A 72089-nucleotide genomic window follows, 5' to 3' on the forward strand; every position below is an offset into this window, starting at 1 on the left:
TTGTTATGCTTATGTTCTGCTCCTATAACCCTGCCTATTTGTTTGCCAGATGTCCCATTTGGAAACCCTGAGTTATTCCCACACAGAATGCTGACATCTTGAACTCCAACTCAGGGGAAGCAGCAATGTAGATGAATAAGAAACTTGATTAATTAATTGCTAGCTTTAATTAATTTGGCCATGATGAACTGTGTCTTGGGTCTTTCTCCATACATCTTTGGGATTAACAGATTCTATTTCATATCTGTTCACAACAGAGTATCAATGAACATAGATAAACAACTCTCTGTAATAAGATATTGAGTTCTCTGAGTATATACCCAGAAGTGGTGTAGCTAGGTTATATGGTCAATCTATTTCTAGGTTTTTAAAAGTTTATTTATTTTTATGTGTATGAGTATTTTAACCTCATATATGTTCATGTGCCTCTCATGTGATGTGTTCTGGGAAGCCAGAAGTGGGTTTTGGATCCCCTATAACTGGAGTTACAGATAGTTGTGAGATACCATGTGGATGATGGAACAGAACCTGAGTTCTCTGGAAGAGTTACATGTGCTGTTAACTGTTATGACATCACTTCATACCCATTTCTAGTTTTTGGAGAAACATACAGACTGATTATCAGAAAGGCTATAGTACTTTAAATTACTCCCAAAAGTGTGCAAGGGTTCTCTGTGGCCTAGATCCATCTCACTATATGATGTCATTTGTATTTCTCTTGAAGGCAGTTTCAAGGTGCAGACTAGTGAAACTAGAATTTTAACTTCCACCTTGCACAAAACTCACTTCCAAATAAATCAAGGAACTCTTTGTGCAACTTCACATGCAGTGGTTTCTATATTTGTAGGTGTACTTGAATTTACAAGCAGTGGTAAAGATTTTCTAAATGGAACTTCAGTAGCTGAGGAAATAAGACTTACAAGTAATGCAAATGGATTTCATGAAACTGAAAAGCTTCTGGACAATAAAGGAAAGAGAACTGAGTAGAGAGGCAACTTACGGAATGGGAGAAAATCTTTGTCAGATGTATATCTGTCAGAGGATTAGTGCCTACAAAAAAAAAAAAAAAAACCTAAACAGGAACTTAAACAACCCAATTAAAAAATGGACTGCACAGAATAGGTCTAGAGAGAGTGGACAACTGTAACTGAAGTTTTCTCCATCCCACCTGGCTCCCGCAGCCATCCCATCCCACAGCCGCTCAGACACAAATGATCACACAGAGGCTAATATTATTTTTAAACTCTTGCCATGGCGGGTTTCTTGCTATCTAGTTCTTATATCTTAAATTAATCAGTTTCTATAAGTCTATATTTTGCCATGTGGCTTGTGGCTTACTGGTACTTTTACATCTTGCTTCTCATGGTGGCAGCAGGCAAATGTCTCCTCTGCTCCGCCTTTCTCCTTCCTCCTCTATCTGTTTGGATTTTCTGCCTGTTTCTAAGCTGCCTTGCCATAGGCCAAACAGCTTTATTTATCAACCAATCAGAGCAGCATATTTTCACAGCATACAGAAAGACATTCACCCATCAGATAACGTCGCCTTTTTCCTGAATTTTGTGCAGTTGATTTGACTTTCTTTCCATTTGATGCTTGCCATAGGCTTGCTGTAAACTGTCTTCATTATGTTGAACCATGTCCATTGAATCCCTAATCTATCCTGGATTTTTATCATGAAGAATTGTTGATTTTGTCAAAGGAATTTCCTTCAGCCCTTTAAATTTCAAACTGTTAATTTGGTTTTTCTCTCTGCCTTTCAGTTAATTTGGATAAGGGTCTCTTAATTTTATTGATTTTCTTTAAAAAAAAAAAAGACCTCTTTATTTCATGATTCTTCATATTGGCTTTTTGCTTGTTTCTTTGTATTTCATTGATTTCAATCCAGAGATTGATTATTTCTTTCCTTCTATTTCTTGGGGTGAGATTTTTCTTTTTGGTCTTTTTGGTGTGCCACCAAGCTACTACTATGAGATTTATCCATTTTTTGTAGGCACTTTGTACTATGGATGTGCATCTTAGAAACCCTTTATTGTGTCCCATAAGTTTGAACATGTTGTGAAGTTATAAATAATTCTCCTCCTTCTCTTCCTTCTTCTCCTTCTCCTCCTCTTTCTTCTCCTCCTCCTTCTTCTCCTCCTTCTTCTTCCTCTTCTTCCTCTTCCTCCTCCTCCACGTCCTCCTCCTCCTTTTGCTCTTCTTCCTCTTTTGAGACAGTGTTTCTCTGCTTAGCCTTGGCTATCCCAGAACTCACTTTGTAAACCAAGCTGGCTTTGAACTTACAGAGATCCACTTGCCTCTGTCCCTGAAGTTCTGAGATTAAAGACATGCAACCATCACCTGGAATATTGTGAATTCTTATTCATGCAATTCTAGAAAGTCTTCCATTTCTTTTTTTGATTTCTATTTTGACCTATTTTTTAACTCAGAAGTGAGTTGTTGTTTTTGTTATTGTTGATTTCCAGCTTTGATTTATGATGTTCAGAGAGAATGCAAAGTATTATTTTAATTTATTATGTTTCTTCAGACTTGCTTTGTGTCCAAGTATGTTTCCAATTTTAAGGAAAGTTCCAGGAGGTATTGAGTAGAAGGTATATTCTTTTGTGTTTAGGTGAAATGTTATGTAAATATTCCCAGCTACTGGAGTCCTATTTATTAAATCTTTACATGTCTTTTAAATTCAAATGCACCTACAAATCTAGAAACTTCTGCATATGAAGTTGCATGTTGAATTTCCCAATTCATTTGGAAGATATCTGTAAATACCCCCAGCTCTGTGGCATATACATGCTGCAGCTTCTCCTTCCTCTCTGCTTCTATCTGCAGTGGATTACATAGATCATCCCCTCCTAACTTCCTCCCCAACACACATTGCATTACTCAACCTCCAACACCAGCAAGTGTTTCCAGGAAATCCACAGGCAACTCCAACCAGGGAAGCAGGAGGACTAATTGCAGATCTCCATCAGTTCTTCCATATTCCAAATCAAATCACACAGTCTCTTCTGCAATTCTTCAGCAGACCCTCTTTCCTTTTGGTGCCCTTCTCTGGTACATCAAGCAGATTTTCTTCCCCTCCAAACATCCTTTGCCTACTCATTGCTTTATGTGAGCTCCCAACACGAAAAGACATTTCCTGGGAATATGTAGGTAACCTTGGCCAAAAATACAGATTGGCTAAATGCATATCTTCACCTCCATCCCTCCATGTCGAATCTCCTATTCCCATTACAGATCTGTTGCAGATCTTCTGCTGGGGTCTCTCCAGACTCTCTGCCCCCCTTCCAAGGAGACCAAGCAGATACAGTTGGAAAATCTTTTTCCGCCCTCTTCTGGACCACCTTTCCTTCCCCTCTCTGAGCTCATCCCCATTCCTAAGTGTCTGCTATAAAACCTACAAACACATTTTACCTGGCAACCCAGTGGCCACAATTATCAAGATCATAGAATAATTTCCTACCAGGCAACACATATACATCATATTCTGCTAAAAACTGCATAGGCTGTGGTGGTCCAAATAGGTTTGAATGTGTTTGAATGCTTGACTCATAGAGAGTGGCACTATTAGGAGGTGTGGCTATGGTAGAGTAGGTGTGGCATTGTTGGAGGAAGTTTCTCTGTTCCCTTCTCTCTCCCTGTAGATCAAGATGTAGAATTCTCAGCTCCTTCTCCAGCACCATATCTGCCTGCATGCTGCTATGTCCTGCCATGATGATAACAGGCTAAATCTCTGAAACTGTAAGCCAGCCACAATTAAATGTTTTCCTTTGTAAGAGTTGCCATGATCATGGTGTCTCTTTACACCATGTAGAAACCCTAAGACAGTCCACAGTCCACTTTTTAACTGGGTTGTCTGCATTCCTGATATTTAGGGTTTTTTTAATATTTTTTTTTAAAGTTTATATATTCTGGACACCAATCCTCTGTCACATACATTTTGCGGGGGCAGAGATTTTTCCCATTCTATGGGTTGCCTCGAGTTAGTTCTCTTTCTTTTATCATTTTCTGGCCTCCCATTGAACAAGCACACATTAGATTACTGGCGTATATTCAAGAAAGACACCCTTACACATGAAATAAAAGAAGTAATCTCAATGTGCATGTGAGTGACATTATTGCTTTCATGAACATCATGGCATTGATGGAATTATTTATTTCCTGGCCCTGCAAGCAATAGCAGGCAAGATGAAGACTCAAGTCTCATTTTGTGTCTTTGGATCATCACTAGAGAATGACCACTGTGGGCTCTTAGCAGTCTGTATGATCTTGAGAATTAGAGTGTTTACTATAGTGAATGGAGGCTATTTCATGACCTTGGGTAAAAAAATATTTTTTGATGTTCAAGGGTTGCTTGAACTGTGATTCCTAAGTGGGGTACTCCTGGCAAGTATGTCTATTTTATCCATCCTATAAGTAATTAAATTCCTTTGTTGGTGTGCTTTAATTATATTGGTAGAAAATGGATACATTGAAACACAGGCTTTTGTCTCATCCCTCAACTTTGAGATTTCCTATCAACCCTATTTGGGGTTTCTGTGCTTGAATCTACCTGGGCCCTGCTCCTACCCTGAAGTCCTGTTTTTTTCCTTTGGGTCAAAAGATTGGAATGTACAGAGCAAATTTAAAGCATCAATGTCATGGAAAAGGCAGTCAGGGAAATACTGGGTATGCAAGTAAGTGAGTAAGGGCGCCCAAAATCTGAGTATGTTCTTAATATGCAGTGAAATCCTAAAATGCAACAGGTTTATTCCAGAGAGCAAGGCCTATATGTTAAAGCTTTACCATTTATTTATTTATTTGCATTTACTTTTGTTTGTATTTTGCATGCTTGTTTGTATATATGTTTGTTTTTTTCTAAACAGGGTTTCTTTGGATAGTATATCCCGAAGTTCTCTGTACCAAGTGAGCCTCAATTTAGTGATCTTCTTGCCTCTGCCCCAGCATTTCAGGGATTAAAAATTGCCTGCCATTAGCATTTGGGAGGTAGAGGGAGGCGGATCTCCAAAGTGAACTCCAGGACAGCCAGGGCTACGCAGAGAAAGCCTGCCACAATGTCTGGCATATTTGTTTGGTTTGAGTCAGGGACTCACCATGTAGCCTTTAATGCCTCTGAATTCACAGAAGTCTGCCTTCCTTAAACCTGCTGGCAGTAGGGCTTTCGCCTGACCTTTTCTAAAATGTTTAGATATTTTAGGTGCGGCTAGTGTATAGTTCGCCAATCAGGGACGATAGTATAAAAGGAACAGCCCAATCAGGAGCACGGATAGTCTGTGCGCGACCCGGAAGTCTTTTTTTTTTTTTTTTTTTTTTTAAACGCTTTGCTTAGTCTGGGGGTGCTTGTGAGGATTTGTTTTAGGCGATAGTGTGTTCTGCTGACTACAGTTCTCTTTGGGAGGACACCAGGGTACATCGGAAGTACGATATGGTAAGTGTCCCTTGGCTCCTGGAATCTTGGGTGGCGGGTTTGGGACAGTAGCTCCTTTGCGGCGCCAGTACCTGGAGTTTCCCTTGGTGCTGAGCAGTCCACTGGAAGGTAGAGTCTGGCCCAGCAATGCCTATTGCTTTCACTTGAAAGTGTGCACCCCACAGGGAGCCTTAAGCCCCGATTTTCCCCACTCTCCCCACTTTTCTGTCCTGGTGAAGCTGCTTCCCCGCAATCCTCAGCACTCTTGGGTGACTCCTTGCCATGAACTGTGCTACACAGATTTTGCAGCGCTGGCGGGTTGGTGATGCTGTGTCCAGGACATGGGTGATCTTTAAAGTTTCCCTTCTCCTGTGCTTCCGCTTTGAGTGATTGATTTTTTTTTTCCCGTTATCACCTTGGAGTTTTTTCCTCTCTCCACTCACTTCTTCCATCTGGTCGCTCTTAGCTTGTTTCCCATGCCTCCTTCTATTAAAGAAGTTTCCCACAGTCGGCAGTGGTGCACGCCTTTAATCCCAGCACTCAGGAGGCAGATCCAGGTGGATCTCTGTGAGTTCAAGGCCAGCCTAGTCTACAGCGCGAGATCCAGGACAGGCACCAAAGTTACACAGAGAAACCCTGTCTCGAACCCTTCCCACCCCCCCAAAAAAAAGTTTCCTACAAAACTGCGTGTCCCTTAACAACTCATCCCGTATAGTGTTTGCATTTTTCTTCCATTTTTAAAAAATGATAATGTGTGAGAATTTTTAATTGTTCTCCTGACTGCAGTTGGCCAAAATTATCAGTCTGAAGAAAGATAGAAACTTCAATCTGCTTCACTTTTGGTTTGCAGTGACCCTTTTAGAGTCCCAAACTGGGATTTTGAAAAGTTTCCACAACTTTGCAGAAAAGGCCAGTGAAACCGGCTAAGAGCTTCGCGGAATTGGCGTTGTATTTTTGTTGCTGGGGTAGTTTTGCTGTAAGCTGCTTTAAACAGAAGGGATTGGGAGTGTCAGTTTTGTAGCAGGCAATTTCCACATTTTCAGGCCTTGGGAAAAAGTAATACTTCATCTTTTTCTTTTTGCCTCTAGACAGTTGGTTTATGTAGGTAGTATAATTTCTGACCGTTTGGGAACCTTCAGAGCGTTCATGAGGGAAAGACAAGTGTGCTTTCTAGTGGAGAAAGTGTTCTTTATTTGAATGTTGACTTGAGTGTGGAGCACATTTATAATATATTTGTTATGCTTCAGTGTATAGTTATTTTGATATTCACTTAATTGTTAATTTATAATTTGTTATTTTTTCTTTTTTGGGACAGGGTTTCTCCTTCACCTCCTGGCTTTAGGTATTCATTTGTTTTGTTTTGTTTTTGGCACAGGGTTTCTCTTTGTAGCCCTGGATCTCCTAGTGTTGACCAGTCTAACCTTGAACTCAGAGGTCACCCTCCTCTGCCTCATGCATTCTGGGATTAAAGTCTTGCATCACCATGCCTGACTTTGTGGGCTTTGGTTACCTGACTCAATGTAATTACATTTTCACTTACACCATTTGCTGGAAATTTCATTTCAGTTTTCTTCATTGCTGAGTGGAAATCATTGTGTTTATGTGCTGCATCTCCATCATGTGGACATCAGCTGATGGAGATCCAGGCTGATTCTTTTTCTAGCTATTGGGACTAGAGCAGCAATGACCATGTGTGTGCATGTATGCGTTATAGTGTTTGGAGTGTTTTCATTATATTCAGAGAAGTTTATACCTTGGTGAAACAGTATTTCTGTTTCCTGCTATTGAGGCAAGCACACACTGATTTGCTTATTAATTCCAGCAGTTTAAACTCTCACCAACAGTGAGTCAGTATTCATTTTTGTACGTACACATCTTCAATAGGGTTGGAGCTCTTCAGGCTTGCAGAACTTTTTACCTGCCCTAGCCCTGTGGACAGCTTTAGCCTCTGTGATTCCTAAAATGTAAAGATTGAGAAAATAACTGAGTCCTGTGATTTCAGACTCCCTCAAGTAATTAATATCCTTAAAATATACCCCCAAATATTATGCTTCTTCAAAATAATTGCTAATAGTTTCCACTAAATATGTCATATTTCTAATTAACAAATTGAGTCTCAAGCTTATTTAAAATCATTCACTGTCAAGGTGTAGCCAAGTATTATACCAGCTAAATAATATTTTAACTAAAAAACATTAGAAAATGGATGAGTTGAAACATAAGGTGTGAAGACGCCTCAGATGAGTTTACCTTATTCCAGACTCTTGTGTTTACACAGTTGACACAGCAGGCCCCCTTCTGTCCTGTGTCTGCACAGACCTAGGGATTCCTTCTACCCCAACTGTATTGGTTTTGGCCTCGGGATCTCCAGTCAGGAATATCCAGGCCTTGAGTTTCTTTCATCAGGGATGCTGTTAATTCGCTTCATCCAATGTCCAGTGAGGTGGATGGATATTCAGAAACCACACCATTGCCACTGGGTTTGAATCCAGTGTAGATGCTGAATTGTGTTACGTTGGACCTGTACCACATTGTGTTCTGCTGATTTTAGGCTTATAGGGAGGGCACCCTGATCCTTTAGAAGTAGGAAAGGGTGAGTTTGTCCAAGGCTTCTGGAATTGTAGGTTGCATGTTTGTGCCATTGCTGAGGCTGTGGAGCTGAGGCCTGGGTGTTCCCCTGGCCATGTGTAGAATGTGCCCTGGACCCTTACACTAGCTCTGATCTTCCCAAAGCACTGGGATTGTGTGCAAAGCAGGCAGCTGTGCACAAGGCCTCCCGCCCTGTGCTGCCAGGTTGGTGACATTGAGTCCAGTCTGGTGTGAAGGGACCTGGGCGGTGTCCCTTAGGGTGTGTCTGTGCTGCGTTCGGTTCTTCCTGTCATCACATTTATGATTTTACACTTTCCTTAGTACTGAACAGTAAGCCAGGCCTGACGTGAGTTCAACACAGGCTTTGTCATTAAGCTGCATCCCCCAGCTCCCAACTCCTTATCATTCGTGCGTGCGTGCGTGCGTGCGTGCGTGTGAGTGTGTGTGTGTCCTTTTAAAAATGATGATGATAAGAGGACTGGATGTTCCCTTTGTAAGAGTGGGTCAAAATTCCCAGTCTCAGAGGAAGAGAACTTTTTAATTTTTTTCTTCACTGCCTGTTTCTGAGGCAAAAATTGGCATTTTTAAAGCACTCTCCCAGGCTTGCCCTTTGAGAGCTCTATGAAGGGGGTCCTAGGCTTGGGATTGGATTGTTCTTTCTTTGTTTTGCTCTAGGCTGCTTCTCCAAATATAAGAAATTGCATGAAGGAGTACTTAATCAGTCTTTTTTGTTTTTTGGATTAACTTCTTTGTAGAAAAAATATTAATAATTTCAGTAGTGTTAGAATTTAGGTTGCAGAATGAAGAGACAAAAGGCTGGAAAGAGACCAGAGTCTGACCTTAACAGACAACACCGGTCATTAGCACAGACAGCAAATGACACTGACTTTTCTGCTGTACAGTGGGATCAAGCTGCCTGGGGCCCTTATAGGGAGGGCCCTGGAAGAGGCTTGGGAATGAGGAAGTTGATGCAGCTTCCTGGGCTGTGTGCTGCTGTGTAGTGTAGCAGGAATCTTAAAAGTTCTTATTAATAAAATCAAACCCGGGGCCAGTTATTGGGGTGAAATGCTGGATGGTCAGAGAGACAGAACAAGTCACAGCTAACCTCATCTGGCCAACTTCTCAGCTGATCTTGTTTCCTCAGACTGGAAGCCTCTCTGTCCTCATATCCGAATGGCTCTCAGCTGAACTGTGCTCCAAAGCCTGAAAGCTTAACCAGCCAAATGCTTAACCAGCTAAATGCTTCTAGTTTCTGGTCTTCACGCCTTATATATCTTTCTGTTTTTTCCATCACTCCCTGGGATTAAAGACTCACTTCTTGGGATTAAAGGCGTGTGTCACCAAGCCTGGCTGTTTCCAATGTGGCCTTGAACTCACAGAGATCCAGAGGGATTTCTATCTCTGGAATGCTAGGATTAAAGGTGTGAGTGCCACCATTTTCTAGCCTTTGTATCTAGTGGCTGTTCTGTCTCTGACCCCAGATAAGTTTATTAGGGTGCACAATATTTTGGGGAATACAATACCACCACAATGTAGTCTCTCCTTCCTGAAGTTATTTGCCCAGGTTGTCTCAGCAGACATTCCTCTTCTGAAATTAAAATAACTCTTAAAGAAGGAATATTAAGCAAAACCTAGCTTATCACAACAAAGTTGTTATACAACAAAGCATACAAATTGTCATTACAGATTTCAGTTTAAATGTCAGATACTCATGAGTGCACGTGCTAGCTAGAGTGTGAGCACGTGGGTGCGTATGTGCATGCATGTGTTTGTGTGTGTGTTTTGTGTACACTGGTTAGAGGACAGTGACTGGACATTAGAATATGAGACCAAAGTTTATTTCCTCTACAGGAAAAGGAACTCCGTATTAGAGATGGTGTGTAACAGTCATGAGTCCATTATTGAAGGTTTGCAAAATCTTAGGTGTTGCTGATCATAATGGCTCATGGTTGAAATCCCAGCACTTGTATGACCGATGAGTAAAGAAATGAGGAACTGTTTCCAGAATAACATAGATTAAGCTAGTGATAGAAAAAATGAAAGTATTGAGACAGCTCCTATTTGTTTAAATAATTTACTTCTACCCCACTGAATCTAATTAGTGCAGCCCTCATTTACAGTGTGCATGGGGTCATACACTGTGAGGGGTGAATCTACCAGTGGCCACATTTCTAAAGAAAAGTGACTCTCCCTCCCCTAGAAGCAGCAACCGAAACTAGGATTTCAGTAAGGGCTGGTGCCTTAAAGTACACCTCAGTCCATTTTGGGACCAGCTTCTTCACTAGTGGTAATGGGTGGTAATATCTGCTTGTTCAGAGCTTGGTGGGTTTGTGGTTATGATGGTCTACATACAAAGTGCATAGCTTGGCCTACACAGAGACTTCTATGCCCATCAGGGCTTCATGGTGGTGTTCTCTTTTTCTCCCACAAAAATTATTTTTAAGTACCTTACAAAGTGGTGTTTCATAAGGCTTTAAAATACATGGTTAGCTTTCTTTCTTTTCTTTTTTTTTAAAAAAGATTTATCTATCTATCTATCTAGATAGATATCTATTATGTTCACAGTGTTCTGCCTGCATATTTGGTGAATGCCAGAAGAGGGCGCCAGATCTCATTACAGATGGTTGTGAGCCACCATGTGGTTGCTGAGAATTGAACTCAGGCCCTCTGGAAGAGCAGCTAGTGCTCTTAACCTCTGAGCCACCTCTCCAGGCCCATGTATAGCTTCCTTTAACCCACTTCCTTACCCTCCTTTCCTCTACACTCTATCCTCATCCCTGTTTAAGCCTTCAGCCTCCTTGTTCATTCAGATCACACATGGACTACTATCCCCACTGACGATATGCATATGTGTTTATCTTGTCGTGCAATGTCATAGGTTCCCAGGTAACTTCTTCGTGCACACTTCATTTCACTTCAGCCTTCTGGACTCTCCTCTACCCATCTCTGTCACTCCACCACCTGTTTCAAAGCTCTGTCTCTAGTATTCCCCTCTCTCTTTTGATTTTACCTATATTCACCCTCCCCATACATCCTCCCATTCAATAATAGCCTGTTTCTAGCTCTTTATTCTCATGTACTCATTGCCAAAACCATTTGAAACTAGGAATGCCATGTGACAAAGGCCATTCACTATTTCTCTTTTTTGGCCACAGGGGACCCCACTTGGAATTTTCTCTAGTTTCCTCCCTTTTTCTGAGAGTATTATGATTTCATGTTTTTACAGAAGAATAATATAACATTGTACACATATACCAAATTTTCACTATCCATTTGTAAGTTGATGGGTAACTAGGTTGATTGTATTTCATAGCTGTTGTCAATCGAGCTGCAATGAACATGGATATGCAAGTATCTCTACTATGATAGAGTTCTCTGCATATATGCCCAGCAGCTGTGTAGCTGTCATATGATAAATCTGAGTTTTAAAAAAAAATAATTGTTTTTATTGTATTGGTGTTTTACCTTCATGTATGTCAGTGTGTGCCTCTTGCGTGTAGAGTTCTTGAAGGCCAGAAGTGAATGTTGGATCCCCTAGAACTGGAGTCAGAGATGGCTGTGAGATACCACGTGAGTGCTGGGAATAGAACCTGGGACCTGGGAAGAGTAGCTAGCCTGTGCATTTAACTGTTGAGCCATCTCTTCAGGATCATTTCTAGTTTTTGGAGAGACCTACTGACTGGTTTCCCTTAAATTTGCTTTACATTTATTACTTTACATTCCCATCAACAATTTAAGAAGGTTCCCTGTGACCCTGATCCATGCCACTATTTGTTGTTCTTTGTATTCCCCTTGAAGGCCATTTTGACTAGGGAGAGAGAGAATCTTCATGTAGATTTAAGCTACAGACTAGTGAAACTAGGATCTTACCTCTCATTTTGCACAAAAGTCACCTCCAAATTGTTCAGTGTCCTCACCATGCAATGTTGTACTCAGAAACTGCTAGATCTCTAGGTTTACTAGAATTTACAAGCACAGATACAGAATTTCTAAATAGGACTTCCGTAGCTCAGTAAATAAGACAAGTCAGGCAAACGGACTTCATGAAACTGAAAAGCTTCTGGACAACAAAGGAAAGAGAACCGCGTGGAGAGGCAGCCCACAGGAGGGGAGGAAATCTATGCCAGGTATACATCTGACAGAAGATGTATAACATTGAAAATAAAACAACTAAATATCAGTCACTCAACTCAGTTTTAAAAAATGGACCACATAGAATAGTTCTAGAGAGAGTGGACAGCCTTGTCTTGTTACTGATTTTTGTGGAACTGATTCGTCTTGGTGTTTCTTTCATTTAGGTTGTTGTTGCCCATGGGGCTTACTATAAACTGCATTATTATGTTGAGCATGTCCTTTGAATCTCCATTCTCTCCTGGATTTTTATCATGAAGAGTTGTTGAATTTTGTCAAAGGGTTTTCTTGCATCCCTTTTCATTTCTAATTGTGTTAATTTGGTTCTTTTCTGTGCTCTTTAGTTAATTTGGATAAGGGTCTGTCAATCTCATTTTTCCAACAAACCAACTCTATTTCATTGATTCTTTGTATTGTTTTTTGTTGATTTCAGTCCTGAGTTTGATTACATATTATCTTCTACTTGTTTTGAGTGTGATTTCTTCTTGGTGTTCCAGGTGTACTGTTAAGTTACTCTTTTGAGATCTGTCCAATTTTTTTGTGGAGGCAATTTGTATTATGAACGTGGACCTTAGAAATGCCATCATTGAGCTCCATAAGTTTGGGTATGTTGTATTATTCTTATTCATGCAATTCTAGAAAGTCTTTCATTCCTGGATTTATGTCTTGATCTATCTTTTTTTTAAATGTAAATTGTATAATTTTATTCATATACTTGTTTATTATGTAGACAGTTGTTTACATTCCATGAAGTTAAGATTTCTGTCATTAATATTCAACTTCAATTCATGTTGCTCAGATAGAATGTAGGGTATTATTTCAATTTTCTTGTTTCTCTGCAGACTTGCTCTGTGCCCAAATATGTAGTCATTTTGCAGAAAGTTCCATTATGTGTCATGAGCCACAAGGATATGAAATAGAAAGTCCAGCTGTATATAAGGTATACTTTGACCGGTCAAGGGTCTGTCAAATGGAAAGCTACTTATCACAGAATAATTGGTGTTACACAGCTTTAATATTCATCTGCGTCTTGCTATGAATTCCTTGTGCTCATAATTATCCCAGAATGTGTATATGTGTGTGAACCTCCCTCTTGGGCGTATATGCTCAAAGTACTTGGATAAACTCAGGTAGGCAGAACTTTCTGGCTCTGAGCTCCCAACTTCCTTTTTTAGCATTTGAATTGGGTATCTGCCTTTTGCAAATATTTCCTTTTAGCCATATCCAAAGATAGGGCCAGCCCCAAACAAAGCATTAAAAGACAAGGGAGGAACAGAAAGGCTACCAGACCACTTGCTAGGCGCCTGAAGCCCTAAACTAGGTAAAATGTCCTTTCGGAGACAGCCTGGCTCCCAGGCCAGGTGCCTGGTCTCCTAGGTGTGTAGCTTTGTAGCTCCGTTTCTTGTGCAAATCAAGTTCAGATCTTCCACTGCCCCAGAGCAACTTCTTAGATTAAAGGGGTTCCCTCTCACCTGGTGCTTCAAGCTGTGATGCAAATTGACTGGCTATTAGTTACACCCCCCCACTCCCCCGTCAGAAAACTGGTAGCCAAGAAAAATAGTGGCAGTTTTATTTTTAGTGATTTACAGATTTCCTTACCCTATCACCTGTGAGTTTGTAGTTTGAGCACACTTGTGGGAGACCCGTAATGTTTTCACCTAACCACAGTAAGGATATATTCCTAGCACATAAATTCCTTCTCTGACTTATTCCAGCTCCTCTCTAACTTTTCCTTTATTCTCTTCCCCTTTTTGGGTTGCAAATGAAGTTGTCAGGAAGCTTCTGGTGGGGGCCTTCCAATTCTTATGTTGTATTGTCAACATGAAGGTGTTGCTGTCTTGGAAAAGATATAGATGAGTCTCGATAGAAGCAGGCAGAGAATTTTGGACAGAATGATGGTGACTGTTGAATAAATGAGTTGAATAAAAGAGCTCCGTGTATCTAGATTCATTCCCACCCGCTGGTAGTGTCACTTCTGGGCCCCCTGGGATACTATAATATTAAGGCTGGACCTATAATATTATACAAAAATTATGTGTAGAATAGAAGGTATATTCTTTTGTATTTGAGTGAAATATTCAGTAAGTGTCTGTTTAGTTCATTTATTTTATACCATGAGTTAGTGCCAACATTTCTCTACTTGCTTTGTCTAGATGACCTGTGTATTGGTGAGAGTGGAATAGTGAAGTCTTCCACTGTTACTGTGTGAGGGTTAATATGTCATTTAAGCTGTAGTAGTGGGTTGTCGTTGTTGTTTTTCCCCACAAACTTGGATGCCCTTGTGTTTGGGAAATAGATGTTGAGAATAGAAATGTCATTTTGGTAGATTTTCCTTTGATTATATAGTGTTCTTCTTTATCTCCTCTGATCAGTCCGAGTTTGAAATCTAGTATTTTGTCACATATTAAAGTAGCTACACCAGCTTGCTTCTTGGGTTCATTTGCTTGGAGTAATTTGTTCCATGACTTTACCTGGAGGTAATGTCTATCCTTGATGTTAAGATGTGTTTCCTGGAAGCAGCAGGCAGGTATACCATGTTTGCACATCCATTCTGTTAGTTTGTGTGTTTTTATTGGGGAATTGAGACCACTGATATTGGATGTTATCAGATAACGGTGTTTCTTAATTATTTTAAATTTGTTTTTGTTGTTGTTTTGGTATTGGTAGTGGGGTGAGTGTGTGTGTGTGTGTGTGTGTGTGTGTGTGTGTGTGTGTGTGTGTATGTGTATTCCCCAACTTTGATTTACTGGTTTGGGATGATTTATTTCCTATCTTTTCTTGGGTGTGGTTAACTTGTTTAGGTTACAGTTCTTGAGTACCATGATAGGGCAGGATTTTCAGATTTATCTTGATTAAAGTTGATTTTAGCTGGTTGTGGTGGCGCGCACCGGTAGGATTTGCTGAAGGAGGCAGAGGCAGGAGGATCTTGAAAAAGCCGGGCAGTGGTGGCGCATGCCTTTAATCCCAGCACTCGGGAGGCAGAGGCAGGCGGATCTCTGTGAGTTTGAGGCCAGCCTGGGCTACCAAGTGAGTTCCAGGAAAGGCGCAAAGCTACACAGAGAAACCCTGTCTCGAAAAACCAAAAAAAAAAAAAAAAAAAAAGTTGATTTTATCCTGGAATTTCTTAATTTTTCTATCTAATGTGATTCAAAAATTTTGCTGGGTATACTAGTCTGGCATGGCATTTTTGGTCTCTTGGAGTCTGTAGAACATCTGTCCTATCCCTCTTGCTGTTAGAGTCTCCATTGAGAAGTCAGGTGTTACTCTAATGGTTTTGCTCTTATATGTTATTTGGTCATTTTCCTTTGGAGCTGTTAAAATTCTTACTTTGTTCTGTACTTTTAGTGTTTTGACTATTATGTGCTGAGGATATTTTCTTTTGTGGTCCAGTTTATTTGGTGTTTTGTATGCATCTTATACTTTGGTGGGCATCTATTTTCAAGGCATCTATTTCTTCTCTGAGTGTCTTGAAAATATTTCTGTGCTTTCGACCTGGGATTCTTTTCCTCCTCCATTCATTCTCATTATTCTTAGATTGGTCTTTTCATACTGTCCCAGATTTCAATGATGTTTTGTGCCAGGAGTGTTTTAGAGTCAACATTCCTTTGACCTAGGCATCCATTTCTTCTATCATGTCTTCAATGGCCAAGATTCTCTCTTTCAGATCTTGTATTCTCTTGGTGAGGCTTGCCTCTAGGTAAGGTTTGAGTGCCTAAAATTTTCATTTCCAGATTTTATTTTGTTCCAGTTTTTTTAAAATTGATTCTACTTTCATGTCTTGAATGTTTTATTCATTTTCTTCCACTGTTTGTTTGGTTTTGTAGATTTCTTTAAGGCCTTCGTTCATTTCTCCTTTAGGAACCTTTCTCATGTTCATCAGGACTGTGAACTTTTTATGAATGTAAAGTGTTTTTACTTGTGCTTCAACTATGTTGCCCGACTCAGGGCCTGCTGTGGGGGGCAGGCTCTGCTGTAGTGGGGATATCCTGTCCTGGCTGTTACTGGTTGTGTTTTTACATTGGAGTCCAGGCGTCACGGTTTGGGAAGATTGTAATTTAGGTGTTGATATCTGGTATTATATTTGTTGTGGGGGTGTGTTGTCCTTGATTTCTCTTACCTTCTTTGGTTCTTTTTTTTTTAAATTTAATTTAATTTTATTTTACAATACAATTCAGTTCTACATATCAACCATGGATTCCCTTGTTCTCCCCTCTCCCTCCCCCCTCCCCTCCCCCCACCCCCCACCCCCCACTTCCCCCTCCTCCAGGGCAAGGCCTCCCCCCCCCAGGACTGAGATCGACCTGGTAGACTCAGTCCAGGCAGGTCCAGTCCCTTCCTCCCAGGCTGAGCCAAGTGTCCCTGCATAAGCCCCAGGTTCCAAACAGCCAGCTCATGCAATGAGCACAGGACCCGGTCCCACTGCCTGGATGCCTCCCAAACTGATCAAGCCAATCAACTGTCTCACCCACTCAGAGGGCCTGATCCAGTTGGGGGCCCCTCAGCCTTTGGTTCATAGTTCATGTGTTTGCCTTCTCTGGTTCTTAGCAGAGTGGTTTTTATGTTTTCCCTGGTATAACAGGCTTCAGGATCTTGTTAAGTGTAGCCACTGTGGGTTCCAGGTAGAAAGTGTTTCTAAGTGTTGTAATTTGGCACCCCTGCCAACCTATGGTGGCTGTGGCAGCTGAGGTGGCAGCAGTGGCAGCAGCTTGAGCAATCACCCTCACTGCCAGGGGTGGCACATTTCTGCTGTCCTGTTGCTACAAGGTGCTTGTCAGTTTTGTAGTGACCCATGCCTTAAAGTCCCTGACCACCACAGATCGTTTCTGTGTCTTCTTCCTTCTCTCTGTCTGCTAGTCCCACTGTCTGTCTGTCTCTTTCATGTCCCCACTCTAGATTTTCACTTTCCCTCATCCCCCAGTAAACCTCTTGTATTAAATCTCTTGTGTGGTGTGATCTCTAGTGTCTCACCTTGGTCAGGCCTGACAAAGGTATCCTTTTCTACTTCTTTATCATTACACTAAGTATTGAGAGTTGAAACTTATGAATAGAGAAGTCCTAGAGGTGGGTGGCTGAGGGAGTCCACAGGAGGGAGGAAAGCAGGGTGTGTTTTCTACTAGGATCTGCTACATTTCCTCAGAAATTGCAGATAGTGAGGACAGGGAGCAGCAGAAAGTCTGCTGCCGAGCTGGGGATGAGAATCGGGATGGACTTGGAGGAATGAAGGCAGAGGTGAAGATCTGCATGTAGCCTATTGGCTTCACTGGTCAAAATAGGATGTAGGAATACCTGGTTGTGTGGGGCCTGGGATAAAGTAATGAGTGGACCAAAAGAAGTTTGAAGGGGTATATCTGTGTGGTCCACTGCAGAAGGGGTCAGAGAGGAAGAAAAGGCCACAGAAGGTAGTTTGCTACAGATATTGGCATAAAAATTAGGGATTTGTTATGGGTAGCCAACCTACTTCTTTGACTGAATTGGCCATGTGATTAGAATGTGCAGAGCCAACTGAAGACAGTATCATTCCAAAATTTTGGAAATGGCAGATGGGAAATACTGAGTAGCCATGAATGGCTTTGGATTCTCAGAAGACCACCTCCCTCAAGTGTGCTGGCAATAAGGGTTTGCACCAGAACTTCCCTAATGTGTTTTATTAGTTTTATTAACAGAGGACGCAGAGTGAGAACAGTTTGCCATTCATAGACCTTATTATGAAAAGGAATAAACTGTCCAGTGAGGATCGTGGATCGTCCTAGGGTGCTGGACATGCTGCCTCTTTAGGCTTTGTGGTAGAGGAGAGCAATGTCAAGTCCAGCTTGGGTGACTGTTCAGAGGGCAGCAGGCTTCTTTGTGAGGAAGAAACATAACAGTGAGTGTACCCTGGGCCCTTGGATTCCTGGATGGCAAGGTTGGGCCACTAACTACTTGGGAGATAGGCAGAGCCCCTATCTGAAGGTTCTCCTGCTGCTATGGGGCCCAATGTAAGGTGAAATCTGGAACAGCCATGGCCATCTCCACTGCACCTGAAGTGTGCATCCAGCAGGCATCCTTTTTCCCTTAGTTCTGCACTGTTCTGTTCTGGGAAAGCTGCTTCTTTGTAATCCCCAGCCCTCTCGGGTGAGTCCTTGCCATGAACCCTCACCTACACAGATCTTTGCAGCACTGGCGGGTTGGTGATGCTGCGTCCACACTGTGCTGGGTGCGGATGTGGGTGGTCTGTGCAGTTTCCCTTCTCGGCTTGTGCTTGTGTTTGTGCTGATTAAGATTGTTCCCTCTCATCACCTTTGATTTCCTTCCTGTCTTGCCCTTCCCCTCCCTGATCTGGTCGGCCTCTGAATTGAACTCTGTGCCTCCTGGTGTTAGAGAAGTTTCCACAGAGCAGCAGTGCCTTAACACCTTCTCCAATTTTCTTTCTCTTTTCTTTCTTTCTTTCTTTCTTTCTTTCTTTCTTTCTTTCTTTCTTTCTTTCTTTCTTTCTTTCTTTCTTTCTTTCTTTCTTTCTTTCTTTCTCTCTTTCTTTCTTTCTTTCTTTCTTTCTTCCTTTCTTCCTTTCTTCCTTTCTTCCTTTCTTCCTTTCTTCCTTTCTTTTTTTAAGGGATAATGTAAAACAGTGTTTTCTTTTTCTCCTGCATGCAGTTAGTCAAAGGTACCATTCTGAAGACAGAAATTCAAATTTGTTTCACTTTTTATTTGTTTGCAGTGATCTTTTTCAAGGCCAAAATTGGAGTTCTAGAAAGTATTTCTGACTTGGGTGAATGTGCAGAAGGCCAGCACGGCTGACAAAGACCTTCATGGCGTTGGCATTGTATTTTTGTTGCTGTTGCTTGTTTTGCTTTAGCTTTTTTAAGCAGAAGGAATTGGGAGTGTGAATTTTGTAACCAGAAATTTCCAGGATTGCAGTCTTTGGGAAAAAAAATACTAACTTTTTTTACCCTTTACCCTTCAGGTAGTGGATGGTATCAGGCTTGGCTTTCTTCTGAGAGATCTTAATTTTGTAAAGTATCAATTTCCACAGAAGATGTCTGTTTTTCACAATTCTACACATGTCACCTTGTTGCTCTGAGTATGGGTGTTTTCATGTATTGCTAATTCTGCCAGATCACAAATAAGACACTATTACAACTTTTGAGCCAAATTTGAAGCAAGCTTTAATTAAATGCTGCCCAGGTGGATGGACTCTGGTCCGGTCCATTCCCAGGTTCCCAGAAAATGGCAACAAGTCACATTTTGCAGAGGCTCATCAAGGCAAACCCATAAGGCCACATATTCCCCACCAGGTCCAATCAGGGTCATGCATATTTCCTGAAATACTTCCTGCCTACTTTTCTCCTGCCTACATGTGCATATCCAGTATAGTTGAGTCGAAGGAACTTGTTTAGGGGAGCAAAAAAAAAAACATGGTTTGTTTACTTACATAAACAGTAGCCACAGCATTTCAGGAAGTGTATGTCCTTAGGCAAGGGGCTTACAGGTTAGAGGGATTTTTGTTTTATGGATCCTTTAGGCCTGGTAATTAAAATGTAAAACATAGCTTCAGCTCTCACAGGATCTTGGTCAGGGAAATGTTGGCTTTCACATCCCAGTGAAGAAGACGGATGTCTTAACCTAATGGCTGCTGCTGTCATAGGATATGACATGTTGGATAACATGTCCAGCCAACAAGCCAAGTGTTGCTAAAATTCTTTCCCCTGGGCAGATGTAAGGCAATCCTTCCCAAGACCCAGACAGCAAACTGAGGCAGGATTCTGCCACAGTGCATCCTGGGGAAACCATGGGTTGATTGGGTTCCTTAAAGCGCATATGATAAAGATTGTTTATAGGAGTTTGGCCACTCACTCAGCAGGGATGAGTTTCCCAGTAGCTGCAGAAAGAGTGCCCCACCCCAGCCCTTGTCCCCTCCATTCTCCCCTGCCCCCATGTACCTTATCCCCTTTCCAGATCTCACCGCTGGATCCTCAGGTGAGAGTCTTGTGACTTCCTCCATCCCTCCATGTGGGATTGTAAATGGTCAACAAGCCCAGCTGTGATAAGGAATTCTCCAAGATGGAGGTTGCTTATCTGGGAAGACATTCTGTCACATCATGACTAAGATAAGTCAAAACGGTCTGTCATATGAAGAGCATCTGTGATGGTCATGTTTTGAGACCTAATTTGATAGACTTGAAGAAAGTATTGGTGAATTTTACTGTTTATTTTTGTTAAAATCTTAATGTGAATAAGGGATGGAGCGATGGATCAGCAGTTAAGAGCACAGACTTCTCTTCCAGAGTACGGAATTTGATTCCCAGCATTCACATGATAACTCACGACAGTCTGGGACTCCACTTGCAGGGAATGCAATGCCTTCTGGATGGCACCAAGTGTGAAAAAAATTCATACACATGAAATGAAATCAATTAATATTAATTTGCAGTTATGTTAGGAATATCATGAAAGCAGAAGCAGGCATGGTGAAGTCTCAGGGTTAATCATTTAGTGTCTCTGCGTCATCACTAGAGAGTGACCATTGTGGGCTCTTTGTTATCAGACTGTGAGATCCTGAGATTTGGGAATGTTTACTCTAGTGGATGGAGGGTTTCCTCATGGCCTTATGCAAAGAAAACCTTTTCTGAATTCAGGGACTGCTTTTCATACCTGTGAGCCCTAAGTGGAGTATTTCTGCCATGTATGTCTATTTTATCTATCCATTGAGTAATTGTATTCCTTGTTGTTGTGTTTTAAGTATATTGGCAGAAAATGGACACATTGAAACATGAAGTGAGAGAATGTCATGGGCTTCTAACTCATTCCTAATGTTTCAGGTTTCCTATCAAGCCCTGTGTGGTTCCTGTGCTTGAATCTACTTGGAGCCTGCTCCTACCCTGAATTCTGTTTTATTTTGTTTTGCTTTGCTTAGCAAAGAATATTCCCCTGAGCACCTGTTTGGGTGACTATGTGGTCTGCTGACTGCAGGAGTCTTCAGGAGGACATCTAGACACATCAGATGCACAAAATGGTAAGTATGCCTCGGGCTCCTGGAATCCCGGGTGGCAGGTGAATGAAAAATAAGAGAGGACATGACTACACCCATGTATGGTGGAGGAGAAGGTTCATTGTAAATATGAGAGAGAGACAGCACGGCCAGGGCCTCTGGAGTGGTCCGCAATGACCTGGGCCATGGTAGAAGAGAAAGGGTAGGAAGAGCAGGAGACAAAGAGAAGAGAAGGAGGAGAAAGGGGGACCAGGTGGCCAAGAGGCAAAGTGTCTGGGCCTTATAGACTCAGAGAAGCTGGCGAATGCCATGGACTGGACCATCGGGGCTACCATGACCGTAGGAGAACCAGGGCTTGGGTTCAGTGACTGACAGACAGACAACACACTCAGAAGTGGTTTGAATCTGCTGCAATTCACTTCATAACTGAAAATATTCCTGAACCTTGATACTGGAAACTACTCTTCTCTTCCCGTTTCCATACTTGTTTTTTCCTATTGTATCCACCACTTTATTTGTACATCACATACATTCTACTATCCCTGTAACACTCCTACCTACCCACAGATTTCATGAAACCTTTCTTCTCCTTGTTTTCTATGAACACTCAGTCCTGTTTTGATACAGATGGGTAAGAGATCAGAGATAGAATCCATATATATGAGAAACAGACTGCATTGGACTTTGTGTGCTTGGGTTACATGGCTCAGAAGGAAATATTTTTTGACTCTAACAGAGTTAAACTACATACAGTGAGAACAATTATCAGGTAAGCATTACATTCACGATATCCAGTCCATTTTTATTTGGCAACTTTGGAGAAAGTACTCTATTATTTATCCTATCTTGATGAGTCCAAAGTTTTGTGCCTAAATCACTTTTTAGTATAACTTACATTATAGACCTAAAAATATCTTTTTATACCTTAAAACATTTTCTTGATAAACACTTAAGCTTTTACATCTCTCAACCTTTATAAACTTTACATCTCCTTTGTGAGTTTCTTTTCTGAAATTAGTGACAAGGAAAACTGTAAAACTACAACTGTCTAATCTTCAACCACATCTGTGACCTGGGAAGGATAAAAGGTTACCTGAGTAAACAGGATGTGGAGAGCAAGCAGCTTCCAAAACTAGAAATGACAGAAGCAGCTGGCTGCTTGGACAGTCATGCAAGGTTCCCCTGCAACGTTGGGGCATCCATCCCAGCCTACACTATCTACAGACTGTTCTGTGAAGCAGGAATTTTGAAGGACTGTCCTATCTTGTTTTTGCAAAGTTTGCCAGTAGACTTCATTGTGACTTGCTTGTCCAATTAGACAGTATGCTGTCAGTAACTGAGGCAAGAAGAGTTTCTTGCCCAGTGGCTAGCTTTGCCACATTGAAAGCAAACTCTATATAGAGTTTCTTTGATGCCCATCATCTTCTCTGAAGTATATTGGTGCTGCCAGGATCAGATGTATCTCACTGTCATGAAAAGCCTCATGTTATTAAAACAGTTTAAATTCCATATTCTCTAGTCCTGTGAAGTGTTTGAAGACCACCTATATAAAATATATCGTTTAATCTTAAAAAACATACCTAGTGACTACAAGTTTGATTGTTATAGATAACTAACTACTGACTTGCATTTCTTAGTTATCCTAAATAGTTATCCTAAATAGTTTGTAATAATAGCTTTCAAGGACTAGAACTTTACATTACATTTTTAAATGAGCTGCATAGGTACAATACCTTAAACAAGAGTAGAAATATATATATACAATATGTTATAACAAAAGAATCCTAAATTTGTATCAATATACAAAAACCCATACCAGTGTAAAGTATTTGAGACTAGTAGCTGGTTTTTAGTTTAAAAGTAGATTCTGTAATCTCCCCTTTCATCCTATCATTCCTATATCCCCTCCCCTATTTTTTTTCACTAGATAGTAAAGGATAGAGGAAAGAAAAAGAAAGAAATCCCTTAATTTAACCTTTTTTGTTTAGTTTCCTCACTGACTATAACCAATAACAAATTGCAACTAATCTCCCTAAATAAAGACAAATATCCATAATCCACCGAATGACCAAAAACCACCTATCCTATCTCTTGGGAATGTAAGCATTGTGTTCTTAAAATTACTTCCTGTTGCCTGGGGGCAATGGCATCTTTAGAGGACCCTGAGAAATTTGGGATGATGGTTAAGTCCTGGGAGAGCTAGCTGTATCATTTTATGTCCAGTCTGTGTGTATTGGGAATTTGCACTTAAGTGAAGTCCTGGCTGCAGTAGTCTGTGAGGCGGGACCATCTCAGCTAGCTGCTTTGAAGTTCTTCTGGATGCAGATTTTTGAGGAAACTGCAACAGAGGCTTTTTGTGAGACTGTATCACCTGGGCTACTTGTCTTGTCATATAAACTTTTAAATGTAACATACGTATCTGCATTAACACAAGCGTGGACTGTGTGGTGTGCACAAGTCAGCTAAAGTTAATTTTCTAATCTATGTTTGAGCAGGTAAAAGACATCTGTCAACTTTTAAGTCTGTTTGGACTGTTTAATAAAACTGTGATAGAAATCGCCTTCCAGTCCTCATGAAAGGATGGCATAGAATAATAAGTTATTAAGACTCTATAGCTAACAAATTTATCATGTCTCATCTAGTGTCAGAGCTGTTCACATGTCAGGGGATCAGCATATACATCACCTGTCTGGTAGTTTTTTTTTGGTTTCTTACTTCGTTTCTGCAGCCAAGATTTTCAGGAGGTCTCCCCCAGTCAAATCTGATCTTTATTAATCCCATAACTTCTCTCTTCCTTTGGAAACAAAAGCATAACATCTCCTCCAACACAACAAATTTCCTACTTCCATTTTGAAGTCAAGACATCCTTAAAATATATATAGGCTTGTTTAACTCAGCAGTTGTTTTTTTTTTTTTTTTCCCCAAAATCCAATGTCTCTCAGTAGCTGTTGTTTTTTGTTCACTAGCATTCAAAAAAGTTAATAAAGCATTATATAGGGCCCAAACATCCTGTGTTATATTTCTCATCCTTATGTGGCTTATTCTTTTTATATTACTTTACTTTCTCTTTAAATACTTCCTTTTATTATTTTCAAGCTATTTATTTATTTACTTATTTATTTTTTCTTACTCTGCCCATTTTCTTTCCTTTCTTCAGTACTTAAACACATTTTCAAGGATAATGTGCCTATTCAGAGGTTTTCTTCAGTCTGGACTTGGTTTTCTACATGTCTGCAGTATGAGCTAAGCCTTGAAAGGCTAGGCCACCCATCATGACCCAACAGGAAGGGACAGCCACATGCAGTAAGCATTTACAAGACAGCCAGAGAGACTTCGGTGTGTATTCACTGTGGCTGCGGAAAGTGCTGCTTTGCTCTTCTGTGAGAGCCAAGCCTCTTGCCTAGCCACCCTGGCTCTGGGAAGTTACTGAGCCCATGCTGCAGCAAGTGCTTCTACCTAGTCTCTCGCCGACCAGCATGCCAGCTGTTCACAGGCCCTACGCAAGAGCTCAACTGCACAGCACGGCCTCTTAAATGAGCTGCGTCTCTGTACACAGTGAGCATTTGACTGCCTGAGAGACACTGGTTGCTAGGAAGCTGTATCCGGCTCTGTGTCCAGACCTTTTTTCAGCTTTCTCAGGCCCTATGTTTAGATATACATGCCTCCTCGCTGGACACCAAATGTAGCTGGTCTTTCTTTGGACTGCCAGCTCCCGAGTAATGACATGTAGACTTCTTATTAATTATGAAGGCTTGACCTTAGCTTAGCCTTATTCCCAATTAGCTCTTAAAACTTAAATTAACCTGTTTATATTAATTAATTGACATTCTGCCTTGTGACTCATTACTTCTTCCCAGTACCATATGTCTGACTTCCTCTGCATCTGGCTGGCAAATCTCCTATGCCTCAGATTCTTCCCAGTGTTCCTATCTCTGCCCAGAAGTCCTGCTTATCCTCTCCTGCCTAGTTGTTGGCATTCTGCTCTTTCTTAACCCAATCAGAAGGTGCAGTAGGCATACAAGGAAGGACAGAGACATATCTTTATACACCATGATCAAATATCCTGCACCATGTGCCACATCTCCATTATCCAGGCATCACCTGATGGGCAGTCAGGCTGATTCTTTCTCTAATTATTGGGACTAGAGCAGCAATGATCATCAGTGTGTATGTATCTATTATAGTGTACCGACTCTTTTCATGATATGCAGAGAAATGTATGGCTTGGTGAAATAGTAATTCTATTTTCTGCTTTTGAGGCAAGCTCACACTGATTTGCTTAATTGCAGCAATTCAAATTAACACCAATACTGAGTAAGAATTCAAGCTTTTCACCTGCTTACCTGCATGCCAACCCTGCAGAGATCTAATTTAGTCTTTTCTTATTTAAAGTATAAGTGTTACAGCTCTGAGCAACAAGGCTTCCCCAATGGGAGTGTTACAGTTCTAATGGGGGACATGTTTCCCCATGGCAAGTGTTACAGCTCTGAAGGGAAAGGGATCCTAAGTCAGGAGCCAGGGAATACCACAAAGTCACACCTCACAACAAACCACAGAACAGATTTATTTCAAGACCCAGTAGGATGGCTGCCTCTGCTTAGGTGAGAAGCAGCAGAGAACTGAGCAAAAGACAGGGTTTATATAGCATTTCTTGGGGGTGAAACTTTCGAAGGTGAAGATTTCCAGGGTGGGAATTCGTGGGTTTTTAAGCCCAGATTTTGGGCTTTTTCTCTGTAGAGCAGAGCTTGGCCACCTGGTAAGGGCTGAGTCTGGTCTTTATGGCAGTTAGAGTGTTCTGTGGGCAGAGCCTGGCCTTTGGAGGTCCTTAGGTGTGGGGCCTGGCTACTTACATGCCTCAAGTAGCTTATGAAAAGGCCAAGAAACTATTTAATATGTTTATTATTGGGAATTTTCTCTCTATAAGTGATGTATTTTATCTAACCCTTACACCCCAGCACACCTTTATTTTATGTGCTTTTGTTTTATAACCCACTGAGTTCAGTTAGTGTTATCTCAATGTGTGTGGCCATCCAGAGGGTGTGTGTGGGCAACCTACTAGTGGTGACATTTCTGAGGAAAAATGACTCTCCATCTCCACAAATGCATCAGTTGTCTATACCTTCTTAGCTAGGAGTTGCCTTCTTGAGAACCAATCCCATTCTACCCAAAAATTTGACTGTCATGATCCAAAATGTTTGTGGGATTTTACTTTTTTGTTTGTGGTTTTTCAATTAAAGGTTTCTCTGTGTAGCTTTGGTGCCTGTCCTGGAGCTTGCTCTGTAGGCTAGGCTGGCCTCGAACTCACCGAGATCCACCTGGTTCTGCCTCCTGAGTGCTGGGATTAAAGGCGTGTGCCACCACCGCCTGACCGGGATTTTATAGTTTTATACATGCATTGTAGAATATTTTTTGGGGAAAATTTGTTTCCTTCTCAATAAGAATACTCTTTTTTTCCATTGTGTCTTTATTCATTGACCTTCTATAAACCTACAATGTTCATGTTTAACATAGACAATTATTATTCATGTAACCGATGTAGGATTAAGTCAATAAGAAATCAGTTGTTTCCAACTGATGTTGGTCTAATTGACACAGGAAGAAAACGAAAGTGAAAGGGAGAAGGAAAAAAACTAAACACTTCTCATGAATTTGGTGTGGCTGGAGACTTAGGCCAGAGAACTTGTTTTAAATTGAAACAGAGGAGTCCTACATTGTTTGATAGGCAGAGTCACTTATTTGTAGAGACCCACAGAGGTTTCCTAGTGAGAACTTACTCAGGGTCCGAGAATCTGAGCTTGCTTTACCCAGCAGGGCTGCATAAGGGGATGATTTGACCATGGGCGTAGCTTGGCTGTGCGGTGTGCTTCGATCCAGCAAGGGGGAGGTCTTTTGCCCCACTTCTTGGCATTGTTATAGAAAGCCCTTTTGAAGAGGTGGAGGGACTGTTGGGCTTTGATCCGGGTCCTCCCGAAGCTATCCTGTGATTCTGTTTTTCTCCTCTTCTCTATCTTTATATGTAAAAGCTTCTTAACCCTCTCTCCTCCTCATAGGAACCCTTTAAAGGGTGCCAGCTTGCTTCCCACACTTATTAATCCACTTTTCTTGTCTTCTATTGATTTCTCATCCATTACTTGGTGAATAACGTAGCAGAGATGGTGCATCCTTAGCTAACCTATATTGTAGGACATGGAGACCTCAGGTTGATGATTGTTTTTGAAAAAACTGATTAGTTTGGCGAGCCATTGAGAACATAAATGTCACAATGGAAATGGAGTAGGAAGTAGGTGGGAAGTTTTTATTTGTGAGAGAGGAGAATTGGTTTACTTTGCTCTGTGTAATTGTTTGTCCAGTACTTAATTGGTTATTGGAGTCTGGGCAGGGTATTCCAGTTTAGAGAAGGGTAACTTTATTCAAAGCAAAGGCACAGTACAGGTCAGAAATATACAGTGAAAGGTGTCAGTAGGCCCTATGAGTGGGGGTACTCAAAGGTGTCAGTTATCTGGGGGGGCGAGGGAGGGTTGAAGGAAAGGGGATTTGGTTGCTGAGAGACACAGCATGCACAGAAGGTAGGGTGTTTTGACTGACAGGATTACACTTGGTCAGCCTTGCTAACCGCACATGTCATTTCCCATAGTGATCTGATTTTAGAACTGTGAGACCCAATTATTTAGAAGAAAAAATTGTGAAAACATTAAAAGAAAAACATTTCCTTTGAGAATACAGTTTGCCTTATTGCATGTACACCTCAAACTACTTGATTTCAAATCAGCCTATTTTTATTATGTCCCATTTGTTTTCCAAAAGGTATTTGAATACAATAAGGAGTTACTAAGGCATTACTAAAGGAACTGACTTGTTGCTATTTTTAAAGCAGACATAGATACAACACACTAAAGAGAATTTTTCTAAGACGGATAACCACAGGGTTCTTATTGTTCAGAAGGGCTGTGTGCAGAGACCACGCCAAGAGCCGAGTCCCAGGCTGTTCAGTCTTCTCTGCTTGCTGCTTCACTGTTGTCCTGGTCCTCAGTATCAACCTTCTTATCAATCACAGCCACTCTCCTTGTTTAAAATTCTAGCTTGCTCACGTTCTTTTCTTCTACCAAGTATTCAACAATCTGTACCATCAAGTTCACTTCAAGTTCTCTGATGTAGGGCAGAAGGAAGTTATGTTCTTGACTCTGATAGCACAGGAATGGCCCTTACTCGAGTTCCTGACTGAGTCCTTGTTCCTCACTGAACTTTCCTGATTCATGTCTTCTCTGTAGGCATTTTGTTCAGTATTTTTTGTCTTTGAAATGTCCAAGTTTCTACCAGAATGATTCATTTAGTTTTGTGTTCAGTGTGTTCTAGATTTTTTTTTGTCTAAAGAGAATTTTCTTGCCAATTCCTCCACATTTCTTCTAAGACATGTTTAAAAGGCCAGTAGAGAACCAGGTTAGTTTTGCTTACAACAAAGGTCCCACTTTTAAAAAAATCTAATTCTTGTTATAGGCTTTTCATCTGATTGTCATAAATGGATCTGAGAAATGTGATTTAAAGCAGAAAGCATTTATGTCATCTCACAATTGTAGAGTACACTCCATAAAATGTATGACTGTGAAGCGTCTGGTCAAATCACACACAATCAGGAACAGAATGATGTGTAGTTGTCTGTGTCTCAGCTCCCTCCTTCCATTAATATAATCTCTATACAGTTCCCAAAGTGCTTCATCTCAAGTGTGTGTGTGTGTGTGTGTGTGTTGTGTTGGATATGACTGGCCCCTGTAGGCTCATGTGTTTGAAACCTTAGTCCCCAGTTAGTGGAACTCATTGGAAAGTATTAGAAGTGGCCTCAGTTTAGGGGGTGTGTCACTGGAGGTGGTCTTTGGGGTTTTAGAAGACCATTTCTGACACTGTGTCCATCTTTTTGCCTGCTATCTTTTTCAGGAGTAAAACATACTTTTCCAGCTCCATGCCTGTCTGCTTCCCGTCATTATAATCATTGACTAACTCTCTAAAAGTGTGAGCAAGCCCTGATTAAATACTTCTTTGGTCATGAAGTCTTATCTGAGCAGTAGAATAGTAACTGAGACTGTGCATCTGCCTTTCTTACAATAAGAACTCAATATAACGTCCTATAGACGTTTTGTGATTAGCAGTTATCTGTGTAATTACTTAGAAGTATCTTCAGAATCTTCAGTCTAGATGATTCTGTATATTGTCAGCCTGTCAGTGAAAAGTAACCATCTTAATATGTGCACTATTTTAGGAGCCAGTGACCTTTGAGGATGTGGCTGTGAAGTTCACCTCAGGCGAGTGGGCTTTGTTGGATTCTAGTCAAAAGAAGCTCTACAGAGATGTGATGAAAGAGACATTTTTGAACCTTATGTCCATAGGTAAAGAATACAACCTACTCCTGTTGCATATTCAGTCATAGAACAACTGTTTCATGCTTCTATATGTAGTGGTGTGATTTGAATTCTTGAATGGAACATGTAGTGACGTTAGTGTGCATACTCATGTCATAAGAGCAAGATTGCAATAATGTTTTTAAATCTTGAATATGTCATAATGAATTCTTTGGGTTTACTTCTAGAGAAAGGACTAGAAGAAAATATTGAAGAGGACTACAAAGATCTCTGCAGAAACCTGGGGTAATTTATATTCAATAGAAAGGAATTTATATTTAACATTTGGGAGTGAGAGGATAAAATGAATCTAACAAATTGAATCTAACCACAAATTCCTGTAACAGAGCATTGAATTATATTGTTCAATATTTGTGTATACCATCTGTAATTTATGAATATTACCGACATGTAATGGAACATTAATCTCCAAAAGAGCTTTTCCAGTAGTTTATTACACAAAATCTTTCCTTCATATTTAAAATTATTTAGTATCATTCTAAATACTTTTCTGAGGCTTAAACATAAGGGCTTTGTTTCATTCCCACTCTTGCTGTGAGAGAAAGCAACTGTGGAGTGGAGCTCCGTTTTACTTACAGTTCCTTATCACAGTCCCATCATAAAGGGAAGCAGGGCAGGAACGTAAGCGTGACAGGCATCAGGAGGCAGGAACTGAAGCAGAGGTGATGGAGAAATTCTGTTTGCTGGTATGTTCCCCATCCTTTACTCAGCTCCTGCCTTATTCAACCCTGGCTGATCTCTCTAGGAGCCAACACCCACAGTAATTGGAACATGTCTCCGCAGATATGTCTAAATGTCTATCTGGTAGAGCTTTTTTCTCCTTTGGTTTTCCTTCTCAGATGTGTGAACTAGCTTGGGTCAAGTTGATGGAAACTAACCAAAACACTTGACTTCTTGTCTACATTACACACAAATCCCACACTATTAATCCAGAACCTTTCATGGTTTGTTTCTCTCTAAACCATCCTAATCTTACAATATACAGCATGATGTAACATTAGAAAGCACAGATTCTTAATAGAAAATATCACAGGAACTGTCCTAGTAGAGCCTTTTAGGTACATTCCATCATCCTTAGAACTAGAGAAGTCAAACTTCCATCATTTACATTGTTCTCAGCATTCCTGTCCACTGAGTTCCTGAGACAACTCACTATCCTCTGAGATATGGTGACAAAGGTACTGTAGCCTATGTGTTTCTGGTCATTTTCACGGTCTTTATGAAAACCACATGGTCAGCTCTGTCACAGTAATACCCTATGAACCTGGTAACTAACTTCTGTTTTAGAGTGCTCTCTGTTCATGTTATATCACCATGACCAAAGTCATCTTTTGGAGCAATGGGCATATTTTGGCTTATACTTCCATGTTATAGTCCAGGAGGTAAGGCGGGGCATGCGCTCAAAATAGGCAGAAACCCAGAGGCTGGAACTAAACTGGAGACCATGGGGGAATGCTGCTTATTAGCTTGCTTGTCGTGGATTACTAAGGTATCTTTCTTATAAAATTCATACCCACCTACCCAGAGGCACACCTTCCACCATGGGCTAAGCCCTCTCTCATGAATCAGGAATGAGAAAATGCTCCTAAAGACTTGTTTCCAGTCCAGTGTTTTTGAGCCATTTTCTCAATTAAGGGTCCTTATTCTCCAGTGACCCAAGATGGATCTAGTTGATAAACTAACCAATGCAGGCTGAGTATTTTGAATGCCAAAATGCAACAACTTTATGTGATTGTTATGATTGTCTCTTAATGCCAAGACCTGTGCCTGAATGTTCACACCATTTATATCCATTAATTATTTTATGTGTATGTATATGTATACTTTGTACACTGCCTGTGGGAAAAAGATTTGCAGAGGCCAGAAGAGCACAATAGATCCTTCAACTCAAGATCAACAGGAATTTGTGAACCGTCCACATGAGTGCTTATGTTAAAACTCTGGTCTACTGGATGAGCAAGGATTGTTCTTAATCTCTAAGACTATGATACAGCTCCTTCATAATTTTTTGTTTGTTTGTTTGATTTTTGGTTATAGATTTTTGAGACATGCTTTCTCTCAGTAGCCCTAGCTGTCTTGGAATTAGCTTTGTAGATCAGGCTGGTACTGAACTCACAGAAGTCTGCCTGTCTTTGCCTCCCTAGTGCTGGGATTAAAGGTGTATACCACCACTACCCTGCTGCATTCATTGTACTTAATGAAGCATAGCCAACAGTCTACTTCTTTATATATGATGGGTTGACAAGTAGTTACATTGTCCTCAACTTTGGAGGTATTCTGCTTTTTCCTGTTATAGTAAAGTTGTAGTGGACCACATTAACCAACCTTCAACATTTCCCTTGTTTAAAGTAATTGTCTTCTCATTTCTTACAGAACTCAGTTGGTTGAGAAAGACTGTGAATATAAATGTGATAGTCAGTGTGATGGCAACCATCATCCGATTCAAAAGAATATGGTTAATGAAGACAACCCTTCTGCAGTAATAGTTCATGAAAGCCCATTGCTTGTAAGAAACATCATTGATCATTCATCCTCACATGTGTATCTCAGAGACCAAACTACAGGGAAAGAATCTCAATGTAAGGAAGCTTTTATACATCAGAAACATTGGGAAAATAACAGTAATTCTGAATCACTTCAGGTACTTGAAACTTCTCCCAGAGAGAAATCTCATGAGAATCAGCAATGTAAGGAAGACTTTCGGAGTCTCCCTTCTAAGCAGCATCACGAGAGAACACAGTGTGGGGATAAACTCAATCGGAACATATTAAGGAGATATACATATAGCCCAACAGATGATGGAATCCATACAGAAGTGAAATCATTTGTTCACAACCATAGTGAAGAAGCCTCTATTGATTCCAATAATCTTATCAACCCTGAAAAAGGTCATATTGGAAAGAAAAAATACAGTTGTAAGCAATGTGGGAAAACATTTCAATATGCTTCATGTTTTGAGAAACATAAAGTAACTCACACTGGAGAGAAGCCTTATGCATGTAAGCAGTGTGGAAAAGCCTTCACCAGTTCCAGCTGGTGCAACACTCATGAGAAGGGTCACACTGGAGAGAAGCCTTACATGTGCAAGCACTGTGGGAAAACCTTCAGAAGTTCCAGTTACTGCAACATTCATGAAAGAGTTCATACTGGAGAGAAACCTTATGCATGCAAGCACTGTGGCAAAACCTTTGCCATTTTGAGGTCTCGAAACTGTCATGAGAAAATTCACACTGGAGAGAAGATTTACGCATGTAAAGATTGTGGAAAAACCTTCTCAAGTCCCACTTCTTGTAGCATTCATGAAAGAATTCACACTGGGGAGAAACCTTATACATGTAAGCATTGTGGCAAAACCTTTGCAAGTTTGACTGGGTGTATCACTCATGAAAGAAATCATACTGGAGAGAAGCCTTATGCATGTAAGCATTGTGGAAAAGCTTTCAACAATTCCAGCTATCGCAATGTTCATGAAAGAATTCACACTGGAGAGAAACCCTATGCATGTAAACACTGTGACAAAACCTTTGTCATTTTGGGTTCTCTTATCACTCATGAAAGAAGTCATACTGGAGAGAAGCCTTACACATGTAAGCATTGTGGAAAAGCCTTTTCCCAAGCCAGTTATCGTAATATTCATGAAAGAATTCACACTGGAGAGCAACCTTATGCATGTAAGCACTGTGGCAAAACTTTTGCCATTTTGAGTTCTCGTAATACTCATGAAAAAATTCACACTGGAGAGAAGCCTTATGCCTGTAAGCACTGTGGGAAAACTTTCACCAGTTCTATTTGGTGTAATGCTCATGAAAGGGGTCACACTGGAGAGAAACCTTATGCATGTAAGCATTGTGGGAAAATGTTTGCCATTTTGAGTTCCCGTAACACTCATGAAAAACTTCACACTGGAGAGAAACCTTATGCCTGTAAGCATTGTGGTAAAGCATTCACCAGTTCTGGTTACCGTAACAAGCATGAAAGGAGTCATACTGGAGAGAAGCCTTAAACATATAAACATTGTGGAGAAACCTTTTCCAATTTCAGTTGATGTAACTCTCATGAAAGAATTCATACTGGAGAGACATCTCATGCACTTAAAAATTGTAGAAAATCCTTCGCCAGCTCCTCTTACTGTATTACTCATGAAAGAATTTGCACCAGAGAGAAACTGTTTCCATGTAATGTATATCGGAAGCTGTTCCTTCAGGTTAATATCATACCAGGCATGAAAGAATTCACTGAAGAATGAAGACTTACACATGTAAGCATCGTGGAAAAGCCTTTTCCTACTCTAGTTATTTTAACATTCATAAGAGGTGTCTCATTGAACAGTAGCTTTATATATATATATAAGTATAGTGGAAAGCCTTCTTGGTAATTAGGTTTATGTTACTGGGCATTTTCTGTAACATAAACTTTTTCTTTTCCAAAGATTCATAGCTTCTGTCTGTTGTGTTTGTGTGTATGTGTGCCCATGCAAGTTCCTGGGGTCAGAAGAGTGTGTAGGATCCCCAGGAACTTTAGTTAGAAGCAGTTATGAGCTGAGTGAGTTTGGTACTAGGATACAAACTGCAGTACTTGGGAAGAGCAATAAGTGCTTTTCATCTTTACACAGTCTCATCATCAACTTCATTTATGGAAATTTTGTGGCTCTTACTTCTCAGTATTCATTAAGCAGAGAATTGGAGGTTTTTGGTTTTCTTTTAGTTTTTACTGATGCTTTTATTCATTTTGACAGTTTCATGTATTTCTATAATATTTTAGCTGTCAATAGGAAAGAGTTTTTCTTAATCCTTCTGCAGCCTCATAAGTCCCACCCCCCCACCCCCCTGGAGCTGAGGACCGAAGACTTGCACTTGCTAGGCAAGTGCTCTACCCCTGAGTTAAATTCCCAACTCCCTCATACGTTTTTTTTAGAACCACAGGGGAATTGAGGCAGAAAAAAAATAGAAACTGCAGGAGGTTCTATGGATGAACTTGTAAAAGGCAGTGGCAGCTGAGAGGATGGCAGCTTTAATCTACCTGAGCTTCATTCACCCAAGGGAGCACTCTTACAAAATCCCTGTTTAGATCTTAGAGATGGACCCTAAGTTAATGACCCATAGCCCTCCCTCGAACACCCCCCCCCTTTGCCACCTGTTTCAATTCACAGTCCAGATATGGCATAGATTTCAGGATACTCCATACCTCCCTCTTGTGTATGTACATGTCATTGCAAAGATGCACAAGGACCTGGAAGATGTGCCTGCCCTGCAGACTCAGGTTACCTCACCTATAACAATATTTAATGCAAGTGTAGATAATACTGTTCCTCTTGTGAATATTAAGGTATTGAAATAACTTTTATTTACCACAGAAGCAATAGAATGCATGATGAGCTCCCTGGGTTAAATTCTTAGGTATCTCTACCTCATCACTAGGGAAGGACCTCTTTGTCAGTTTCATCTTGAGGCTTTTGAACGATTTTCCCTCGTGTATGTAGACATACCTCCTATTTTGGGGCCAGGAAATGTCTTCATCTGATTTTGAGCCTTGCTTTTTATTTTTATAACTCTTGTATCGTTTGTTGACTATTGCTGCCATGTAATTTCATTTCTCAGTGCATTCAGTGATCATATTCCCTTGTCTGTATTTTAATTTTCTTTTATAAAGTAGTTAGGTTGAATAGAAGGACATGGTAGGTGAAGCCTTTTATCCCAGCACTCTGGAGGCAGAGGCAGGTGATGTGAGCTGCAAGCTAGCCTGGTATATACTTTGTGTTTCAGTCCAGTCAGTGTTCCATAATAGAGAGACTGTGATTCAAAAAAAAACCAAAACAATGAAATGGATAGGTTTAAGTATGAGGCGTGAAAAAGCTGCATTCCAAAATACTGTGTTTGCAAAGCAGGCCCTCCTTCCCATTGCTGGGTCTGGAGAGAATTCATGATTCCTTCTACCCCAACTCTATTGGTTTTGGCCTCAGGACCACCCAGAATATCCAGTCCTTATGTCTCTTTCATCAACTAGGGATGCTGTTACTTTCTTTCACCAAACATCCACTAGGGTGCATGGATATTCAGAAAGCCTCACCCTTGCCACTGGGTTTGAATCCAGTGTAGATGCTGAGATGTATCATGTTGGGCTCATTCAACAGTCACTTCTACTGCCCATAAGGAGGACACCTTGATCCACCAGAAGCAGGGAAGAGTGAGTGTGTCAGGGCTCCTGGAATTGTGAGTTGTTGTTCGTGACAGAGCAAAGGCTGTGGCTCTGTGGCTTTGACATTCCTCTGGCACTCTGCTGACAGGAGTGCGCTAGAGTGCTGCATTGGCTTCCTCCTTCCAAAAGCATGCAGCTGTGTGCAAAGCAGACAGCTGTGCAGAAGGCCCCCCAGCCTGTTCTGTTCACGGGAAACCATTTTGTCCAAGTCCACTTTCTTGCTGTGGTGAAAAGGCAACCGGAACCTGCAGCTCTTCAGAGCTTGGAGAGCTGCCATGTTGGTGATGCTGCATCCAGACTGTGGTGTGGAGGGTCGTGGGTGCTGTGCGTTCTCCTTTAGAGCCTTGTCAGTGCTGCTGTAGAGTTTTCCTGTTGTCACCTTTGTCATTTATATTTTTCTTAGTACTGAACCCGAAGCCACGCCTGACATGACGTAAACACAGGCCTTGTTATTAGGCTACATTACCCAATCAAAAACTCATTTTGTGTATGGGTTCTGTTAAAATATGATGATGTTTCTAAAATGATAAAAGAGGCTTCTCCAAGTAGAAGAAATTGCATGAAGGAGTACTTACTTAGTCACCAGTTAATCATTTTACATGGTGAACTTATTTGGAGGCAAAAAATAATATTTTCATTTTGTTAGATTTTAGGGTACAGGAGACAGAAGACTGGGAAGAGACCAGAGTCTGACCTCAACAGACAGCACAGGTCATTCACACGTCCAGCAAGTGGCCCCTAATTTCCTGCTGTGCAGTGAGCGAAAGCTGCCTGGCATCTTTCTGTGAGGGGCTTAGGAATGAAGAAGCTGGATGAGCTTCCTGTACTGCGACCTCATATGCAGTCTCTCCTTACTGAAATTATTTTCCTGAGGAAGGCAGACTCCCTTGGGAAACAGGTAGTCTCAGCAGATTTTCTCTCTAGCCTGACCCATAATGGTTGAGAATTTCATGCCTTCCTCCATTCTTCCATGTGGGATTTTAAATGGTCAGTAAGCCCAGCTGTGGTAATCCTTTTCATGGGGGTACTTTGGAATTCCCAGGAGGGAAGTTGCTTAGCTAGAAGGACAGTCACTCAAAGGATGACTAAGATTAGTCAAAACAGTTCTCTCACAAAGAACATCTTTGATGGTCATATTTAGAGACTAAATTTAAGAGCATAGACTTCTCTTTCAGAGGACCACAGCATGTGCATGGTGACTCACAACAGTGTAACTCCAGTTCTAGGGGATACAATACCATCTTCTGACTTCCCAGTGCACCAATCACGTATGAGGTACACTGATGTACATGCAAAAAAATCCACACTCAAGAGCTGAAATAAATGAATCTTAATGTTCATGGGAGTGAAATTGTTACTCTGGGGAATATCCTGGTGTTTAAGGAATTATTTCAAAGCCCTGGAAGCAATAGCATGCATGATGATGTTCCAAGGTTAAATCCTTTGGTCTGTCTTCATCATCATTTGAAAATGATCATTATTGGTCTCTTTTTAGCAGTCTGTGATATCCTGAGGTTTGGGAGTATTTCCTATAGTGAATGGAAACTTTGTTCATGATCTTGGGTAAAGAAAACCTTTTCTGAAGTTCATGGGTTGCTGTTCATAATTCTGAATCCTTAATGGAGTACTCCTGCCATATACATCTGTTTTATCCATCCATTGAGGAAGTGTGTCTTCCTGTTGGTGTATTTTAATTTTCTTGGCAGAAAATGCACACGATGTACTGTCAGGTGTGAGATAGTCATGGGCTGCTGCCTCATCCCGAATCTTTGTCTTTTTCACTCATGCCCTGTCTTAGGGTTTTTATTGTTGTAACAAAGCACCATGAACAAAAAGTAAGTTGAGGAGGAATGGGTTTATTTAGCTTACATTTCCACATAGGTGTTCATCACTGAAGGAAGTCATGGCAGGAACTCAAACAGAGCAGGATCTTAGAGGCAGGAGCTGCGGCAGAGGCCTTGGAGTAGTGCTGGTTACTGGCGTGTTTCCACTGGCTTGCTCATCCTGCTTTGTTATAGAACCCAGGATCACTAGCTCAGGTATGGCATAATCCACCATGGGCTGGGCCCTCTCCTATTGATCACTAATTGAGAAAATGCCTTACCGCTTGAACTCATGGAGGTGTTTCCTCAACTGAGGCTCCTTCCTCTCTGATGACTCTAGCTAGTGTCAAGTGGACACAGAAAACCAGCTAGTACAGCTGACCCCTTGTCATCTTGACACACAAACACTTCACTAAAGTTTCACAGTCTTTACAAAATCAAACACATTAAAATTTCAGTCTCTTAAAAGTATCCAATCTCAGTCTGAATTGGTGGAGGACACAGATTGCTGCCCCCAGACTTCTTGGTCTAGGTGGGGCACAATCAACCAGGAAACTGCCCACCACCTCAGTTATGAGGTTTTTAGGCCTGGGCACGGAAGAGAGGAAAGGCAACAGCCTTGTACCATGCTTTGTGGCTTGGGTGGTCAGGATTCAAGCATCACCTCTTATCCTACCTAGAACCCCAGGGTTGGGTGGTTGGGCTCCATTGTGAGAGCATACAGGGCGGGAAGGTAGAGAGAGAGGTGGAATGGATTGTGGGCTGGGGAGAGGTGGATCTGGAGAGATGAAAGTGGGTGGTGAGGAATGGGCTGTCATCACCTGGTGATGTCTGGACTTTGGCTATGGATAAGGGCCAGGTCTTGTTTCCGGGCACTGGAACAGCCAAGGGGACATGTGCTGATGTCCGTGACTCTTGTTGCTGCTGGGGGCTGTGCAGGGCTCTGTGGTCTGGGGCCCTGTTGGAATCTGAGAGCCATGCTGCTACAGGGGCCACCTGTGACCATGGTGACATACTGGCCCTGTGATCCATGGTCCAGCTGTGACCAGGGTCTTTGTTGATGTCCCTGCCCCATGTTGCTGCCAGGGGCCATGGTATCATCTGGACCAGGGCTGTGGCTGAGGGTCATGTCTGGGTCCATGGCCCTGCCACAGACAGGGTCTATGTGGACGTATATAGCTCCCGAGACCATCAAAAACAGTCAGTGCTGGGGGTCTGGGCCACCACCTTGGGCCATGTTGATGTGTAAGGGCCACACTGCTATGGGGGTCATACTGGTCTGAATGGCCTGCACTGCTACCTGGAACCATGGTGACATTTGGGCCAGGGCTGCTGCCAAAGACCGTGTCTGGGTCTGTGGCCTTACAGCAGCCAGGGTCTGAGTTGATGTCGGGAGCTCCTGTTACCACCAAGGGCTCTGCAGATGCCCAGGGTCTGGTCAGCCCCCTTAGACCAAGTTGGTGTCTGAGAGCCATGCTGTCACTAGGGCCATACTGATCTGGGTGGCCTGTGCCGCCACTGGGCCATGATGACATCTGGGTCTGAGCTGCTGCCAAGGGCCGTGCTTGGGTCTGTGGTCCTCCTGCAGCTGGGGTCTGTGATGATGCCCATGGCCCATGTTAGCAGAGGGACTCATTGAACCATGCTGTGTTTAGCTAGCGCCACCCTTCACTGTCCCTGAGATGGCTGGCCCCGCTCCTCACTGCATACTGTAGCAGGAGAGCTGGTCCTACCCTCCTCAGGGGAGAGCTCGCCCCTGCACTTGGGAAAGATGGCCCCAACCCTTACCACAGGCATGCACCTCACCTGGGCAGCACAGTAGATCCAATTGGGGATGCAGGTAAGATGACCCTGACGGTGTGAGAGCAGGAAAGCTAGCCTCTCTTCCCTCTTCTGCCATGTGGTGGCATGGACAAGAGAAAGATGCCTTCCCACTCCCACCAGTTACCTCAGCAGGTGAGAGAGCTGGGACTGGTGTCATGAGAATGAGATAACCAGCCCTGCCCCTCACCAGCTGCAGCACACAGCAGAGCAGGCCCTGCACCCCACCTGGACAGTACACTCAGCTGAGCCTGTAGTCAGGGCCACAGATGAGCCAGCCTTGAGCCTGTGAGGGGTGAAGAGCTGATGCCACACCACTCTTGTATGCCCTTTACAGCAATTGGGAACGAGGGCCATGTACCTTGCTTGGCAAAACAATAGAGTTGGCGTTGGTGATTTGAGTGTGGGGGACCTAGGTCTGAGGGCCTGAGAACAGTCCCTGCTCCTTGCTCTAGACTGCCTTGGGTGAGCTAGCTGAGGCAGGGCTGAGGAGCTCACCTGGGCAGTGAACACTTGGAAGAAAAGATGAATGGACTAAAGGGTAAACTTTGTGACTCAACAGGCCACACCACACACAGCTTCCATGACAAGATTCTTCTTTGGTTTGGTTTGGTTTGGTTTTTGGTTTTTCTTTTAAATTTGTCTTTGATTTGGGGGAGGTTGTAACGGCTGAGAACAGATGGGAAGGGAAGGGGACATAAGTGGGATTGGAATGAATGATGTGAAATCCACAAAGAATCAATAGTTAAAAAAAATTCAACCACTTAAAAAAGTTCAAGTCTTTCACCTGTGGGCTCCTTTAAAAGTCAAAATTAAATTAACTTCTTCAAGAGAAAAACCAGGGCACCATCACAATCTGAACCAAGCAAAACCAAGCTTCAACAGTATGAATAGCTCAATGTCCATTTGTCTGGGATTCACTCATGATCTTCTGTGCTCCTCCAATGGGTTTGGGTCACTTGCTCGGCCCTGCCCGATGCAGCCGTAGTTTTGTCTTGTAGGCTCTGGCTGACTCGACCCCACTGCTGCTACTGTTCTTGGTGATCTTCCCATGGTACTGGCGTCTCCAAAATGCTGGGATCCCTTGCTGCAGCTGGGCTACACTTTCACCAATAGGCTCTCTTCTTAATGCCAGGCCTCAACTTCTTTGCGTGACCCCTTCGTTCTGGGCCTTCACCTGCTACTGAGGCTGCACCTTCACCAATGGCCCTTCCTGGCCTCTCCCAGTGCTGTGCCTCAACTGGTCTCAATTACTCCTTCATGGCTGCAAAACCAGTACCACCTTGGTCATGATTACACATTCTCAAATCCTTCTGCCAACACAAGGAACAGCCATGGCTGTCTCTGGAACACAGCTTTTCCGTGCTGTCAGGAAAAACTTCTCATTAGTTGTCACCAGGGATGCTGGCCTGTTAATCACCACTAATATCTTAACTCTAGCTAACCAGCATCAGTTGTCCCAGTAACATAAAGGTTATTTTAATAGTTCTGATATCTTGTTAATCACAGCTGGATTCTTCAGCCCCAGCTAACCAGAACCACAGAATCTTAATTCAAAATAACAAATGGCCCTGATAGAGTCTTTAAACTTCCCTCTGAAACTTTACAAGCTGGGCCTCCATCCTCTGCAGTGCTCTCAATATTCTTATGTCCTCAGTGCTCTTATGTTCTCATAGAACATCCCACAGAGCTCTTAACACTCCATGGCTCTCCTAGCCCAAAGTTCCAAAGTCCTTCTATAGGCCTCCCCAAAACATGGTCAGGTCAGAGCAATATCCCACTATGCTGGCACCAGTATGTCTTAGAGTTTTAATTGCTGAGACAAAACACAATGCCCAAAAAAGCAGGTTGAGAAGGAAATTGTTTATTTGACTTACATTTCCACTTTGCTGTTCATCACTGAAGGAAGTTAGGATAGGAACTCAAACAGGGCAGGATCCATGAGGTAGGAGTTGATGCAGAGTCCATGGAAAGGTGTTGCTTACTGGCTTGCTTCTGACTCAGCCTACTTTCTTATGGAACCCAGGACCACGGGTGGGCCCTCCCCCATTGATCACTAATTAAGAAAATGTCTTATAGCTAGACCTCATTGAGCATCTCCTCAACTGCATTTCCTTTCTGATGACTGGCTTGTGTCAAGTTGACACACAAAGCTATCCACTATAAGCTCTATATGTGATTCTTGTGCATGAATTTACCTGAAGCCTGCACCTACCCTGAAGTCCTGTTTTTTTCCTTTGGGCCATGAATTTGGAATGTCCAAAGCAAGCTTAAGAAACTACTTAATGGAAAAGGGCCAAGGGCAATTCCGGGTATGGGAAAAGGGAGTTAATGCACTAAAAATCCTGGAGAATATTGTCTTACAATGCAGTGTCATCCTTAGATCATTTGATCAATTTTAGAGCTCAGTACTAATGTCAAGCTTTTTGTTTGGATTTTTCAAAAGTTGTGTTTTGTTATTTTTGTTTATATTTTGCTTATTTATTTCCCTCCCTCCCTCACCCTCTCTTCCTCCTTTCTTTCCCTCTCCCTTCCTTTTTCTTTGTTTTGGTTTTTCTAGACAGGGTTTCTTTGGGTATTATTGGCTGTCCCCTGGAACTAGTTCTCTGGCATAGACTAACCTCCAATTTAGTGATTATCCTGCTTCTGTCTCAGGAGTACAGGAAGGAAAAATGGGTGCGATTGTGCCCAGCTTCTGTAATTGTTTTTGAGTCAGGGTTTCACTGAGTAGCCATGAATGGTTTTGACTTCACAGAAGTTTGCCTTTTTCAAGAGTGCTGACATTATGGGCTTGGCACCTGAACTTAAGATGTTTTGATATTATAGGCTGAGGGGTGGTATGAGTACAGTTAGCCAATCAGGGACAGTATTACAAAACGAAATGAACTGTCCAAATGAGCACGGATAGTCATTTCCCCTGAAACTGTTTTTAGCTTTGCTTAGCAGAGTCACCCAAGGACCTCTTTTGGGTGATTGTGTTCTGCTGACTGCAGGCCTCTTTGGCAGGATAGCTAAACACATCAGAAGCACAAAATGGTGAGTGCGTCTTGAGCTCCTAGAAATCTGGGGGCCAGTTTGGGACACTAACTGAAGTTTGCACTGGTCCTGGGCAGTCCAGTGGAAGTTGGCCTCTGGCCCAGCAATGCCTATGCCCATGTATCCTTAAAGTGTTTATCCTTCAGGCAGCCTTTAGTCCTGCATCCCCCACACTTCTGTCCTTAGTGAAGCTGCTTTATCACAGTCTGTTGCACTCTTGGATGAGTTCTTGCAATGAACTTGCATCTTCATAGACCTTATTGTTCTGGAAATTGTTGAGGCTGAATCCAGATTGCTGGGCAGTTGACTTGAGTGTGCCCTACATTTATAATATATTTATTACAGTTGTGTTTATACATTGGTTTTCATTTAACTTATATTTAATATATTATCATTTCTTTCTTTGTTTTATTTTTGGTAACATGGTTTCCCTGTGTGGCCTTGGAACTTGATATGTTGACCAGGCTAGCCTTGGACTCAGAGATTACCCTTCTCTGCCTCATGCATTCTGGGTTGAAAGGCTTGCACCATCATGCCTGATTTTTCTTTTCTTTTCTTTTTGGACCTGGACACCTGTTTACCAGTAGGCAGGCCCAGTACTCAATGCACAGCTGAGGATAATCCCAAACTTTGATACACCAACCTCCTCCTCTATTCCTTCTCCTGTGCTTGTTTTATTCTTTCCAATCCTAGTGTATTCATCACTCTACTGCTTATCCCATGCATTCTACTACCCCTCTAACATTCATTCCAGCTCCCCACAGATCTCACGGAACCTTTTTTCTATGGGCACTCAGTCCAGTTTTGGAACAGATGGGTGGGAGTTCAAAAATAGAATCCATACATAAGAGAGACGGCAGTTGGCTCTGTTCTTGTGTTATATGTCTCAGTATAATTGCATTTCCAAGTTACATCCATTTGCTTGTAAATTTCCTTTCAGTTTTCTTCATTGCTGAGGGAAAATCATGGTGTTTATGTGTCACATCTCCATCATGTGGACATCAGCTGATGGAGATCCAGGTTGATTCTTTTTCTCAATATTTGGACTACAGCATCAATGATCACCACTGTGCATGTATCTGTTACAGTGTATGGACTCTTTTCATTATATGTGGAGAAATGGATAGCTTGGTGAAATAGTATTTCTGTTTTTCTCTGTTCAAGGCAAGGTCACATCTATTTGCTTGTTAATTGCAGCAGTTTACACTCCTACCAACAGTAAGTATTCATTTTCACACACAGCCTCTATAGGGTTTGAGGTCTTCAGGCTTTTATTGCAAACTTTTTACCTTGGTATCCATATCCTAACCTTGTGGACATCTATTTTATTGGTTTATTATAAAAAGCCAAACAAACTGGGCACTGGTGGTGCACGCCTTTAATCCCAGCACTCGGGAGGCAGAGCAGGTGCCTCTCTGTGAGTTCAAGGCCTGCCTAGTCTACAGAGCAAGATCCATCACAGGCACCAAAAACTACATGGAGAAATTCTGTCTCAAAAAAAAAAAAAAAAAAAAAAAAAAAAAAAAAAAAAAAAAAAAAAAAAAGAAAAGAAACTGAACAAACCTTTAAAATGTATTTTAATTATTGGGATATTTACATTTAAGTGATGTATTTTAATCACAGCTAGTGCTTACACCCCAGCAAACTCAGCTCTTAATTTTTTAAAATTTATTTTCCACTGAGTTCAGTAAGTGCTGTCCACATGTGTGTGACCAGACACCAAAGCACTGACAACATACTTGTGGCCATATTCCTGAAGAAAATGACCCTCCTTTCCCCAAGACCACCAATTGCTAAAACCTTCTTAGCTAGGTGTTGTCTTTTTGGGGACCAATCCCATTCTCATTAAGTACAACTTACCAAAGTTAAGTCAAGATCAGATTAAAAGAAAAGTAGACCTATAACCCATAAGGAAACAGAAGCAGTCATTAAGTCTCCTAACCACAACAGACAAGTGGGGGAAAACTCAAGCCATACTGCTGTATTTATCTGGAATCCTTTTGATCTCTGAAGTAGATACAAGTTTGATGGCTTTTTGATCCCATGAAGCTTATATGAATTCTTATTTTATAAAAGGACATAAAAGTTTTAGATATATTAGTATTAGCAATCAGTATTGAAATCCATATCATAGAAAAGCAGGTAATGGGTATCTGTGAAATAGCAGGAGTAGACTCATACCTATAAGTTATATTTAGAAGACAACGAAAGAAAATCTAAAATCTTGAGCTTGTGACACAGTATCAGAATTTTATTAATGTTAAACTCTGAACTTTTGAAATTTTAATATAACAGTATCATAGAAGGGGAAAGTAATCTGAAGCATTTAGATCATCTATTTATGCCTTTTTAAATTGATATTTATATCTTAAATCACTTTACGTCCCTCAAAGCTTGAATAGACTTTTTATATCCTCAAACTTTTATACATTTTAAAACATTTTTAGGCCTTCAAAACTTGTATAGACTTTCATATGTTAGAACATTTTTTATCAAGAGACCTAGTAGGTTTAGAAAAACAAGGCTTGATTTTTAGATATAAAATGAGCTGACAAGTTGGCTATAGCCTTATAAATTTAAATACCTTAAAAAGGTCTTTAAAAAGTTTTAAAAATCTCACAAATGTCTTCCTGTAATATCAAGAAGAAAGTGCCCTCTTTTAATTTATGAGGGGAAAAAAAAACGTAGCATAAACACAATCTGTATAAGGCAAAACTAAGTTCCAGTAGTACAAACAATCCAAAGTTCAACATCTGGGCTGCTCTGCTTTGCTTCCTTCTCCCTGTCACTGTGTCAGGGGCTCAGACCGACAGAATGACATAGAGGAAACTTTTAAATAAGCATGCCTGGGTCTAGTGAAGGAAGAGCCATAATCCAGCTCTAAAGCTAGCTTTCCAATAAAGAAGCACAGCATAAAACAATTTTAACCTTATCTATCTCAAAAAGATATTTAAACTCCTGCTAACTGAATCCAGTGACCACAGCCCAGAGATAAATTCTGAGCCCTGATCATAAATGCAGCCATAGCAGTGGTGGCTGGTGACTGGCTGCTGTCGGCAGCAGAGACAGCAAAAATAACCAAACCACTTCTGTTTCAGCTCCATGTTTGCAACAAAACGTATGAACAGACCAGAAAACACAGTCAAAACTTTTCAACAAAACAAGCATACACATATACACGGAGTTGAATCCAAGTTACATACACAATCACACAGAATTAAAGCCAGCTTACATCCATACATATAGGGTTAAATCCAAGTAATAGACATGTATACATAGAGATATATTAAACAGGATTTGAGTAAGAAAGGGAGAGCCAGTCTGTGCTGAGCAAGATGAAGATGGCTTTTCCATCTCTGACTTGCATGTTGTAGCAAACTATAAAGCTGTCAATGAGTGAGAAAACCAGTTTGTTACAGGTGGGAGAGAGCAGACCTGCCACAGGTGGAGCAGGTGAGTGAGGTCCTGGCATGAAGTGGATACCTTTGATGGGTCCTGTCAGGGTATGCCACTAAACAAACACACCATACACAACAGAGTTGGGGGGGGGAGGGAGGGAGGGAGAAGAAGAGGCAAGGGATGAGCTATCATACAGAAATCTATCCAGTTCATGGCGTTGTCCTACTAAAGTTGGCGGTGGGAAATGATAGAAGTGGGGGAGCTTACAGAGTATGATGGTGTTGGATGAAGTGAGTGTTGATGGTTCCAGGGATCCTAGCAGGGCTTCTGCTGAGCATGGCACCAAATGTTGTATTTTAAAAAAATGGTGCACAGCAGGGCTGAAGAGATGGCTCAGCAGTTAAGAGCACTGGCTGTTCTTCCAGAGGTCCTGAGTTCAATTCCCAGCAACCACATGGTTGCTCACAACTGTCTATGAGATCTTGTGCCATCGTCTGACCTGTAGGTGTACATGCAGGCAGAGCACTATAAACATAATAAATAAATAAATCTTAAAAACAACAACAACAAACAATGGTGTTCTTCAGCCTTGGCGTGTGGAGCCAAGGGGCATGGCAGAAAGCCACTTGATTGAAAGTTTTTCTAGGTATAGTAATCTGGGCTGGCATCGGTGTTCTCTTAGAGTCTGCAGCACATCTGTCCAGGTCTTTCTGGTTTTTAGTGTCTTTATTGAGAAGTCAGGTGTAATTTTTATAGGTCTGCCTGTATATATCACTTGATCTTTTTCACTTGCTGTAGTCAGAAGTTTTCCTGTGTCCTGGCTCTCCCACTTGCATCCCCCAAGTAAGCACACAGGCTTATTAACTGCTTGGCCATTTGCTCAGGCTTATTACTGACTAGCTCTTACACTTAAATTAACCCATAATTCTCATTTATGTTCAGCCATGTGGCTTGGTACCTTTTCTCAGTTCTGCCTTCACATCTTGCTTCCTCTGTGTTTAACTGGCAACTCCTGACTCTGCTCTTCCTCTTCCCAGCATTCCTTTAGTCTGCTCTCCCCACCTATACTTCCTGCCTGGCTACTGGCCAATCAGTGTTTTATTAAACCAGTATACAAGAGCATTATCCCACAGCAACTTGCTGCTTTTAATAGTCTTTCTTTGTTCTGTATGTTTAGTATTGGGATTATTATGTGATGTCTTAGGGTTACTATTGCTGTGAAGAGAAGCCATGACCATAGCAACTCTTGTAAAGCAAAACATTTAACTGAGGTGGTAGCTTATAGTTCAGAGGTTGAGTCCATTATCATAATAGTTTCAGAGGTTGAGTCCATTATCATAATAGTGTGTGTGGGGGGTGATGGTGGCATGCAGACAGACATGGTGCTGTTTGTTTTCTTGCTTTTTTAAAGGGATTTGTTCATTTCCATTTCAAGGACCTTTGTTATCTTCATATAGTTAGTTTTAAGATCATTTTCTTGTCTTTGTTTTCTCCAATTTGTTGTGTATGCCTTTTCCTCATTTTCTTTTTTCTTTTTCTTTTTTTTTTTGTTTTTCGAGACAGGGTTTCTCTGTGTAGCAGAGTCCTAGCTGTTCTAGAACTTGCTTTGTAGATCAGGCTGTCCTTGAACTCACAGAGATCCTCTTGCCTCTGCCTCCCAAGTGCTGGGATTAAAGGCGTGTGCCACCACCACCTGGCTTCCTCATTTTCTTTAAAGGATTCATTCATTTCTTCTTTAAGGACCTCTATGACCTGTATAAAGTTAGTTTTAATGTCTTTTTCTTGTGGTTCAGCCATGTTGAAATATTTAGGGCTTGGTGTAGTATAATAGCTGGGCTCTGGTGGTAACATATTACTTTTGTTGTTAATTTTTTTTTTTCTTGTGCTAGCATCTAGGCATCTGGGTTTTTGGTGATGAGAGGCCTAGATGCTGATTTCTGAGTTTGTCTTTGTTAGATGGTGTTTTTTTTCTGGGTTTCTATTTCCTTTCTGGTCTTTGGACTGGTATGGCCTGTGGTTGAGCAGATCTCTGTCTGAGTTGGGGGATATAGACATGGCAATGAGAAGGGATGAGAGAGGATTGGGGGAAACCAAGAGAGTGGGGGTGATCTCTGGGTTGGCAGCCTACTTGGAGTTTTCGTAGCCAATGTGGCTTCTGGTCGAGCAGTTAAATTGTTTAAATTGTGGGGACAGGTATACGGTGATGAGTAGTGGTAGGAGGGATAGCAAATAAGTTATACCAGAGAGTGAGGGGTGTCAACTGGCAGGTGCCATATCACTGGTGTGGTTTCTGATCGAGTAGGGGCCCCGTGCCTGAGTTCAGGCCAGGACAACCTACTAGAATTAGGGGGCAGATTGGATGCAGGCTGTGCAGCCACTAAGAGTGTTAGACTTTTCCCCCAGTGAGGAATGAAGAGACAAAAGGCTAGAAAGAGACCTTTGTACAATATTATTCCTGGCAACTCATGGACATACATTTTTAAATTCTTTACCATTTGAGGTTGCTGTTGTCCCTGTCTTTTACTCTTTTGCTTGGTTTTATTTCTAAGTAATTCTTTTCATGTTATTCTGAATGTGATTTTGTCACTGATTTTCTCTTAGACCCTAGTCTTTATTGGAGCATGAAAATGCTACTGTTTATTGAATGTTAATATTATATACTGCTACATTACTGAAAGTGTTAAATGGTAAAATAAAAAAATGGATACATTTAAAAATTCCTTCTGTATTTTAGTGTAAATTCTGGTTCAAATTGAGGAAAATATTAGCAGTAAACCAGATAATTCTAGCTAATGATAGGCAAAATCGTTGCATATAAGATAAGACCACTTGGAGGGGTAAACACTTACATTCTATATGAAATAGTGCACTACTATATGAAAATTCGGACACATCAGAGGTATGAAATGGTGAGTGAGTCTTGAGGTCCTGGAATCTTTGGTGACAGTTTGGGACAATAGATACTTTGGAGCTATGTGGCACCAGCATGTAGGTTTTCCCTGGTCCTGGAATATGGAGTCTGACCTAGCAATGCCTGTGTTCATGTGCACTTGAAGTGTGCACCCCACAGGCAGCCTCAAGTCCTGAGTCCCCACTGTTCTGTCCTGGTGAAGCTGCTTCCCCACCTTCCCCAGCACTCTTGGGTGAGTCCCTTCTGGGAAGCTGTGCCTACCCAGATTTTTAAAGAGATGCCAGGTTGGTGGTGATGAGTCCAGACTGTGTCTTTATGCCTTCACCACTTATCTAGTATGATTTTTGCATGATTCCTTTTCCCCTTTATATGATAATGTGCAACAGTGTTTTTCCTACAGCAGTGGTCAAAATTACCAGTCTGAAGAAAGAGAGAAATGCCATTTTGCTTCACATTTTACAGTGTATTTTTTTTTAGGTTAAAATTGGAATTTTGGAAAGTGTTTCTGACATTGCTGAATGTGAAATGGACTAGAGGGTCATGTCCAGAGCTTCACCGAACTGGAATTGTGTTTGTTGCTGCTCCTTGTTTTGCTGTAGGCTGCTTGAAACAGAAGAGATTGGGAGTGGGAATTCTGTAGCATAATTTCTGGGATCGCAGTCCTTGATGTCTTTCCTGTTGCCTTCAGATAGTTGGTTTTGTAGATGGTGTAATTTCTAACCGTTGGGAAAGCTGCACAAAGTTCATATGAGAGAAAGACAAATGTACATTTTACCTGCTGGAAATATTTTTTTTAGTTGAAAGTTGATCTGATTGTGCACTATATTCATAATATATTTATTACTCCTGTGTTTGTGGTTACTTTGATGTTTATTTATTTTTAATTCATATTTAACATATAATTTATTATTATTTGTTTTTGGTTTGGTTTAGTTTTGTCGACAGGGTTTCTCTGTGTTGCCCTGGAACTTTCTCTCTTGACCAGGCTAGCCTTGGTCTCATAGATCACCCTCCTCTGTATCATTCATTCTGGGATTAAAGGCTTGTACTTCAATGCTGGATTGTATTTTTTAGACAGGAACAATCCTGTACCAACAGTCTGTCCTGAAAATCACTGCATAGCTGAGAATAACCCTGCATTTTGATACTAAAACTCCTCCTCTCTTCCCTTTCCCATACTTTTTTTCTTTCAATCCTACTGTATCTATCACTCTACTTGCACATCACATGCCTGCTACTGTGCCTGTTCCACCTCCACCTCCCCACAGATCTCATGGAACCTTTCTTCTCCATGCTCGCTATGGACACTCAGTCTAGTTTTGAATCATACAGGAAAAGGTTAAAGAAAGCATATGTATTAAGAAAAGCAGACAGCCTTTGACTTTGTGTGGTTTCAACACCTGGTTCAGTATAATTACATTTATAGGTGTATCTATTTGCTTGTAAATTTCATTTCAACATTCTTCATTTTAGAGTCAAATTTCAGTATGTTTATATGCCACATTTCCATTCTGTGGACATCAGCTGATGGACCTCCAGGCAGATTCCTTTTTAGTTATTGGAAGTAGATCAACAATGGCCATGTGTGTGCATGTATCTGTGGTAGATGTTTGGACTCTTCATTATATGTGGAAAGATGTATAGTTTGTTGAAATGGTAATTCTGTATTTTACTTTTGAGGTAAACTCACAGTTATTTGCTTGTTAATTATTAGCAGTTTAAACTTCCACCAACACTAAGTATTCACTTTTCCTCATCCTTGAGCGGGTTTGAGGTCCTCAGGCTTGCATGGCAACCTTTATCATACGTACCCATATCCTAGCCCTACAGACATCTGTTTTAATGTTTTGTTCAGAAAAATCCAAACAAGCCCATTTAAATATGTTTATTTTGGGGGATTTTCTGCATATAAGTGATGTATTTTAATCGACTCTATGCCTTACACCCCCAGCAGCCATCTCTTAATTTACGTTTTTTGTTTTTGTTTTTTAATTACACACTGAGTTCAATTACTGCTGTCCAAATTTGTGTGGCCATCTACAGGGCATGGGAAACATACTAGTGGCCTTGTCCTGAAAAAAACCAAACCAAAACAAAACAAAAAACCCGACTCTTTTCCCTTCAAAGCCATCGGTTGCCAATACCTTCTTACCTAGGGGTGGCCTTCATGAAGATCAATCTCATTCTACCTGTTTTTTAACTGACGCGATCTCAAGTGTTTCGGGAATTTTAGAATTTGGTACGTGCATTGTAGAATACTTTTTTGTGAAACTGAGTTCATCTCAATGAGAGTCCTCTTCTTTTGCTGTGTCTTTGTCCAGTGAACTTCTATAAAAACGCAATATTCATATTTATCATAGACGATTGTTATTGTGTAGTATTAACTCAGTAAGATTGCAGTTGTTTCCAGCTGATGTTCTGAGTGACACAGGAAGAAAAAGAAACAAAGGAGACAAAGACAAAACAAAACATTCTCCATCAGTTCCAAGAGGCTGGAGACTTGGGCCAGAGGAATTGTCCTAAATTGACACTGAGGAGTCCTGCATTGTTTGTGATTTGGCAGAGTCACATATTAATCCACTTTTCTCATATTTATATTGTTGTATCCAATCCTGGTGAACAACCTGACAGAGGCAGTTCATTATTAGCCAACTTGTATTGTAGAACATGGAGGCCTCAGGTTGATGATTGTTTTTGCCAAAACTGATTAATTGGCTAAGCCTTGAGGACATAAATATCACAATGTAAAAGGTATAGAAAGCAGTGAAGGAAATTTTTAGTTATGAGAGTAAAATTTATATACTTCCCTCTACCTACCTAAAGTATTTAATTGGTTGTTGGGGTCTGGGTGGGGTATTTCTGCAGGGACTCTGGTTGGCTCAAGCATGTCTCTGGCAGACTTTGTCCATCTTCCCCATTCCCTCTGTCTTGCTAAAAAATGTAAAGATTACATTTCAAAAGCTAGCCATCAAGGTCTCTTCTATTTGCCCACTTCCTCCTCCTGAGGCTGACTACCAAGGTCCAGCTATCAAAGTATTGAAGTCCAACAATTAAAAGACCCCTTTGGTTCACCTAATTAACATACCCAATCAAAATATGATGCCACCTCATCCTAGCCATTCTAACACAGACCTCCCATTTTTCTCCTCTTAAAAATCACACCTGCAAGGTCGTTTGCTGCTGTTTTTGTTTTTCTGCCTGAGCCTGAAAACAGCCACTTTAACTTTTCTTCTATTTAGTAAGGGATCTCTGTGTGAAAACTGGTGTTTGGGTGTGGTTTGAGCCTAATCTAGGGTCCAGGAATTAGTCCCCACTACGTAGGAGGGATCTCCTTTAATTCCTGTTTAGAGAAGGGTTACTTTACTTAAAGCAAAGGCATAGTACAATAGTACATAGAAATATGCAGTGAAAGGTGTCAGCAGGCCACTTGACTAAGGGTACTCAAAGGTGTCAGTTATCTTGGGTGGCTTTGAAAGAAAAATTGCTTGCTAAGACACATAGCATTCACATAGATGAATGTTTTGACTGACATTTTGTAAACCTTGCTAACTGCACATGACATTCTCAATAGTCATCTGATTTTAAAAATATGCAGGCCCAGTTATTTAGAAGACAAATTGTAACAACCGAAAAAGAAGATATTATCTTGAACACTCATTTTTGGAACACAGTTTGCCTCATTCCGTTTGTACATCAAGATACTTCATTGTAGGTCAGCCTATTTCCCATATGTTTTCCAAAGGGTTTTGGAATACAGTAAGGAATAACTAAGGCATTTCTAAAGGAACTAACTTGTTGCTATTATTAAAGCATATATAGCTATAGCCCACTAAAGATGATTGTTCCAAGAAGAATATCTACAGGTTGCTAGCTCATTGTTCAGAGAGGACTGTGTTCAGAGCCCAAACCAAGTAGAGTTGCAGGTTGCTCAGTTTTCCCTATGTTACCGGCTTTACTATTGTCCCCCTGGATAGTACTAAACTTGTTATCAATTCCAACTGCTCCTTTTAATTAAGATTTTAGATTATTCACATTGTTTTCCTCTACAAAAGTACTCCACATTCTTTACATTCAAGTTCTCTGATAAAGGGCTGAATGAAGTTATGTTCTTGACTATAATAGCACAGCAATGGCCTTTACTGTAGTTCCAGACAGAGTCCTCTCTGTCCCACCAAAACTTTCTGATCCATGCCTCCTCTGTAGGCATTTCTTTAAGCATCTCTTAGAATGATTTATTCACCTTTGTGTTCAGTGTGTCCAACTATTTTTTGTGTCTAAGAAAAAATTTCTTGCAAATTCCTGCACAGTTCTTCCAAAATAAGTTTAAAATGCTCAAGGAGAACCTGGTTAGTTTTATTTACAATGATATTTCCATTTTTTCATATCTAGTTCTTATATGAGGATTTTTGTCTAGCTGTCATGTACAAATCTGAGAAAAGTAACAAGGCAGAAAGAGTTTATTTTGTCTTGCAATTGAAGGGTGCAGTCCATTAAATGAAGGACAATGAAGTGGCTGGGCAAATCACACACTATCAGGAATAGAGTGATATATTTGTCCGTGTCTCCACAACATCCTCTCAGTGGTGTAATTACTATTCAATACAGTTCACAAAATGTTGCTTCTCAATATGTGGATGCAGTGTTTTCAAAGTTATTAGCCACTGTAGGCTCTTATGTTTGAGACCATGGTGGAACTGTTTTGAAAATATTAGGAGATGGAGTCACTGGGGATGATCGTTGAGGTTTTAAAAGCCTCTTTAAAAGCCCATATGAGGCAAGATGGCCATCTTTTTGCCCGATGCCTTTGAGTAAGGAGTAAATTATTCAGCCACTGCTCCAGCTTCATGCATGTCTGATTCCCTTCATGATAATCATTGACTGACCCACTGAAAGTATAAGCAAGTCCTGATTAAATGCTTTCATTTGTACTCATTGGTTTGTCGTGTTTTTTGTTCACAGTGTTAGAAAAATAACTGAGTCAATGGGTCTTCCTATATTACATCAAGTAACCAAGATAGCATCCCACAGATAGTCTTCAGTTAGACATATGTACATATTCACTTAGAGGTATGTATTAGTTAGGGTTTCTATTTACTGTAACAAGACTCCATGATCATGGCAACTCTTATAAAGAAAAATATTTAATTGTGTTGGCTCCCATACAGCTCAGAGGTTTAGTCCACTGTCATCATGGCTAAAAAGCAAGGCAGCATGCAGGCAGACATGGTACTAGAGAAGGATCTGAGAATTCTACATCTTGACTCACAGACAACAGAAAGTTGTTTGAGACAATGCATGTGGCTTGAGTAACACACCTCTTCCAACAAGGTCACACTCTCTCCAACAAAGCCACACCTCCTAATAGGGACACACTTTTGGGGGGCCTTTTTTCTTTCAAACCACCACAAGGTGTCTTCAGTAACATCTATGGTAAAAGATTTTGTGTCGTGTCAGCCTGGCTGCTAAAACTAGCCATCCTAAGATGTGCACTGTTTTAAGAACCAGTGACCCTTGAGGATGTGGCTGTGAACTTCACTTTAGGGAAGTGGGCTTTGGAGTCTAGTCAAAAGAAGCTCTACAAGGATGTGGTGGAGGAAACATTGTTGAACCTGATCTCCATAGGTAACATCCAAACATGCTCCCATTGCTTGTTCAGTCAGAGAACACTGTGTCCTGCTCATGTGTGATGTGGTGTGATTTGAATTCTTAAAGGAAATATATGGTGAATTTAGTGATCATACCCATGTCATGACACCTGGGTTGTAAATCTATGTTTAATATTGAATATGTCATAATGAAATTTTTTGGTTCCCTTCCAGAGAAATTATCAGAAGAATATATTGAAGAAGGCTACAAAGATCTTGGCAGAAATATGGAGTAATTTATATCCAATAGAAAGCAATTCATATCAAAAGCTTGGGAACCATGGGACAACTGAGAACTTGCCAAATGATCCAAATATACCTAAGTGAAAAATGATTCTACATAAATTTATGTAACAGAGCATTGAATTGTGTCATTCAATATTTGAATATCTTATATATGTAATCTATGAGTATCACCAACATATGATGCAACATAAATTTCTGTAAGAGCTGTTCCTGTGGTTAATTATAAAAAAAAAAAAAAAACTCCCTCTCACATCTAAAAGTATTTACTACCTTTCTATATATTATTTTGAGGCTTTGAATATGAGTCTTGTGTTTTGTTTGCTTTCTTTTGCTGTGACCAAAACCAACTCTGGGGTGGAGCTCATTTTTATTTTCTCTTCCTTGTCACAGTCCCACAATAAAGGGAAGCAAGGGCAGGAACTCAAGCCTGGCAGGAACCTAGAGGCAGGAAATGAAGCAGAGGTGATGGAGAAATGCTGTTTACTGGTGTGCTCCTCATCTCTTACTCAGATACCTCCCTTTTTCAGCAATAGCCACATCTCTAGGGGGATATCACTCGTAATGGGCTGGGCCACTCCACATCAAGCAGTAATCAAGAAAATGCCACCAATGACATGCCTAAATATTAATCTGATAGAGCCATATTCGCCATTAATGCTCTGTCTTCTCAGATGTGTGTCCTTGCTTATGTTGAGTTAACAAAAACTAACTAGCACAGTAGATTGCTTGTCAATGTGACACACAAATACATGACTATTAATGTATAACCTTTCATTTTTTGTTTGTTCCTAAATATAGTTAAGATCACAATATAGCCAGGTAGTGGTGGCTTGCACATTTAACCCTAGCACTCAGGAGACAGAGTCAGGTGGATCTTTGAGTTCAAGGACAGCCAAAACCCAAAACAAATAAGTAAATAGGTTAAAAAATATGTAAAGCAAAATATAAGATTAAAAGTCTCCTGATATTCAAAAATCTCATGCACTTTAAATTCTCCTTCTCTTTAAAAATTCGGTATCTCTTTAAAAGAACAAAAGGTCTCTGTTGTAAGTTCCTAAAAAATCTTAACTACGCTTTTATTTCTCCTTTTTAAAAAAGAAGAACCAGTGCTGACTTCTGTACCAGGCTTTTTCTTTTGGGGCACCAACCAGCTCCCAAATCATGACACAGTGTTGTTGTTAGTTTTGAATACTTGGCCTTAGATTATGTTCATTTCTGGCTTTTATAACTTAAATTAACTCGTTTCTCTTCTTCTACATTTTGCCTTGGGTCTTTTTACCTTTTCTTTCTCTATGTCCTACTCTGTCTAGCTGGTTGGTAGCTGTCTGCCTGGCTGGCCCCAGGTGTCTCCCTTTCTTCCTATCTCATTCTTTCCTTTAGTCTTCTATTTTTCTGCTTAGATTTCTCTTCCTCCTTATTCTCTCTGCCCACAAGTCCTACCCATCCCTCTCCCGCCTAGCTATTGATGTTTCAGCTTTTTATTAGACCAATCAGGTGCCTTAGGCAGGCAAGGTGAAACAGCAACACATCTTTTCATAATTAAATAAATGGAGCATAAACGAATTCAATACACCCTTACAGCCTGAACAAAGGCAGCAGAAACAAATGTAACACATGTTTACACAGTTAAAGTAATATTCTGTAGCATAAATAAGTGTAACACATCTTTACATAGTTAAGTATTCCTCAACAAATTTTCACTCAGATTAAAGCAGAACCCTCGCTCTACAGTGTAAATCATGACCTCTAGCCCCATACCTGGGATTCACTCACAGTGTTTTGATGTATATGTCTCTTGCATGATCCAGCCATTTGGTTCCTCCATGCACAGAACATATAACTTGGCTGATTGTCTCAGACTCATTTCACCCCACAGTTGTTTCAGTCCTTGGAAACCTTCCCATGTGGTACTGGCCTCTCTAATATGCCAGAGGCTCAACACAGTGCTTCTTCACCAATGGCCTAGCTCCTCTTCAGTGACTTACATCCTACCATATTGTGCCAAGTCTCAGCTTCTCCTAAACCTCTTCTATCCTGTTGTTTCCAATTCAACTAAATCTGCACCTTCAGTAATGGCCTCCCCTGCCCTTTGGTGGTGTTAGGCTGAGTTTCTTTCCAAGACCCCTTCAATCCTGCAGCTCTATGATGCCAAGACCAGTACTGCCTAGAAAAAAAGCTCATAAATTACCATGTTCTGCAGCCTATTTGAGATGCAGCCTTGGCACCCTTTGGATCATTTGTCTTAATATTTCCCTTAAATGTTGCTGTTTTCTTGTTAATCCCAGCTCAGTTTTCAAGCCTAGCTGACAAGAGAGCACAGTCTTAATATAAAATATCTCAGAAACTGCCTCAGTAGAGTCTTTTGTGAACATCTGTCATTCCTACATAAACCAGACTTCCCTCTTCATTGTTCTCAGCATTGCTATCTTCAGAGCTCATTAAGAACTGAGCATTCAGCCGGGCGTTGGTGGCGCACGCCTTTAATCCCAGCACTCGGGAGGCAGAGGCAGGCGGATCTCTGTGAGTTCGAGGCCAGCCTGGGCTACCAAGTGAGCTCCAGGAAAGGCGCAAAGCTACACAGAGAAACCCTGTCTCGGAAAAAAAAAAAAAAAGAACTGAGCATTCAATGATTTTTCCAGCTTAATATTCTAGGCATTCTCTTAGTCCTCATTAAAACCATGGTCAGCTCTGTAAGCATTACCCCATGAACTTGGGGGCCAAATCTATTGTAGAGTCCTCTCTGTTCCTGTGATAAACACCATGACCAAAGTCATCTTTTGGGGCAGTGGAGCTCATTTTTGCTTACACTTCCATGTTACATACAGTTCAGCAAAAGAAGGCAGGGTGGGAGCTAAAAATAGGTGGGAACCTGGAAGCCAGAACTGAATTGGAGACTAGAGAAATGCTGCTTACTATCTTGCCCTTCATAGGTTACTAAGGCAGCTTTCTTATAAACTCATACCCACCTACCCAGGGGCACAGCCCTCCATCAATGAGGAATGAGAAAATGCTCCCACAGACTTGTTTCCAGGCTGATCTCATTGAGCCATTTTCCCAATTGAAGGTCCCTGTTCTCAGATGACCCTAGCTTGGGTGAAGTTTGTAACTAAGTAACCAACACAGGCTGAGTATTTAGAATGCAAAAATGTCAGTATTTCACTACTGTATATGATTGTTATGTCTCTTAATGCCAAGGCCTTTGCATGCATGTTCACTCCTTTTATGCCCCCTTAATTATTTTATGGGTATGTGTGCTTGTGACACCATGTCTGAAAAAAAAAAATTGTGGAGGCCAGAAGAGAGAGGGCAGCAGATCATTTAGACCAAGAGTAATAGGAACTTGTGAGTCTTCATATGAATGCTGATAATCAAACTCTGGTGTGTTGGAAGAGCAAGAACTGTTCTTAAGCCCTCAGCCAATGTTACAGCTCCTCTATAATTCTTACAGAAGTAAAATCAACACTCTCCTCCTTTACACACGACAGGGTCTTTACTGTAGTCCATATTGTCTTTTACAGTCATGGCACTCTTTTGCTCCTGCAGTAGTACTGTTGCAGTGGTCCACACAGCCAGCCTCCAACAGTTCACTTGTTTACAGTGATGCTCTTTTCATTTTCTTGAAGAACTCACGTAGTTGAGAAAGACTGTGGATATAAATGTGATAGTCAGTGTGATGAAACAATTCCAGAGAATATGGTTAATGAAGACATGCCTCCCTTCATAAGAGTGTATGAAAGCTGACTGCATGTATGAAACAACATTGTTCATTCATCCTTACCTCAAAGACAAACTAGGGGAAACAATCTGAATATATGGAAGTTTTGGCAAACTTTTACACATCAGAAACACTGGAAAGGTATCAGTCGTTCTGAATCATTTCAGATACTTGAATTTTTCCTACAGAGAAACCCTGTGGAAATGAATAATATAATCAAGCCTATAGGAGCCTTTCTTTTGATGAGGCCCAGGAGAGAAATCACACTGGAGACAAACTTAATGAGATTATCTTAAGGAGATACACCATAGTAAAAATGGTGTTAGGGGGTTGTGATCACATATTTTTGCATTTATAAATATATATGTAACAATAGTAAAGAAAAACATGCCATCAATTTAATACAGTATTGTGGAGACATTGGAAGGGTTGGAGGGAAGTGTAATTGGTATTTAATTAGACTTTTAAAAGTGTTTGGAAAGTTGGTTCAACAGTTGTAAATATCGTATTTGCAGAGACCTCAGGTGCAGTAACAGGCACACTCATGGTGGCACACAAATGTCTTGATTACAGATTCAAGGCATTCAGTGCCTCCTCTGGACTTTAGGAAACACAATGTCTTTGGTGTCATTGTATACTGATTAATTTTTATTGTAATTTGACACAAAACAAGCATCACTTTAGAAGAGGGAATTTCAATTTAGAAACTATGTTGATCAGATAGGCCTTCAGTGATGTCTGTGAGGGATACTTTTGATGGATTTGGGAGTGCCTAGTCCAAGATGGGCAGCATCATCCCTATGCAGGTTTGTGTAGTCAATACAAGAATGCTAACTGATTATGAGATAGTAATCAGATTTTCCATAGTTCCTGCCATGGCTTCCCTCAGTGATGGATTGTGACCTGAAAGTGTAAGCCAAATTAACTCTTTCTTTGCCTAAATTGTTTTTTTCATGGTACTTATCACAACAACACAAAGCAATTCAAAGCACATAGCAATGTATACCATGTGGCGTAATCTTCATAGATATTGTGGGACTATTCAAAAAGTGATCAAATTCTGATTGTTTAAAGTTGATACACAATAAAATGGCAGCTTTAGTATGAGGAGGTAGATTTGTACAGTGTGCTTCATTCTCCTTTCCTCTTGCATTTTGAGGACAAGAGGGTGTAGATTTGGATACTTTCTGCCTTTATAGTGATATAATGAATGATATAGTGATATAAATGAATAAAGTTATATTTGCTCCTCCTCAGTCTTAGTTCCCTTCCAATTACTTCTTGCCTCATATTTTCTCTATATTTGTTGACATGCTTTTAAAAGTTTTAGTCTAGTTTATTGAGGCAGGGGATTACATGAATGTAATACCAAGCATGGAGACAAAATATGCAGATTAATATCTCTGTTTGGATCCTGATGGTCAGCAATTCCTTTCTCTGGCATAAACTGTGACCAAGATATGGTCATGTGACTGAGGAAATCTATAAGCATGATAGAAATAAGGTCTAGGAGGATGTCCATAAGGGTTGCACTAGGCAAGGCATCTCTGTCTTGAATGTAGATTTTTATAATCCTCATAAAAAAAAACCCAACTGGTTAGTGATATAAATATTTTAAAATATCCATCACAACTAAATAGTAATCATGGAGTGTATTAGACTTTTTCTTTTTTTTTTTTTTGTTTTTTGAGACAGGGTTTCTCTGCGTAGCTTTGCTCCTTTCCTGGAGCTCACTTGGTAGCCCAGGCTGGCCTCGAACTCACAGAGATCCGCCTGGCTCTGCCTCCCGAGTGCTGGGATTAAAGGCGTGCGCCACCACTGCCCGGCTATTTTTCAATCATTAATGATAATGTCCTTGTACAATAGATCTAACGAAGGGAATACTAGACCTCCAGAGTGGGTTCTTTTGTTTTACAGACATTTCATATAACATAGCCATTGCATCCTAAGGGAAACATAGTTTACACTGTCTCCAAAATATTGTGGCCACATGTCCACATTTTTGCCAAATCATTCCAGATTCTTAAAAAAATAATGATCTTATACGCCAGAAAAAATAAATTTTCTCTTGGAAAAAAGGTCAAGTTTAAACCCTGCCAGTGAAGCTACTTGTGGATCCCGACTCTCTGACTGGGAAACTTACTCCTGGATGACTAATTAAAGCTGGATTTCAGTGGAAACCATGCTGTCTCAGTCCTCAGTAAGCCTTAGCCCTTGGTTCTAGCCAAACTGACTGGAATTGGGCAGTGTAATAACTACATTATAAGGGATCCATTAACAGTATTCAAACTGTATCAGATCAACTTAGCTTTACCAGATCTCAAATAAGCAGGAGATATTTAACCCCAACCTTAGCATCTATTGAAACCCCTCAGTATGAAATTTAGGCCTCTATTAAATCTTTTGTAATAGCTTAAAATGCTATTTATTTCTATATAAGAATATTTACTTTCACCATGAAAAATAATTTTAATTCAGACATAAAGAGTTAGCATGGATACAGAACTTTTAATAATAATTTATGTTCAGAAATTTCTAATTTTATTTTGTTTTTGGTGTCAACTTGACACAAGCTAGGGTCATCAGAGAGGAAGGAACTGCAGTTGAGGAAATGCCTCCATGAGATCAGCTATAAGGCATTTTGTTATTAGTGATCAGTGGGGGAGGTCCCAGCCCATAGTGAGTGGTGCCATCCCTGGGCTGGTGGTCCTGGGTTCTATAACAAAGCAGGCTAAGTAAGCCAGTAAGCAGCACCCCTTCATGGCCTCTTCATCAGATCTTGCCTCCAGGATTCTGCCCTCTTAGAGTTCCTGTCCTTGACTTTCTTCAGTGATGAACAGCAATGTCAAAGTGTAAGCCAAGTAAAACCTTTCCTCCCTAATTTGGCTTTTGGTCATGGTGTCTTTTTGCAGCAATAGAAACCCTAACTAAGACAAATTGGTACCAGGAGTGGGGTATTGCTGTGAGAGGCCATATCATGCTTTTGTCCAAAAGATTATAGACCTTTGACTATGGATTAGAAAAAGCAGTTGAATGCTCTAGTTGCTGCTTAATGGGACATCCTAGGAAGAGCATGGAAGACAGTGGTGCTGAATGTGATCTGAACTGTGGGTACCTAGATCAAGGTATTTTTGAGGACAAGAATGTTAGTATTTAGTGTAGAGACTGGTTTTGTGATATTTTAGTAAAGGATTTAACTGCCTTTTGCCCTTTCCAAAGAGTCTGCCTGAGGCTAAAATGAAGAGTTTTGGATGAATTCCATCTGCAGGGGAAATTTGAAAACAGCCTAGTATAGACTGTCCTGTGATTATTAATATTAACTTTAATGAAGATTTATAATGAAAAGGAGCATGCTACTCAAATAAAAACACAAAATGTATAGACTGAGAAAAGGAGCACCTGAAGTGGAATAGAATTAAATCCTGTGTTCAAGGAGGTAGAATTTAAGAAATGGAATAAAGGGAGTGGAGACTGAATGAAAGAAAAGAAAAAAGAAAGGAAAGGACATGAGTAATCCTAGGTATGGTAGAGGAGAAAGTTTATAGTGGATGTATGGGAAAGCATAGTCAGAGGCAGGAATATCTGGAAGAGTCCTGCGTGGACATGACCAGGCTGAGCTGGGCCATGTGGGAGAGGGGGAGAGGAAGGGAAAAAGGAGAACCAGGTGTAGCAGCCAGGAGGCCAAAGTACAAAATGTCTGGATTATATAGAGAAGAGCCTCTGGAGAAAGGTTAGCCCAGTCTCTGGGCTGGAGAGTTCAGGGTAGAGGGTGGGATGTGCAAGCCATACCCTGTAACATGTAGGGACTGAGGGATGCTGGGAGAACCTGGTAGCTAGGTCCAGCTTTGAATGGAATGAGAAATCTGCCTGACTCCATTTTGAAGACAGGAGCCATTATGGTGTATTTTTAAAAATAAGTTTCTATTTACTATGAGAGTTGAGTTGCTGTCTGTTTCCTGGAACCTGACCTTCCCCAACACATGACCTTGGTTTATTTTTGAGAATACCCTTACCCTCCCTGACCCTCTCTAATCACATGCTTACCATAGGATGTTTTTTAAAGATTTTTTTTTCATTATTGTCCCATTGTATCCCTTCTATAAAACTGTTCACAACTTTACTTCTTAAAGGAACCAAGAGATAGATTCAGGGCTGCTCCTTTCTCTTTCTTCCCATGTAGAGAGTATATTATAATAGAGAGATGAAGAGAAAGATAGGAAAGAGAGAGACAGAGAGAAGAGAGAGCCAGGGCTGCTCTCTTTAACCTGAAATTCTGAGGCTTCTAGCACATTTCCTATTAATAACTGATCAATTTCATCATTACCTTGTGCTAGAGTGCCTGGTAGACACATTTGGGATCTGATATGTGTTATATTCAATGGATGTTTTCTATTTCTGATTACTTGTAATTGAATGAATAACAAGTTAATTCTGAGTCATCTGGAATAAGTTCAGTGGCTTCAATATGTAAAACAACTCTTTTTGTATTGAGAGTCAGTAACTATATTAAGACATTCAGGAAAATCTAAGAATAGCATAAGGATGGCATATGCTCTGATTTTTGAACTGAATTATAAGGGCTTTGAGGCATTTTACTTATTTTCCCTGTCTTATAGCCTGCCCTTCCTGATTTATTTACATCAGTATAGAATGTAGGGACTCCAGAAATTGGTGTCCCTTTTACTATATGTGGGAGAATTCAATTAGTTCTTTTTATGATCTGAAGTCTCTTGTTTTGGGGATATTTGTTGTTAATATCTCCAAATCTATTTGCCAACATTTATTTTCTGCCAATAATGAGACAATTTCAGCATTAGTAAAAAGGTATCACAATTTCTGCTGGGTCTATTCCTGCTAATCAACAAGGTCTTATTTTTCCTTTCAGAAATCTATTCTATATAGCTCTTTTAAGTTTTTACTCTCTTTGTGTGCTAAATATACATTCTAAGATATTCTTTTCCCTCTGCATAAGATTTCCTATGAGTAGGAGGCAAAATAACTAAAATATAATTGGGCTCTGGATCCAAGTGATCTGCATATGCATCTAGTAATTTCTTTTCTATCAGAAACAATTCTCTCTCAACCTCAGCTGATAATTTTCTTGGATTATTTAAGTCCTTATCACCTTGTTAGGTTTGAAATAAATTACTTAGCTCTTGAGTAGTTTAATACAATTGTGGTCTGTAGCCAGTTAATATCTCCCAGAAAACTTTAAAAATAATTGAGAGTTTATAATTAATCTCTCCTGATTTGTACTTTATGTGGTTGAGTTTTTTGTAAACCTATCTTACATCCTTGATAATTGATAGAATCTCCTTTTTTGTATGTTTTCAGGAACAATTTGTAACCCCCAGCAACGTAAAATTATCTCTACTTCATCAAATATTTTTTTCTAAATTATTTGCCTCTGAATCAACCAGCAATATATCATACATATAATGATAAATTTTAGAGGAAACTATAAATTATTTCTAATGCCTGTTATACAAAATATTGAAACAAATTGGGGCTTTTTTTAACACTCCTTGTGGAAGAATTTCTGACTAATGTCTTTTAAAAGGTTAAGTATTATTATAATTAGGCATTGTAAAGGCAAGTTGTTTTCTTTATACGGTTCTTTTAAAGGTATAGTAAATAAAGCAGTCTTTTAAATAAGTTGCTATAATAGATCATCACTTAGGTAATAAAGAAGGCAATGAAGGAAAAAAAGAAGGAAATGAAATTCCAGTCTGTAAAGAGACTATTGACTGAATCACCTTATTTATGGCTCTTAAATCTGTTTATATTCTCCATTTTACAGATTTCTTTTTAATGATAAATATAGGAGCATTCCAAGGACTGGTCAATTCTTCAATATACTGAGCATTTACCTGCTCCTGTACCAGCTATTCTAGTTCTTGTACTTTTTCTGATGTCAAAGGCCATTGTCTCCCCCCACCCCCACAGGTTTATCCATTAACCATTTTAAAGACAGGGTCGTTGGTACCTTTGAAAGACCAACAGCTGTTGTGTTCTCCTTCTGTACAACCTGAATTGTCTGTGACTATTCTTGATAGTACCATAATACCTTTTAAAGGTTTCTTAGAAGCATTTTTTTTTTTTTTTTTTTTTTTTTTTGGTTTTTCTAGACAGAGTTTCTCCATGTAGTTTTGATGCCTGTCCTGGATCTCGCTCTGTAGACTCACAGAGTCACACAGAGACCCGCCTGCCTCTGCCTCCCAAGTGCTGGGATTAAAGGCGTGTGCCACCATTGCCCAGCATCAGAAGCATTTCTTATCATTTGCTTCTGAGATTGAAGGAATGTTAACCTGTGTTTTCTATCAGTGCAAGAAATCATGTCCCCATAAATTCATTGCTATGTTAGCCACATATGGCTTTAGTTTTCCTATTTGTCCTTCTGGTCCCATAAACTCTGTCCATCTTTTACTTTGTTTTACCTGAGATAAAGTTCCACTGCCTAGAAGATGAAAATTTACCTCCTGAAGAGGCCAACCTGGATGCCAAGATTTTTGTGAAGTTATTGTTAATCTGCTTCATCTAGTAATCACTCAATTACAATGTCATATATTTGTGGTTTTCACTTTGGTTTCTGATCATTTATAGCAGTTTATCAAAACACTTGTTTTCTGGTCTCCTGAATTTTTTGTTTTAGCTACCGATACTACTCTGTTCTTAATTACATCCAAATCAGTGTTTTAACAACAGACATTAAACTTTCTAATTGTTTTGTGGATGAATTTCTCTGATGCTGACAGGGAATGATTGAATCCAATTTGATATCAGGACCTGCAGGAGCCCACCTAGTGCATTTTCCTCTCCCTTGTTGACCTGCATTCGTTAGTCTAATGCTGGCCTTTGGCATACTTTTTGTACACTCCAGAAAGTTGGGGCCTTGTGTTTGGATTATTTCTAGAAAAGACATTGTTTCTAGAAATGCCTTGCCTACAATCCCTTTTCAAATTACCTTGCTTAACACAGTTAAAACATCTGAAACTTTGATTTTTTTCTTAGAAGTTTTAGAAATTACTTCTCCTATCAGAATATCATAATAAACATGAGATCCAATATCAGCCGTATTTCTAATTGATTCATCTCTTGGTGCTGATCTTGCCTTTAAAGATTTAATCACATCTTTGCTTTCTGAATTAGCATTTTTGAAAGCTAAAGAATCGATTAATAGTTGTCTGCTTTCTGGATCTGATACTATTCTATTTACAGCTGAGGTCAATCTTTGCAAAAAAAGTTATTGAAGGCTTTTTTTAAGCCTTGTTTAATTTTAGTAAATGACTTAGAATTTAAGGAATTTAAAGCCACTAAATTATATAGTGCCAAGGTGTGCTCACCAAATTCAAACTGCCTTTTAAACCCAGCATATTGCCTTCACCTAGGAATTGATCTTGGGAAATATTAGTATTTCTAGCCCTATTTCATTGTTCTATGGTCCTAGCTTCCAATTTCCACCATGTTCTCCATTGTAACTGAGGATCCTCTTTGAATATTGCTGTTGCCAAGTCTTTCCAGTCTTGGGGAAAATTCTGTTCTGAGTTGCCCATAAATCTAATATGTGCTTCAGGTAGGGTGAATGCATACTACATGAAACAACCACTTCCATAAATCTCCTGAAATCTAACATTTCTATAGTATTCTATTGAACTTCTTCATAACCTTGTGGGTGCCTATCATCTGCTGGTAGTTCTTGTATAGTAACTGAAAAAACTAAGATTGGTTTTCTAACAACCTTGGTCCATCCCTCTTCAGTTTCATCATGTGGTGGAATGGTAGGGTCTTGTCTAAATTCCTCTGTATTTGAATATTTTTCTTACATTTTTTAAAAAAAAGTCTTTCTAACATTTGTATTTTATCAATCTACATCTCATATTTGACACAAAATCCACTATGGCTACTAAGGATAAAATATGAGTTACTAGGCTGATAGTAACTACAATCAGCACTATATCAATCCTAGCTAAGTAATTTATCACCTAATTTCCTTCTTCTGTTTTCAAGCCACCCAAAGTGCTACTATATGGGGCCCCAATGCCATGCATTATAACTCCCATTCTCAATGTAGGAAAGTTTTTTTTAATTTTAATATTACTTAATTCTCTCCTTAAGGACTTCACAGATGTCTTATCAAATCTGATAACTTCTCATTTTTTTCTGCTGCTGGGGTGATTTCTCTGTGTGGTCACATGTAGTGGGTAGCCATTCCAGCTTGGATCTAGAAGTTCCAACCCCCATTGAGACTCTGGCAACTGTCACGCCTACGAGGGGGGACCATGGGAGGCACCTGGAGACCCGAGAGCTGGATGGGCCCGGCTCTCTCTGTGCGCTCTATCTGTGCCAGGACGCTGAATGGTGGAGATTGACTGAGCAGAGCTCCAGAGAACACCGCTGGATGGCGATACACCTTCCCCAGACCCTGCGACCTACCTATTACTTAATTTGTGAGTTACACCATTAAATAAATATCCTTTTAACTACGTGGAGTGGCCAAAATAATTTCACCAATAGTCACACCACAACTTGAAGCAACAAATGTTTTTAATTATGTCTCTACTGTTCTATTTTACCAATAAAGACTGTTAGCTACAGCATTTCTTTGTTTAGATTTAGACTGGATGACCTCTTTATTGGAGGAAATGAGATATTGAAGTATCCCATTATTATTGTGTGAGAGTCAGTATGTGGTTTAAACTGTAGTAGTGTTTCTTGTATGAACTTAGGCCCACAGTGTTTGGTGCATAGATGTTTAGAATTGCAATATGCTCTTAGTTCATTTTTCTTTGGCTGAGTATATAGTCTCCTCTATCTTTTATAATTAATTTTGGCTTGAAGAGTATTTTTTCAGGTATTAAAATGGGAACTTTGACTTGCTTCTTGGATCCATTTGCTTGGACCATCTTGTTCTATCCTTTTATCCAGAAATAATATCTATCCTTAATTGTAAGGTATGTTTCCTAGATGCAGCTATTTTGTTGGTGTGGGGTGTGTGTGTATTCCCTTCTTTTGATTTGATGGTCTGGGATTATTTACTCCTTGTGTTTCTTGGGTGTGGTTAACCTCTTTAGGTTAGTTTCCTTCTAGCACATTTGTAGGTCTGTATTTGTTGGCAGACATTGCTTAAATTTGGTTTTATCTGGATAGATCTAGAAAAAATCATCCTGAGTGAGGTAACCCAGACTCAGAAAGACAACTATGGTATGTACTCACTCATAGGAAGATGCTAGATGTGGAACAAGGATGACTGGACTGCTACTCACATCACCAGTGAGGCTACCTGGAAAACGGGACCCCAAGAAAGACACGGAGAAATGGATGAGATCTACATGAACAGCCTGGACATGAGTGGGAGCAATGAAGGGCTAGGGTCGAGGGAAAAAGAGTGGGAGATCCTAGTTGGATCAAGAAAAGAGAGTGAGAACAAGGAATAGGATACCATGGTAAATGAAGACCACATGAGAAAAGGAAGAAACAGAGCTAAAGAGGCCCACAGAAATCCACAAAGATACCCCTACAAAAGACTGCTGGCAATGGTCGAGAGACAGCCGGGACTGACCTACTCTGGTGATGGGATGGCCAAACACCCTAATAGTTGTGCCATAAACCCCATCCAAGGACTGAGGAATCTGGATGCAGACATCCACGGCTAGTCCCCTGGTGGAGCGCTGGGAGTCTAATTAGTGAGAAAGAGGAGGGTCTATATGAGTGAGAATTGTTGAAACCAAGGTTGGATAAAGCACAGGGACAAATGACCAAATGAATGGAAACACATGAACTATGAACCAAAGGCTGAGGGGCCCCCAACTGGATCATGCCCTCTGAATAGGTGAGACAGTCGATTGGCTTGATCTGTTCGGGAGGCATCTAGGCAGTGGTACCAGGTCCTAGGCTCGTTGCATGAGTTAGCTGTTTGAAACCTGGGACTTATGCAGGGACGCTTGGCTCAATCTGGGAGGAGGGGACTGGACCTGCCTGGACTGAGTCTATCAGGTCGATTCCAGTCCTCGGGGGAGACCTTGATCTGGAGGAGGTGGGAATGGGGGATGGGCTGGGGGGAAAGGGAGGAGGGCAGGAAGGGAGAGAAAAAGGGAATCTGTGGCTATTATGTAGAACTGAATAGTATTGTAAAAAAAAAAAAATTGGTTTTATCATGGAATGTCTTCTTTTCCCCATCTATTTTGATTCAAGGTTTTGCTGAGTATAGTCACCTGGCTGGCATCTGTGGTCTCTAAGAGTCTGTAAAACATCTATCCAGGCCCTCCTAGCTTGTAGATTCTCCACTGATGAGTCAGGTGTTATCCTAATAGGCCTGCCTTTAGATGTTACTTGGTCTTCTTCCTCGGCATCTCTTCATTTTCTTTCTTTGTTTTGTACATTTAGTGGTTTGATTATTATGTGCTGATAGGATTTTCTCTTTTGTTCTATTCTATTTGATTTTCTATATGGTTCTTGTATTTTGATAGCCATCGCCTTCTTTAGGCTAAAGGAATTTTATTCTGTGATTTTATTTAAACTGTATGCTGTGCCATTGACCTGAGGTTCTTCTCCTTCTTCTATTATTTTAAAATTTGTTCTTTTCATACAGTAACTGATTTCCTGGATTTTTTTTGGGGGGGGGGCTGGGATTTTTTTACATTTAACATTTTCTTTGACCAAAATATCCGTTTCTTCTCTCAGGTCTTCAATACTTAAAATCTTCTCTTCTATCTCTCTCTCTCTCTTTTTTGTTTGTTTGTTTTGTTTTTTGGTGTGTCTTGCTTATGAGGTGCCTATTTGAGTTCTGAATTTCTTATTTCCAATTTTCTTTCCATTTGAGTTTTTATTTATTGATTTTTAAATTCTATTTTAGATTCTATTTCCATTTTGAGTTCTCAAATGTTATATTCATTTTATTTCACTATTTCTTTGTGTTTTCATAGATTTCTATAAGAAATTTATTCATGTCTCCTTTAAGGAGCTCAAATGGCTATTTTAAGGTCTTTTCCTTGTTCTTCAGCTATGTTACAACACTCAGGGCCTGCTTTCAATCAGTTGCTCGGCTCTAATGGAGATATATATTTCCTGGCTGTATTGATTATGTTTTTATGCTGGCATCTAGTCATCTGGGTTTGGGAAGATTGTCGTTCTAGGGTTTATTATATGGTCTTATCTTGCTTGGATTCATGTTTTGTTCCTCGGTTTCCTTTGCCTTCTATGGTTCTTAGCAGAGTGTAGTGATTATGTGTTGCCAAGCACACAGTTCTTCTGGGAATTTGATAAGTGGGGCCACTGAGGTTTCCAGATAAAATGTGTTTCTAGGCGTTGGGAGTTTGCACTTAGGAATGGGGATAAGCTGGGAGCTGGGTAATGATTTCATCCACAGGAAGGATGAATGAAAGGGTACCTACCAGGTTCTGCTTGGTCCCTTGGTATATGCAGCCTACAGTAAGGAGAGACCACAGCAGATCTTCATGTAGCCTTCCCACTTTTGCTGAGCAAAGTGAATTTCAGGTTCCCAGGGAATGTGTGTTGGTTTTGGGGTTTGGGTTATACCAATGAGTGGATCTAAGGAAGTTCTTAGATCTATGTGATCAACTGAAGAAGCGGGCAGAGAAAAGGGGGAATGAATCTGGAGCAGGTGGTCTGCTGCAGAATTTGGAATGAGACTGGGGCATTTGATTCAAGGGATGGAGGGAGAGGTGGGAATTTGCAGTTAGCCTACCTGTTTCCCTGGCCTGAGTGGCTGTAAGGTTCATTGGAAATTCTCCTGGTGTTTAGGCTGGTTAAAGCAATGAATATGGGAAAAGAAATTAGTAGTCAACGGGGCCCAGCCCAGCCCATGGTGGGTGATGCAGTCCCTGGGCTGCTGGTCCTGGGTTTTATAAGAAAGCAGGATGAGCATACAAGGGGAAGGAAGCCAGTAAGCAGCTTACCTCTGTGGCCTCTGCATCAGCTCCTGCTTGCAGATTCCAGCCCTGCTTGAGTTTCTGTTCTGACTTCCTCCACTGAGGGACTATGATAAGGAAATGTAAGTCAAATAAACCCTCTCATCCCCAACTTGCTTTTTGGTCATGTTTTTTCATCGAAGCAATAGCAACCCTAACTAAGAGAGTAAACTTGCACCAAAACTAGGTCAGAAGGGGTCTGTCTGATTTTCACACATCCTGGATATATTTTGGAATGTATTTGAATGACAATGGGGTTTGCTAAGGGTTTTCTAATGGAACTATCTTACTTACATTATTTCAAGCAGGTATATGAATAGCCTGGTGCAGGGTTGTTAGTGTATATCCTAGGTTGCTAATATTATGTTAAGTTTCTTGTTCAAGCTGTGATGTGTACTTAGCACAAGGCTAACAGGGTCCCATATTGCTAACCCCTTCCCAGGGTTGCTTGTCTTTATATAATTGGGGCATCATACAGTTGGACAACATAATTTGCCCCTGCCCACTTTTTAACATTTATTTTCTCATACAATACATTCTAACTACAACTCCCCTCCCTTCACTTCTCCCAGTCCCCCTACTCAGCTTTCCTCTCCTGCAGATCCACTGTTCATCCATTTATATTTGCTCCTCCTCAGTCTTAGTTCCCTTCCAATTACTTCTTGCCTCATATTTTCTCTATATTTGTTGACATGCTTTTAAAAATTTTAGTTCGGTTTATTGCGGTAAGGGATTACATGAATGTAATACCAAGCACAGAGACAAGGAAAATATGCAGATTGATTCCTCTGTTCAGATCCTGATGGTCAGCAATTCCTTTCTCTGGCATAAACTGTGACCAAGATGAGGCCATGTGACTGAGGAAATCTGTAGCATGATAGAAATAAGGTCTAGGAGGATGTCCATAAGGGTTGGACTAGCCAAGACATCTCTCTCTCTCTCTCTCTCTCTCTCTCTCTCTCTCTCTCTCTCTCTCATATAGATTTTTATTAAGCTAGAAAAATGTGATGGCTAATCTTGGTTATCAGTTTGACTATATTGGGAATGATCTAAAATCCAGAAATGGAGAGCACATTTGGAATCCAGATCTTGAGACAAGAAGACAACATACATTTGATCTGGATCTTGAGGCTGGGTGACAAACAGCTTTAATCCAGACCTTGAGGATGAAAGGCACACCTTTAATCTGGGCCATACCTTCTTACAATATGGGGTTGATAATAAAATCTATTCTATCTGTGCATAACCTGTAACTCTGGGCATGCTAACGAAGTATGCCTGGAACAAAATGATGTGATCTGTATCTCTTGAAAAATCATGAATATCTTTTAAATCTGCATAAATAAAGGAATATTCTGACTGCTACTAAGTCAGACTTACAAAGTCTTCTCTGACAATGGAACAACTATATGAAAAGATTAGTATTATTGGAATTATACAGTTTATCACTATGCTTATCCTCATTTTACTATTTAAAAAGATAGTTGATTTAAGTGCCAGGATGACAGCTTTAAAAAAACTTGTTAAACCTGTAAAAATTCAGACAAAAGCGGACTAGGGAGCCGGCCCCAAGCAGTTTTTAATGGATTCTTGTCACGTTGGGCGCCAGATGTTGATGTAACCAACCGTCTTATTAAAATAATAAACACAGACCCAATGTAAAAGAGAAAGCCGAGAGGTCTGAGTGCAGAGCTAAAATCTTACCTCCTTACCTCCTGCAGTGCTCCTAGATTCCCCGAGAGAGAGCTACTTCCTGTTTGTCTATCTTTAAATAGTCTTTCTGTTCTGCCTTCTCATTTGTTGTACACCCAAACACATGACTGCCTTGTCACTGCCTGTAAGTACCGCCCTCCAGGTCTTAAAGCCGTATGTCT

General features: G+C 40.6%; 1 protein-coding gene across 2 annotated transcripts; it reads left to right on the top strand.

The window, feature by feature from the left end:
• Positions 1-5304: 5304 nt before the first annotated feature.
• LOC114680841 (zinc finger protein 345-like) lies at positions 5305-54688 on the top strand. Of its 2 annotated transcripts, XM_037197923.1 has the most exons (7): positions 5305-5422; positions 21012-21110; positions 29338-29464; positions 29665-29722; positions 31871-33755; positions 36339-36590; positions 54502-54688. In XM_037197923.1, the coding sequence occupies exons 2-5, from the start codon at positions 21099-21101 to the stop codon at positions 33498-33500; spliced, it is 1827 nt and encodes a 608-aa protein (XP_037053818.1). In that variant the 5' UTR covers positions 5305-5422; positions 21012-21098; the 3' UTR covers positions 33501-33755; positions 36339-36590; positions 54502-54688. The 2 variants fall into 2 exon arrangements, with proteins under 2 accessions (XP_037053818.1, XP_028709842.1); XM_028854009.2 differs by lacking the exon at positions 36339-36590.
• The last annotated feature ends 17401 nt before the right edge of the window (positions 54689-72089 follow it).

The sequence above is a fragment of the Peromyscus leucopus genome, chromosome 22 (genome assembly GCF_004664715.2).
Source record: "Peromyscus leucopus breed LL Stock chromosome 22, UCI_PerLeu_2.1, whole genome shotgun sequence".
NCBI classification, from domain to species: Eukaryota; Metazoa; Chordata; class Mammalia; order Rodentia; family Cricetidae; genus Peromyscus; species Peromyscus leucopus.

What these genes read in the sequence shown, in the direction of transcription:
- LOC114680841 (XM_037197923.1), top strand. An exon ending in TTTGAACCTTATGTCCATAG is followed by an intron (nt 29,465 to 29,664) that starts GTAAAGAATACA and finishes GTTTACTTCTAG; the next exon opens with AGAAAGGACTAGAAGAAAAT. An exon ending in GATCTCTGCAGAAACCTGGG is followed by an intron (nt 29,723 to 31,870) that starts GTAATTTATATT and finishes CATTTCTTACAG; the next exon opens with AACTCAGTTGGTTGAGAAAG.